Below are 72,089 nucleotides of genomic sequence, written 5' to 3' on the forward strand. Positions count from 1 at the left end.
ACAGGTATTTAAACTATCTAGGCAAAAAGAAAGAAAATAATGCAAGAGAAATACTGTGTAAAAACAAGTAGAGAAAGCGTTGGTCTTCCTCATAGGTTCCTGATTCTAAAATGGATGTTTTCTATGTAACAATGCTCATGCGTTCCTATGTTGTCTCCTGGACTGTTAGACCTCGATTCCTCATGATAGCCTAGCCTAGTCCTGATCAAGCCTCGTCCGCAAATCCCTCTTGTAAGACTAAACTCAACCAAGACCGCATTAAGACACACATGCACAACTAAGTTCTTGAACCCTGATCCCTCGTGATAGCACAACAACTTAGTCCCGTACTACCAAGGACTTTAGAATCATACCAGTTCCCACTGTTGAATGACCCTAACAAAGCATGCATCTACGTGATCAAGGTAAAAGCACACTGGAATGAAAAGCGGATAGCACAGAGAACACACAAAACATCATTACATAGATAGAAATATATTTACATCAGGTACCTATAGGGAAGATCCAACAGAGGATTTAGCTTTCCATAGTCCGGAAACCTTCTTTACAACAAAGAGAAGAACAAGATGAAAGACTGCAAAAACACAAGTGGTGAGGATGTTTCCTTCACCTCTAGGATCTCACAATCACTCACAAACTCATCTCAAGTTCTCAGAACGGCTTCCGCTTCAAACTCGCATCTCTGCAGATCTTCACACAGCAAAATCTCTCAGAACTCTTTGGAACTTGGACCTTTCTCTCTCTAGAACTTCCTAAACATGCAAAAGCTTCAAGCCAGGGCCAGATTCTCGTGCATGCAGAGGCTTCTTCAAGAAAAACTCCAAACTCCCTTTGCAAATCTGATTTCAGGCTTAAATAGGTGGCCTTGTTCGAGCTCGTGCGCTTAGCGCAGATCTAGATCACTTAGCGCGCCTAAGTGGATTTTGGCTTAGCGTGCTTGTTTCGCTTAGCAAATGAGCTGAAGCGGTGCACTTGATGACCTGGAGTGTGACACCCTCTACCCCGACATATATATAAATAAATAAAATATATAAAAATATATTGGTAAACAAAATCACATGGGTAAAAGGTTCACATTCACTTCAATTACCAAATAAAACTTATTAAAAACAAATTCGACTCAAAATAAGGCCATCAAAATTTACAAAAATATTTTGTTAAATCAGTGAGGTGAAATAAAATAGACTAACATCATAAAATTAATATAAAAATTTATATCCCAATGTCACATCTTATCAGAGCGTTGTGTCTCGACGTCTTTCAGCACAATATTCCTTAAAGCAGTTCACCTAGTATTCTGCTCCCCCAAACACAAAGTTCAAGATCATCACAGGATTCAAACACAAACAACAAATCGGGAGTGAGTTATCACATTCCTAACTAATAGAGAAACAAGACAACTAGATATACATATCATATAAACCAAATAAAACTTACTTACACGTAATTCACGTAATTCCACCACTTTGTCATTCAAAGTTCACTTTTCATCCATCAATCACACTTTTCAATCATCAATCACATTACACAAGAATCACACGCTCTGATCAAGACATAATAACACCTCAATTTCATAATAAACAATTAGCAAGCGCATGAGACAGTTATGCTAAGACTCAAACCTATATGCAATGTGGTACCATGTCAGTGAAAAACCACCCTGGGGCGCTTAGGAGTACATAACAAGACACACCACACAATGGGTTTGTCAGGTCACTCTCACTAAGTAAGATCATAGGGAGACCAGTCAGGGTCACGATGTTTTGCGAGAATGCTCCAACCATATGGGATCAGCATAGGCTTAAAGGAGCACTCAAACCCAGTGACCCCCAAGGCTTACACTCCGAAGAGTCCGTCAAGGCCTCTCCCTCCTGATTCAGGTCCAACCCCTAAAATTATTTTAGCACACAGACATTGCTCGTGAATTATACAATACCCACGACCTTACACTCGTGTGTTAAACACGTACAACATATTGCGCTACAATTTAACACTTGTTCCTAAATAGGAAACCTACACTTTCTCTTTAACACTGCGCATTTACACTTTTCTCAAGATAACATTGGTCGGGTTATTGTACAATTCACAGCTTACAACACCAATAATGTCACATCAAGAGTTAATCACACACTTATTCACGACCAAAACTCATTCACAATTTCACATCTCATAATGTCACAATCCACCATCACATGTTTTTACGTATCTCACAATTCAACATCTGTTCTACTTTACACTTTTACTCAATCTCAATAACAATATTATAATCTCAAGGCAACATATTATTCCGCAATTCATCACATATTTCATTTATAAGCACTGCTCATGAATTATGCAATACCATGACCTCACACTCATGTTTCAAACATGTTTAACATAATTGTACTACAATTTAACACTGGTTCCTAACTAGGAACCTACACTTTCTCTTTAACACTGCGCATAAACACTGGTCGGGTTATTGTATAATTCATAGCTCACAATATAATTAATGTAACATCAAGTGTTAAACACATCCACTTATTCACAATCGAATATTATGTTCATACTTTAACATCTGATAACATCACATCAACCATCTCATAACATTCCTAATGATATTCATAAGGTACAACATACACATATTCATCAAATTTAACCATAATATCCTCAAACTCCAACACTTAATAATTTTTGGAATCATACTATAACACTCTACAATATTAATTATTTACATAAATTATTAGTATAAATAACTACCGCTCTATATATAAACTAGCATACATCATATTGAATCACAAATTACAAAGTAAGCTTTCAATGCACAAATTCTAAATAATTATATGAACACTTTGGTCAATTTCAATTATGATATTAATTATTTTAAAATTATATATAAAAACCAAAAAAGCAAGAAAAAGAGAAAATACAAAATCAATATCTCTCTAAATTTCCCCTTACTTTATTTCATCAATTCATATTAATTAGAAAAAAATACTCGATTTATAGGGTTCACGCTCAACACAATAGCATATCAATTTCACAACCATTGGTCTATCAAACATATATAATTCACTGTAATAATTATAAGGATAAAATAAAAATTGCAAAAACACCCTAAAACTCATTCCATTTGATACTCTAAGGATCCCTACACATGTTCTCACTAATCCCCAATTGTGAATAACTCATCCCTTACCTCTGAGCGGACTCACGTGTCTTCAGCCATCGATAGCAACATCTCTAGCGGTTCCCTGAGGTTCCTCCAGTTATTCCTCCGACTACTCCGATAGAATTCCCAAACGTCAAAGAGACAGAGAAGAGATTGAAACCTCCACTTGTACTGTCTTCATGAGATTTCTTTTTCACCCTCCACAAATATTATCTCGCAAATACCAACAGTGAAACTGTGCGCAATTGAATTTTGAACAACATATCCAATTTTCATGAAAATCCAACGGATAACGAAATCGGGATCATAGTTTTACCGAGATAGTTTTAGATTTCTGCGGGAAAATAAAAGGCTTCATTGCGAAGGGTTTTCCTCTAATCTCAGATATGATTTTAAAATTCCCAGCGGTGAAAATGTTCGGAATTGTGTTGCGAACATTGTACCCAAATTTTATCCAACGGTGAATGAGTTCGGGATCATTGTTTTTCTGAGACAGGTTTTGTGGGCTACGGAAAAAAGAAAGGGTTTTGAGAGGAGAATGGGAAAAACGAAAATGAGGCCAAGAAGGAGGCACCTGACTTAACATAGCTATTTATACCTAGGGTACTCAGCCTATTATTTGTTCTATATTTATTTATTTATACTAAAAAGCTTTTTAAATTTATTTACGAAAAAAATGGGATGTTACATGGAGCGGTGTGCTTAGCAAACTTGACAGCTCATCTTCTTCTAGATTCTTCCTCGCGCTTAGCCACTGAGTGTCGCGCTTAGTGAATGCTCGCTAAGCCAGCATATTGGCATAGCAAGAAGGTGAAAACATCACTTTTGCCAATTTGCCTAATTAACCTGAAATTGAGAGAACTTTATTATTAAACACACAAACAAAAGTATAAATTATCTATTACCTATATTTAACAAAAAGTACTTATGATATTACAAAACAACCATAAATTGGGAAAGTTTGATACAAAATACGCAGGTTTTATATACAAAAGTTAGTCGTATTCATCGACTAACAACTCCCCCAAATTTACAGTTTTGCTTGTCCTCAAGCAAAAGAGAACAGCTCACTTGTCCTCAAGTGGTAAAACATGTAGTATTTATGTATAAAGGTGTATGCATCAAAATTTATTGATTGCATGATGAGAAAGATGAAGCAATGTGTACCTATCACTTGTTTTCACAGAATATGCAGCCAGACAAAGAGGAGAACAAAATGTGAACTATACAGTTGGATGAAGTTAATCATAAGATAGATATCAAGGAAAGTAGCTCAAACCACAATCTCACGGCTACTATTTCACTCAAGCACAAGTGTGTAAGCTATTCATTGATAACAACTAACAGGAGGTCCAATCTTTGCATTTCATCTCATGCCATCAAGTCAGAAATGTATAAACAGAATCAGAAGGACTTTCTCAAGCTTGTAGTGAGGTTTGGCTACAAAAATTCATTGGTTTTTCTAGGATTCAAAGGTTTAGATTCTAAGAGAGCACAAATCCTTGACTTATCCCAATGGTCTTGTATTATACCAGTAGCTTTCTCAGTATCTTTTCCTCTCAAGTTGCTTTTGACCTTACTGTAACAACACAATTTATTCTTCTTTATTTTTTTAACATACAACTTAATTGTTGTGTGTGCTGATGCTTAACCTTTTTCTTTTCATTCTTTTCAACTTTTCTCCCCCAAATTTAGAGCAAATTTGTCTTGAACCAGATGCCCTCCTAGAATCTAAACAAGGTATTAGGAGATAATCATTTAAAGTTCGGGGTTCAGTTAATGACAAATCAATAAGCTTTATACACGGGAGCAAAAGATACAAGTATCATTCAAGGTAAGCTATTTGGTCAGAGAGCTTGTGTATGTACAATCATGGCCTTCATCATGTCCTCATTTATACATTTCATTCTAAAATTCAGAGATTCATGCAAAGATTATTACTCACAGCTAGTCGTTCACTCACAGTTTAAGGTCACACTCTCACTGGTTTTTGGTTCAAGCTTTTCTTTCACAATCAATCTGTCTGACTAACAATTCTAAATGCAAGTTCACATTCTTGTTCTTTCTTTGTTTGACATGCACATTTGCTCAACTTCATGAAAGGAAACAAAAATCTCATCTTGAGCATGCATTCAATTTAAAACAAAGTCATACACCCATTTTCACCAAAAGATAAAAGTGTTTCAATGCCATGTCATCTAAAATAAGTTAAACTGTTCAAAATGCTTCTGGATAAGCATACTATCTATTCATATATAAAACTAACAAGAAGTAAATAATGTAATAAAACCATAATTATACTAATAGATCAAAAAGCACAAAACCAAAAATCAATAGGAATTTAAAGATCCTGTGATTGGTCCTGGGTGTCTGATAACTGCTAAATAATTGTATTTTGATAATATAAAATAAGGCAAAATTATCTTTGAAAATAATTATTTAGCAGTTATTTGCGCTTAAATATTAAAGAATTGATGTTTCGTTGAATTTTGGCTGCAGATATAAAAACTGGAGGAGTAACAAGCAAAAAGGGCAGAAAAATTGAAGAAAAGAAGAAAATTTGAAGAGGGCACAGCCCAAAACGCGCGCTTAGCGCGCGTCACGGGCTAAGCGGGCCAGGAAGTACACCCGCTAAGCACGCCTACGAAGGCCCAAAGCCCACTTCAGCAACTATAAATAGAGAGCCAGTCCAAGAGGATAAGAGAACACCACCACAGAACCCCTTCTCCTAGGGGTTTCATTTACTCCCTTTCTTTCTTTCACCCCTCTTCTCATTGTAAAGCCCTCAATGGTCATGAGTGGCTAAACCCTTAGTTAGGGTCTGGTAGGCCTAGAAGCCAATGTGATGTATGATGTACTCTTCACTATTTATCAATGCAATATCAGGTTTTTCTTTCTTATTTTCTTTTCTGTTTTTATCTTGCATACTCATCTTTATATTCTGTTAGGGGTTAGTCCACTTGGGAGAGGGTAACTTCTAAATAAGATTTAAAGAAGATATGCATGCATTAGTTTTAGGGGTTAGACGCTCGGAAGAGGATAACTTCTAATAGAACAAGAAGAAAAGATATCATAATAAAATTGTTGCTAGGCATAGAGCGATTGCATTATGCCCATGTGTCAAAGCAAACATCTAGAATTAGAACTTCATGCATTTTATCTATTGAGTCTTTGCAAAGGCATTTGGGAGATAGATAGGTAAAATAGGCTTGTCATCGTGAGGCATCAGGGGCAAGTAAATGAATAGATGTGGGTAGGATAGAATCACTTGAATTAGTAAAGAAAAAATCATAAACTCATGCATCCTAGGCAGACAAGGCAAGTCAGTTCCTAACATTATCTTATCTTGAATTTATCTTTTTTTTTATCTAAATCTTTTATCTTTTTTATCTTCTAATTTTATCCTTAATTCTTTTATCTTTTTCTTCATCTCTTAATTTTATCTTTACGTCTTTTATCATTTCTTTATCTTATCTTCTATCTTTCTTTATCTGTCATTTTAAATTCATTATCTTTTGCTTGAAAAATTGAATTTGCATTAATCTAAGTACAAACAAAGTCCATGTGGATTCGACACTCGGACTTCCGAGTACTTTACTACTTGTGACAATTTGGTGCACTTGCCAACGAGTTAACAAGTTTTTGGCACCGTTGCCGGGGACTTTGTTTTTCGTACTTGATTAATTGCATATTCCAATTCGTAAGCAATTAGTTTTCACTTTCTATTTTTTATTTTTATTTTATTTTTTTCTTTTTTTATCTACTATTTTTTAGCTGCTTTATTTTATTTTATTTTATTTTTCAATTTTTTTCTTCTCTTTATTCATTCTTTTTTTTTATTCTTTTCTTTTTAACAAAAAAAATTAAAATTTAAAAAAATATTTATTCTGTGATAACGTGCACAGTAGTTATTTCTTTTGTAAACAGTGCACACTCCTTCTTCTAAGAACGCATCATGGAAGAAAATCATCCACAGAGGATAACGCTAGAGGATTACTCTAGCCCTATTATACCTCAATACTTCACCAGCATAGCTAGACCAGAGGTGCAGGCGGCCAACTTCTCATATCCATATTGCCTCATCCAACTGATTCAAGGGAATCTATTTCACGGTCTACCAAGTGAAGATCCATATGCACATCTGGCCACATACATCGATATTTGCAACACGGTGAAGATAGTCGGGGTTCCTGAAAATGCAACACGCCTCAATCTTTTCCCTTTTTCACTAGCAGGGGAAGCAAAAAGGTGGCTACACTCCTTCAAAGGTAACAACTTGCGAACATGGGAAGAAGTTGTAGAGAAATTCTTAAAGAAATACTTTCCAGAATCAAAGACTGTTGAAGGGAAGATGGAAATCTCTTCCTTCCATCAATTTCTCGGTGAATCCCTCAGCGAGGCACTTGACCGCTTCTGCGGACTGCTATGGAAAACACCTACACATGGATACAGTGAACCGGTGCAACTAAACATCTTCATAGATGGCCTGCGACCACAATCAAAGCAATTACTGGATGCATCCGCAAGAGCGAAGATCAAGCTATTAAACCTCGCCCAGGAGACAAAGGCATTTATCCAATAAACGAGGGCAAACACTTAAGAGACAAAGGCATTCATCCAGGAGACGAGATCACACCAAAAGAGCACAGGTGCAGCCATCAGAAACCTAGAGATACAAGTGGGTCAACTAGCCCATGAAAGAGTTGAAAGGCCCACAAGAACTTCCGGGGCCAACACAGAGAAGAACCCAAAGGAAGAGTGCAAGGCAGTTCTGACCAGAAGCCAGAAGAGAACACAAGAGGAAGGTGAAGTAGAAGAAGACCAGTCTGAGGAAGGAAGGACAAACATAGATGAAGAGGAAGAAAAAGAGAAGAAAGAAGAAGAAGGAGAAAAGAAGGAAGAGATAGAAAGAAATAAGGAGAAAGCACAACAATGGGAGAAGCACTCACAAGTAGAAATTCAACAAGAAAGTATTCTCCAAGTCAATACCCCTCCTCATCAACTGATTATCAAGGAAGAAAGGCATCAAGAACATAATAAACCCTTAAGTGTCCTTCTCTCCTTGACCACCAGCACTTCCCTTGCAACAATATGGAAGGTGTTTCCGGCATACATGAGTTTCATGGCGTCTCTAGCTAAGAGGCGAAAATGCAAGGAAGATGTGTTCTTTGTGACCTTCATGCCACCTTGAATGCATTTGACCCGTCAAGCTAATGACATTAAAGAAGCGCTTACTGGGAAGCAACCCAGGATTTCTTACCCTATCTTTCTTTTAGTTAATTGCATTATGTGTTTTTTTTTTTTAGGATAGTTGGGTTATTTTCTTTCTTTATTTTGATTTTGTGCATTTTAATTTCAGCAATTTAATTCCAGTATTTTAAATTTAGTCATTGAATAAAAATTGCATGATATTTGTGAAGTCACTATTTAGGCTTTTTCTGAAGGATTCAACACTTGAAATGCTACATGACAATTGTGAAAATACTAGTTTCCTGGAAGCAAGAGTCAATCAAACAGTGGAACATAAACCACAAAGAGAGAAAAGGTTAGCTTGATGGAAAGAGATCATGGTCCGGTAAGCCAATAACTTTATCTTGTCCCGGTGAGCTGTGTGAACTCAATTATGAGAGAACGTCTATTTTTAAATTCCTAGTTTTGCATCATTCTTAGACTGTTAAATTATTTACATAAGGTGGATATGATCAAGGCCATGTTTCTTTTTTTTATTTTTATTTTAGCCACTTAGCCAAAAAGCCAACCTGTGATGAAATTTATCCCTTGCACCCTTGTTGAGCCAAAATTAGTAATTATTTTTCTAAATAAAACCCCTGAGCCTAATTGTGATATCTCAAACCTTATTTTAGGGTTTTAAGAGAGCATAAAGGTTTTAGTCATAATAAACCCCTAATTTGGTGGATGGGTAGAATGAAGATGGTCTTGGGAATGTAAAAGTAGCACATAATAAGGCACCCAAAAAAAAAAGCTTGTAAGCCCAAAGTCTCTTTTCCAAAAAATAAATAAATAAATAAATAATAAAGGCAAAAAAAAAGGTGCCATAATTGCTAAGGTTGGAAATAAGAAAAAAAAAGATTGCATATTTGCTAAGGCTGAAAAACAAACAAGGCCTAGGCTAAGTATAAGTTTTTCTAGGATGAATGCTCTCTTATAACCTTAAGTTTTTGAAATCCCAGAAAAACCATGATTTCTTGTCTAGCCAGGCCCCATTACAAGCCAATAAAAGTCCTTAGTGATCCACCAAATGTAAGTAAGAATAACTTTAATTGAGATGAAGTGCAAAATTTGGGAATCTTAATTGCAGGTCGTATCAATTTAAAACCCTCACCCTAGACACTTGTGCGCATAGATAAACACTAACCTTGTGAGGAAAGTGAGGCAAACCAACTTGATTGATTTCCGATACTAACCAATTTAATCTTGATGTAATTTATGATTCCATTGTGAGATTATGACAAATGTGGAAAGGACCAGTTGGAGGAATCTGAGAAATTGCAGCCATTGAAAGTGTTGAAGCATTCGGAGCCTGCTTTTAATTTGATTTGCTTGGGGACAAGTTCACATTCTTGTTCTTTCTTTGTTCGACATGCACATTTTCTCAACTTCATGAAAGGAAACACAAATCTCATCTTGAGCATGCATTCAATTTAAAACAAAGTCATACACCCATTTTCACCAAAAGATAAAAGTGTTTCACTGCCATGTCATCTAAAATAAGTTAAACTGTTCAAAAGGCTTCTGGATAAGCATACTAACTATTCATATATAAAACTAACAAGAAGAAAATAATGTACTAAAACCATAATTATACTAATAGATCAAAAAGCACAAAACCAAAAATCAACAGGAATTTAAAGATCCTGTGATTGGTCCTGGGTGTCCTGTGTCTGAACCTCCTCCTCGTTAGTCAAATGCAGTACAGGAGTAGCTACAAGAGAGGTGTTCGGAGACAGGACTGGGGTGGTTTGAACTTCAGGCGTTGAAGGATCTGCTGCTTGCTGTGGAGAAGTGGTATTTGCCATTGGTACTGGAGGCTCTGGAGTGGCCTCAGGGGACTTTTCAGGAGTGGCTGCGGCTTCCTGAGTTACAACTACCCTCCTCTTCCTGATCAAGGGCTTAGGGGTGGAAGACTCTGATGACTCATCTAATGGCTGATGTGGTACCTGAGCGACAGGATCCTCGTCGTCCCTGTGAAGAGGAGGCTGAGTCCCTGGCCAGGCTACTCATTCATTAAATTGTTCTACTGTAGGGATGGAGTTAGGAGGTGCTACCAGCTGGAGACTTTGCAGCAAAATAATCTGCCCTTGATGTATGCTTCGAAGCATGGCTTTGAAATGTTGAAACTCTGCAGGAGGTGGGGTAGAAGGAGTTGCTGCAATACGAGCTGGAGGAGGAGCTGCTGATGTAGAAGCTGGATGAGGAGCTGCCGATGTAGAAGGAGTCTCAGCTGGCCTTGCCCTTGGTCTTCTGGACCCCTAATAATAATTGTTGGATCATCAGGGTTCCAACAATTCTTCCTTATGTAGGCCAAATTAATGACCAGGCTCAGACCTTCAAAGACAAGACTGTCGGAGGAAACTCCTCTGGTCTTGCATAAAGCTGTGATAAGAGCAGGAAATCCAAGTCTTCAGGAGTTAGACTAGGCCATAGAAGTAATCTGCCCAGAAATGAGGGCTCCGACATTCATGTCCAACTAAGTAACTAGGCCAAAGATTAACCTAGCTCGATCCACAGTCAGATCCGATGTGTGGGAGGTCGGAGCCAGGTTGGAGTAGGATAGAACACTCCAGACCTGAGCAAGGGTGGTTAGGTCTTTTCTGAGGATCTTCCCCGGGTGACCTTTAACATTTAGAATAAACCCTCGACCGGGTATGCACAGTACAACCTCAATTTCTCTAGTGTCAGTAGGCATCCTGCAGTATCTTGAGTAGACGGGCAAAGATTCACCCTCAGCAAGCACCACAAGTGTTGCCAGAAAGGCATTGAGGTTGTCTGCATCAATCCTTATTAAGTGGCCCGGATTCTAACTTGTTTAGGTGAAGGCCCCTCGGGACTGTAAAGGTTGGCGTAGAACTCCTTCACCAATGCTAGGTCAATGCTACTATCAGCTAAGTTGGTGAGGCGCTTGTGAAAGTTATGCCTCTCCAGATCGCCCTTGAATTCATCCAGCTCTGTGTGATAGAATTCCACTTTCCTCTCAGCTAATATGTGTCTTCCCAACACATTTTCAGTATATTTGGTCCAAGCCTCAAAAGAGTGGAATCTTCTTGTATCATATTGAGTGGTGGGCCTTGAACTGCCACTTTTTCTTTTCCTAGAAGACATCTGCAGACAAAGGAATCAAACAATTAATCAGGACACAATTATTCAAACATCAAAAATTGGAAAATAAAACTAAAAACAACATTGTGCTTAGCGACACAGGAGTGCCACTTAGCGGAAATTGCTACGGTCCAGTGTTTTCAAAATTGGCTTAGCTAGTGAGGAGCCCGCTAAGCCTAAGGTTAGCCGCAAGGATTTGAGCTTAGCCAATAAGTTGCACTTAGCGGCACTAAACTAAGAAAAAATTTCACTAAGTTATGGGAGCTTAGCGAGTGAAGCTCGCTTAGCTCAGCGGATGCCACAACCAGTTGCACTTGGCTCAGGAATGCTCAGCTTAGCGCGTGGCTATCACAAAAAAAATGGTTAAGTTACCTGGGCTTAGCGATTCAGCCTCGCTTAGCCACAGGTAGTTCAGCAAGAGGATGAATGTTCATCCTTAAAGGATGAACTCGCTTAGCGCAGTAAGTGCGCTTGGCGAGTTCTTCAGATAAAGCTTATATACAATGAGTATTGATGAACTCGCTTAGTGCAGCATTCTCGCTTAGCGAGTTCATCGTGTTTTCCAGAAAACACAGAAAACATAACTCGTTTTCTCACACTTTTCAAGCCTCTAAAAGGCATATCACACATGCAATGTGTGTGTCATACTCAATTCAGTATACAAGCTTACATAACCCTAATCTTAAACTCATTCTAACAAAATATAAAAACCCTAAAGATCTAAAGCTACAGTTAAAGTCTTCTATCCTAGAGTTAAGACAAGAAAAAAAGAAAAAAGGATCAAGGAACTTACTTGGACGGTGTATGATTGATGCTTCAAAGTCGAAAATGCACCAAGAGAGTACAAATGCAAAATGTGCAAATTTTTGGAGAGAGAGAATGCAGAGGCGAGGTTTCTGTAATCTGGAAAATGTGAGTGTAACTGTTGCTATACTCACTTAAGCAGTTTCGAAACTTTCGCTTAGCGGACCGTTGCGCTAAGTGAGTAAGAGAGACATTTGGTTTCTAAACCAGGCTCGCTTAGTGAACATGCGCTTAGCCGACGTTTCAAATTCGAAAACAATTTTTTTAAAATTTTTTTTTAACAGAAACTCGACTTAGCATGCGAGTAAGTCCGCTTAGCGAGGCCTACATATTAGAAAAACTGCAACTCTCGCTAAGCCTGGCTCTGGCCAGCTTAGCTAAAATGATGCATCTTAAGTACAGATGAGCATGCGCTTAGCTAAGAGGTTCTCCCTTAGCGCTCATATTGCCGCAATGAATCTTGCTTAGTTGCCATGACTAGCGCTTAGCTTTATTGACCTCAGTCATGGCCGTAAGGAGTTGCGCATGGCGATAATAGGTTCCGCTTAGCCATTGATAAGTTGTCGCTTAGCGATCAGGCTGAAGCTTAGCTGAATTCAGATTGAATCGAAGTTAGCTTAGCTCAACCTTCGCCAGCTTAGCGGACTAAATCAGCCTTAGATGCAAGGGTTGGGCACTAAGTGCTCAAGACTCGTGGCTTAACACATGAACAGCGATGCGCTTAGCGCGAGGCTTGCGCTTAGCGAAAAGACTATTTTTCAAAAAGATTTTCTAAGTTATTTTTCAGTCCTTTTTCCAAGAAATTGAAACCCTTATGTTAAGCATTCAAAGATTGGCTGATATACTCCTATGTACAGATTACATAGCAAGTTCCAAATGATCAAATGCATGAAAAACAAACACAACAAAAATTAAAACTGGGTTGCCTCCCAGGAAGTGCTTTTTTACTGTCATTAGCTTGACGCTTTTACCTCTTTGGGAAATCTCATATTTTGGTTCTCACCTTCAGAACCTCTTGACCTTCTCCCATTACCTGCAAGCAAACATTGTGTTCTGGAGAAGACTTGTCTTCCACAAACAAGTCGAAATCAATTTTCTGGTTTTTAAAACCTAGCTCCAGCTTTCTCTTCCCCATGTCAACTATGCACCTTGCAGTCAACATGAATGACCTTCCCAAGATTACAGGGATGTCAATATCTTTAGAGATATCCATGACCACAAAGTCTGCTGGGAAGATAAAATGCTTTACCCTAACCAACACGTCTTCAATCACTCCATAGGGCCTGGTAATGGAGCGGTAAGCTAATTGCAAAGTCATTTGAGTGGGCATAATCTCCAACTCTCCCAGTCTTCTGCACATAGAGAGTAGCATCAAATTAATGCTGGCTCCCTAATCAATCAGAGCCTTTCCCACATTGACTTCTCCTATTGAACAAGGAATGGTTACACTCCCAGGATCTTTGTGCTTAGGTGGAAGGATCTTTTGGATTACGGCACTGTAATTTCCTTCCACTATGATGTTTTCCTGATGAATGTACCTGTGCTTCCTTGTCAACATATCTTTCAAAAATTTAGAGTAGAGTGACATCTGCTGCAGAGCCTCACCAAAGGGCATGGTTATTTCCAATTTCCTGAAAATATCCAAAAATCTTTCCAAATGATGATCTTTTTCTTTCTTGGATGGCACCATAGGATATGGTATTTCCAAACTCTCTTCCACAGCCTTTCCACTTCTACTCTTCTCTGCAAACTTATTTTTTTCATTTCATTTTTCTCATTTTCTATTTCTTTTTCTCTTTCTTTTTCTTTTTATTGGTCCTCCATCTCTTTATTCTAAACCATTATTTTCTTCCCTTTTTCCTGATTCTCTTTACCCTTCACATCATTTTTCTTAACCTCAGCACCTTTCTTTTCACCCCTTTGCTCCTTGTCTACCACACTTTCTTCATCTTTAGCTTCCACAAACCTTTTACTCCTGGTCATCACAGCCTTGCATTCCTCCTTAGGATTATTTTCCGTATTTGCTCCAAAGCTGTTTGATGACTTGCCAGCTATCTGCTTGGCTAGTTGTCCCATCTGTACTTCAAGGTTCTTTGGTGCTGACTCAGTACTCTTATGATTCGACATCATTACCTGCATAAACTGAGTCAAGGTCTCTTCCAACTTAGTTGTCCTCTGAAAGATGTTAGGCCCTTGTTGAATTGGCCTGTTTGAGGATCCACCTTGGTCTTTATTGAACTGGTTGCCAGGGTGTGTCTTCCACTGTCCTTGCTGATTATAAGGACCTTGCTGGAAGCCTGAAAAATCCTCCTTGAGTGTACCCTTGCCTCTACTGATTTCCTATGAAATGAATTTCTTGAGTGTTATCGTCAGTGGGAATGCATTGGCCTGTCTCATGAGCTTCACCACACACGGTACAACCTGTAACCTACAAAATAGAAGAATGTGTAGGTTGTCCAATCGATAGTTTAGTTGGCAGCTTACCAAGTGTTTCCATTAGGATCTCAAGTTGCTTAGATAGCAACTTGTTCTGTGCCAACAAAGCATCGTGTGATGTTAGCTCCAATAGGCTCTTCTTTGTGGGTTGATGGGTTATATCCCTCAGAATGGCATGATCATTGGCCGACATGTTCTCTATGAGCTCAGTTGCTTCTTCTGGGGTTTTCAGCTTTATTTTTCCCCCAACAGAAGCATCTAGTAATTGCTTGGTTTGTGGTCTCAGCCCATCTATGAACATATTTAGTTGGATTGGCTCGGAGAATCCATGGGTGGGAGTTATTCTCAGTAAGTCTCTGAATCTCTCCAATGCCTCACTCAGGGATTCATCAGGGAACTGATGAAATGAATATATTGTTGTCTTCCCTTCAGCAGTCTTAGATTCTGGAAAGTACTTCTTTAGAAATTTTTCCACCACTTCTTCCCAGGTTTTAAGACTGTTGCCTTTGAATGAGTGGAGCCACCTATTGGCCTCTCCTGCCAGTGAAAATGAGAAAAGGCTGAGTTTGATATCTTCATCTGGTACACCAGCAATCTTAACAGTATTGCAAATCTCAATAAATGTTGCCAAGTGTGCATAGGGATCTTCATTAGGTAATCCTTGAAATAAATTCCCTTGTATCAGATGGATCAAAGAATGTGGGTAGGTAATGTTGTGCGCTTGCACTTCCGGACGTGCAAGGCTAGTGAAAAATTGTGGTACAGAGCCACTTGAATAGTCCTCAAGGGTAGTCCTCTGATCATGCTCATCTGCCATGGTAGCAGTTTCAGAATGTTGATTAGCAGATTCCCTTGATGATGGTGAATCAGGTGATAATGAATCAGAAAAATGAGTCTCCTCCTCAAGAATGGACGCAACTGTTCTTTCTTGCAGCAGTTTCCTTCTCCTCTCAGCCTGTTCCTTCTTAGTGTAGCTTCTATTTCTAAGTCCAAAGGAACTAGAGTACCTGTAGGAGATCTATGCATAAACAGTATTAACAGAGCAATGGTTATCTAGTTCAATTAGAGAAGATAAATATAAATTAAAGAAAAAATATTCACAGAAGCAATCAAAGAATAACAAATAAAGAATAGACACCTAAAAATGAGCTAACTTCCCAAATAAAAAGAAGTTCCCCGGCAACGGCGCCAAAAACTTGTTCGCGGCCGGCAAGTGCATCGGATCACACAAGTAGTATAAAACAGTAAGAACCGAGTATCAAACTCTCGGGGAACTTGTGTTATCTGGAAAGCTATTTCGATAAATAGGCGTCTGGTATGAAAATATAACTGTGGTTTTGGACAAGAATTTAAACTATCTAGGCCAAAAGAAAGAAAATCATGCAAGAGAAATACTGTGTAAAAACAAGTAGAGAAAGCGTTGGTCTTCCTCATAGGTTCCTGATGCTAAAAAGGATGTTCTCGATTTAACAATGTTCATGTGTTCCTATGTTGTCTCCTGGACTGCTAGACCCCGATTCCTCATGATAGCCTAGCCTAGTCCTGATCAAGCCTCGTCCGCAGATCCGTCTTGTAAGACTAAACTCAACCAAGACCGCATTAAGACACACATACACAACTAAGTTCTTGTACCCCGATCCTTCGTGATAACACAACAACTTAGTCCCGTACTACCAAGGACTTTAGAATCAGACCAGTTCCCACTGTTGAATGACCCTAACAAAGCATGCATCTACGTGATCAAGGTAAAAGCACACTGGAATGAAAAGCAGATCGCATAGAGAACACACAAAACATCATTACATAGATAGAAATATATTTACATCAAGTACCTACAGGGAAGATCCAATAGAGGATTTAGCTTTCCATAGTTCGGAAACCTCCTTTACAACAAAGAGAAGAACAAGATGAAAGACTGCAAAAACACAAGTGGTGAGGATGTCTCCTTCACCTCTAGGATCTCACAATAACTCACAAACTCATCTCAAGTTCTCAGAACGGCTTCCGCTTCGAACTTGCATCTGTTCAAATCTTCACACCGCAAAATCTCTCAAAACTCTTTGGAACTTGGACCTTTCTCTCTCTAGAACTTCCTAAACATGCAAAAGCTTCAAGCCAGGGCCAGATTCTCATGCATGCAGAGGCTTCTTCAAGAAAAACTCCAAACTCCCCAATTTGCTTAATTAACCTGAAATTGAGAGAACTTGATGATTAAACACACAAAACAAAAGTATAAATTATCTATTACCTATATTTAACAAAATGTACTTATAATATTACAAAACAACCATAAATTGGGAAAGTTTGATACAAAATACACAGGTTTTATACACAAAAGTTAGTCGTATTCATCGACTAACAATGGTTGCTATGCTTCCTATTGGAATGAAGTATTCCAACTTCATTCAAGCCCTCATGTTTGAAAATGATATATAATTTTCTAACCACAAGTATTTTCAATTTATTTCTCTCCTGTAAACCTCTGAGATTTTATTTTCTTTTAAAAAAAAATTGATATCCTAAGTCCTAACTGACAGTGGTATATTGTTGGAGTTGTTATATATTTCTAATTTTCAGCTAACAACATTGGAGAGGTGTGATACTAACTTATATGTATGCATGTTGTTGAATTCAAAGTTTTGACACCAGTCTTTTACTTCCTAAATACACTGGAATGTAATTCACACTTAAAATTAACTCTTTGGTTTAAATTGTACTAGTTAATTTTATTTGTCTCTTTGGCAGGCCTTGTCAAAAATGGTAGAAAATGGAACTTAATGAAAAATTGTAAAATAATAAATTAGTTTTAGAAACTCAAAACTAAAAGAAGAAGAAAAAACACACACCTAAATCACATTCATTTAAACACAGGTTTTCAATCTTCACCATAGAACTCGACTTTTATGTTTTTAATGTACTCCTATATTGTTTACTTTCCTAAACAACATTATCTTTTCTAAAGAAAAATTGTCAAATACTATTAAGTACTACATTAATTATAGGATAATAAAATTGTTGGGGGCACTTTTTTGGCTGTTTCCAAATGGCACATAGAAACAACCAATTGGGAATGTTGAGTGATGTATGTGATTGATAGTTCTAATATTTTTAAAATTCATTTTCTATATTTGGTGCTTTAGGTAGTAGAATAAATAATAAAACCATCTTTACTATATAATCTCTTCGCTCTTGATTCTAGATTTTTTCAAAACTAATTCACATTTTTTTTGAATAAAATTAATTAATTAAATTAATTATATTAAATATCTATCAATTATCTATATAATTATTATAAAATTAACTTTTTCTTATCTATCTATCCATTTAACTATTTCTTATAGATATTGGGAGAGAGAATAAAAAAAAATATGTAGAGAAAATAATTATTGTATTATATATTTCTTATGTACATAGTATAAGAATGTTAACAAGTACATAGTTAATTTTATTTCTTATGTAGAGAAAATAATTTGCACTGCTAGAACCAAGCAAAAACGGTAGCATATATGTAGAGAACGTTAACAAGGTTGGTTATCACTTCAATGTGTCGTGTATGAAAATGATCCCTTTGTTGGATTTCACAAGTTTTTCTCATTCTTAGGGCAGGCCTTGATGAAATACGCAATAGATGCCATGAAAAAGTCTTGCATCCCTGACTTATTGGTAATATTATCTTGTTCTTTGTATGTAGAGATCCCTTAATTTGAAGAATTTTGTGCAGCTGCATTGCGTGTGCATCAACTTGAAGCTCTTGATTGTTGAGAACAACATACCCGCTGTGCATATGAACTCTTTGATAAAGACAGAAACAGGGCTATTGTCATTGAAGAGCTTGCTTTAGTAAGTTAACATATAATTGAGTATCTGCATCTCATAGCATCTCTTGCATATACACTTTGTTGGTTTCTGCCACTTCATATATATATATATATATATATATATGCACTTACCTGCAACTTATTACTACTGGATCTATCAAGAATATACTCATACTGATTGACTCTATAATCTTACGGAGTCATAAGCATTTGTAAATTACATTTTTTTCAAATGTTCAACAATCAAGAGTATATATGGCTAGTCACCATCATATTTCTTCGAAATGTTGTTTTAGGAACTTGGACTTCGTCCCTTTATCCCTGTTCATGTCATTCTTCATGATTGGATACACCATACTGATGGCAAGTTAAGTTTTCTTGGGTTTGTCAAATTTAAAGCAAAAGCCCTATGGATATGCTAAATTTTCTCTGCCTTGTGTGGCTCGACCATAGTTGAATTTGTATCTAGTGCGTGCTGGAACTAATTATTGTTATCTTGTTGCTATCTGAAGCCCTTGCTAGCACACACCCATTTAAAGTATAGGTTCATAATGAAATGCAACTCTGATTCTTTTGAACGGAGCTCAAATTGTAAAATAGTCTACAGATCTCGTATAAGAATTAATATATGAATTGTAGATTTAGATTAGCTTTGTCTTGATGGGTGACAATAATTTCTTGTCACTTGTATTAATGAATACTTTTTTACACACATTCTAAGACAGTTTTGTAAAAAAAAAACCATTTTAGAAACCTCTATATATTTTTTTTAAAAAAATGCATTTTAAGACGGTTCTCTAAAAAACCGTCTTAGAAGGGTACCTTTCTAAGATGATTTTTAGCTAAAAACCATCTTAGAATGATATCTTTTTTCTAAGACGATTGTCTATTAAACCGTTGTAAAAAGTGCAAACTTTTTATGACGTCTCCTACAACGATGATTAATAACCGACGTAGAATGTTTATTTTAACCGATGTAGAAAGTTTTTTTGTAGTAGTGTCAATGTCTCAACTCGTTGAGGTAACATCATATTTTTAATTATTATTTAAATTTTTTGTCATTTAAATAACATCTTTAAATTAAAAAAACACAATGAAAAATGACTGAATTACAAATACAATTGATTCTATCAAAGTCCAACTTTTTTTTATTCACCAATAAAGGTCCAACTTTTTTCAGATTGCATTTATTAAATTTAAAAATGGATAATGGTATTTCAAAGTATATCAACTTTATCAACTCTCGTATCTAGCAAATTCATATTTTTATATTGTTTGTTATTACCTTTGTCTCGCTTCTCTATAATTTTTATAAACAAAATAAAAAAAATGGAGAAGAATGTATATAATTTTACTATCATAACAAAAAAGTATAAAATATTAAATGAATATGTATTTTTATCGAACATAAAAAATAATATTTACATCAAATATTAATACAATTAATAATATTTATTGTATTATTTAAATATTGAGTTGTATAACTCAAATATTATAATAAAAATTAATAAACTTACCAAATAAAATAAAAAGCCTTTTAGACTATGGTGCACAAACTTAAAATTTACTCTTACATTTAAAAAATAATAATTCAAGAGTATAAATTATTAAAATTTGAGTAAACAAAAGAAGTTTTGAAAATATAAAAGTAAGTGGCAATAACAAATCATATAATAATCAGGAGTTATTTGAATAATATTGGGTTGGCACTTCCCTCCATTTCATAACTTTCAAGTTAAACTGTTTGTTTCAGTTAGCTAACAATACTAATTACATTACTAAAAAAACTATATTTTACAACACACATTCTAAGACGGTTATACGAAACCGTCTTAGAATACCATGCAGTGACAATTTTGTAAATAATAAAAGTTATACAACGACGGTCATTGAAAACTGTTCTAGAAATTGAGTATTCAAAATATTCAAAGACGAGTTTTTGATAAAATCGTCTTTGAATTTTGCTCATCTTTTTACTTTGATGCTAAGAATTCTATTCTCTTTCTTTGCTCCTCCGTGCCCTAGAAGCTTCCATACACTCTTCCTCCCTCTCAACCCTCACCTCCTCGCCACCTTGTTTCACACCCATGTTGCCAAGTCCTCCTTCTTTCATAATCCCTTCGTCTCCTCCTCCTTCCTCCGCCTGTACGACACCCGCCTTTCCCTCCTCTTCGCCCACCAACTCTTCCTCCAAACCTCATCGTGGCATTGAAACATCATCATTTGGAACACCATCATCTCCGTCCATGCACACAACAACAACCTCCATAAAGCCCTTCAACTCTTCCACTCACTCGACACTAACCTTATCGATTCCACCTTCAACCCCATCATCTCTGCCTATGCCACCACCAACCCCTTAGATTCCATTTCCTTCTACTACAAAATGTTATCCCTTAACCTATAGTTGCGCTTAATTACTCTTTTGTCCTTACTCTGTGCTTGCGTTAACCTCGCCATTTTCAATTTAATCAAAGAGATTCACGGTTACGCCCTCATCATCATCATCAGCGGCCCTAGCGGCGTCGACAGGGATGCCTTCATCACACCCCATTATTATGGTTACTCTTGTCTTTCACTTTTCCAAAATGTTAACATAACATGCCCTTCCCTGTTTCTTATTTCTCTGAAAATTTTTAACAATATTGTTGCAATATTTATTTATTTACTTTTTACGAAGCAAACATAGCTAGATGCTGGAGTGCATATAGTAATATGTTTATTGTTATTTTGCTTTTCACTTTGCAGAACTACATTGGAGAGAAAAGTGGCCTTAATGAAAAACTTGGTTGGACCTAAAGTGTAATTTGAAGAGGCTTTATGAGTGAGGTTTGGCTAATTTGCTCGCACTGCACTATATCCTTCCTAACTTTTTTTCTTTTTTCAAGAAAAAATCTCAAGACTTGACTTATAATCTGTGTTTGGCTATGAAATGAAATTTAAAATAAATAACTTTAAGTTGTTAGGATTTGAAGAAATAAGAAATTGTTTGTATGCAGCTTCGAGACCTACTAACACAGAACAAGTTCATGTAAAAAAGAATATTGATAAGAAAAGGTAAACACATATACTTCACTTTCTAATTAGGTTTGAATAGCTGGGAATTTGTGAGTAATTTAGAGAATGAAAAACATGCTTACATATGTTTAAGAATTATCAACAAGCAGAGTATGAGAAGACAAACTAACAAGTTCAGGCATGGGGACTTTCAAGATTTACTACTGATTGTGCCTCGAGTAATTGGAGATCCAGTTTAGGAACATATTTTTTACTTCTCTGATGTTTGAATAATACAGCTATTGATATATAGACAAAGAGGAATAGAAATATGCTGTAATGAGGAAACAAATCAGGAAACAATGAATAGCCTATCATCTTATCATAATTCAGATTTTATTCAAATATGATTCTAAACACATTTATTACAAAATATTTTTTATCTCGTACAATGGTGTATTTTCCTCCTCTCTCTTTTTTTTTTTTGAATCATTTTCTTATTCCATTATTAACATGTTTAGTTGTTCTTTGCACTTTGTACAGGGACTGTTTTCTTATAACAAGTATCTTTGCTTCTTATAAGGAGGGTACATGCCACTGGTTGACTAGTGAAGAAAAACTTGGATATAATGGGAATCGGTTCTCGAAGGTCTAATATTCATAGATGGCTAATATTGTTTATGTTGTTTGTTTTATTAAGAGATTTTTTATCTTCTATTTAACATCATAAAGTCTGATCAATTGACATTTGCATCTTGTTGGCTGCAGTTCTACCAATAGAAAACCAAGTGATAGTATGAGGCTTATTATGACAACTTTTGTTGGAATAGTTTTTGGCTTCTTTATCGGAGTATCATTTCCAGTATTGACTACAAAGGTGCAGGCTTTTAGCATCTTCTTGTTAGGCATACCTTGTCCCTTGGCAATTGATGATACAATGTTGTTGGACTTAATAATGGAACTCTAATGGTGCTTTAACAATTTGCAGTTGAATCTCCCATCCAGCCTGCTTCCTGCCATTGATATTTCTTACATTCAAGAGAAATATACATGTGGCAATGCACCGTCTTTTGTGAAGAATAATAACAACATCTCACCAAAGCATCAATTAATAAATGATACATTGAAGGTACACATCTCATGTCATCCTTGTGAACGATATTAAAGTTGTTGGATTCAAGTTAATTTCTGTACAACTTCTTTCATTGAGAAGGAAAAAGATTTTAATTGAATAATGTAGTTGGAAAAGGTTTCATAATCTCATCAAAGATTCATGTGCATTATTTGTTGAATGAAGGATGGTAAAGAAAGTGGGATAAGTAAGTGGGCCAGATGAATGAAGTAAATTTTATCAATTGATGTTAGTTTACAATTTTAAGAACCATGCTTTAATGGGTTGTAGTGGGTAGGCTCTTAAGATTAAGTAGATGGATTTTGAGGAGAGGTGCTGGAGTTATTCATTTCTGTTATTAGTCTTTTGCTTACCTTTTATTTATTTATTTAATCCAAAGGAAATACTGTTGTAGTAACAAACTAGAGTAAAATTGGCCGACTTTCTTTTACCTAGATCTTCCTTTCAGTTTCAGTCATGCAATAGAATGCTAAGCCCAAATTTATCATCAAGCATCGAGTAATTTTATCAAATCCAAAAATTGTAAAGCTCTCTGTCTCTCTTGCTTTTACACACACAAACTATTTCACCATCAACAATCTAGACAAGTTGAAATGTAGAAACAAAAATTCCTTATGAACAGAAATAGGGTGCTTTTATTAATTGCTAAAATATTGATTCAAATGTAAGGAAGAGAGTAAGAAATTACTGCTAGGGTGATGTTGCAAAATTGGAAAAATAAAATAAGATCAAGCACATGACAACAATGAGTTTTGACTCGTGCTTCTTTTGTTAACAGCTTTTGAGAATTATTTTGTATTATTTAATATTGGGAAAATGATTTGTTAAAGGCTGAATAATGATTGTTGCATATTCTCTTGATTCTCTACATTGCAGATATGGGTTCCATCAAATCCAAGAGGTGCAAAAAGATTACTTCCTGAGATTATTGAAGCTGAGACGGACTTATATTTGCGTAGATTGTGGGGTCAGCCCAGTGAGGAGTGTATCCTAAAACAATTTTCTTTTTCCTTTTTTTTATTCTATTTTTGGGAGTGTATGGGGGTTGAAACATAGAAAAAATATATTTAAGAATTTTTTCGCTCTCATTCTAATTAAATCAATCCCAAAATTAATTTAACAGGTCTCTCAAATACTTCATCTGCTTCAAGAACTATTTTATCATAATAGGAGTTAAAAGTCAACCACTAATATATTTCTAACTCAAATAGTTGTTACTAAAGTTAAAGTTAAAATAGATTTGAAACATCTAAAATATTTGAATAAATATTTATGATTATTTATTATGATCATTGTTGTAATTAATAAAATAATTTTTTTATTAAATAATATATTCTTGTCAAAAGAGTTAATTAGTTATAGTTATGAATCGTATGGTTTGTTAACCATTTTACAAGGGTCTGACTGAAAAAAGGAATAATGTTTTCTTGATTTTTTGAAAGATAAATACCTTCAATGAAGTAAAAAATGAAAAGGGCTAATCATAATTTGAAATAAATGGAGTACATCACAATTTTATTTATGTTATGTGTATTATTAAATAAATAATCTTTTCTAAAACATCCCAAATAGAGAATTAATCTTCATATGTTCTTTTTGCATGCATAGAAAAATACATCTAAATACAAATTATGGTCAATACACTAATTAATTGAAATCTTAATCCATATATATATATATATATATATATATATATATATATATATATATATATATATTATTCATTCACTTAGATATTAAGCATTGATTTCAACATGATTCAACATATTTTTGTTGAAGGTGGCCAACTCCTTCAAACTTCAAAGAAGTGCTTTTATAGGATTCTTAAAACTACAAAAATTGAAATTAATTTTAAAAAAATACATTCTAAGACGATTGTCCTTATGACCGTCTTAGAATGTGGTACATTCTAAGATGGTCCTGGGCAGGAACCCGTCTTAGAATGTTATACATTCTACAATGGTTCAATACAACTATCGTCGTAGACGTCCACACTTTCTACGATGCCTGATACGACGACGGTCGATAACCGATGTTATAGGCTACAAATAACCGATGTAGTAGGCTTTCATTGTAGTAGTGTTAACAAGAGAAATTGGAGAAGCAGAGATCTTGGAGGATCAATCATCAATGGCTGTGAAAGTTTATATTGTGTATGCCCTTTTCAACGCTTATTGTTTTAACTAACAATTGATCCTTTTTGTGGTGTGTGATCTTGTGATGTTTGTTTTAATTTCATGGCCAAGATGGATTTTATTTTCTCATTGGAAAAAAATGAGTTTTCTTTTATAAGTTGCAAAAAGACTACAAGAATTTGATGCTTGATAAATATGAATTTTTTTTTCATGCGTATAGATTTACAGACAAAAGACTACAACATTGACTTCAATAGTTCAATCATCTTCTTGTGTTTTATAGGATATATATCTAATGGTAAATGACAACCTTGATGCTCCTAAGAATATTGCAATTATCTTTAATGTATCTTTTTGTGATAAGTATTTCCCCCTTCCTTTTGTATTAATTCCAATAATGTTGCTCCTTTATTTCCCATTTTCATTTTATTCTCTTAGTGAATTAATCAACAAATTTATCATTACTACGCAATGGATGGAAATGTAGAAAGTTTGGCAAAGCAAGTGGAAAAAGGAGCTAACTCTATAGAAGGTGTTGAGGCCAAACTATGGCAGGCATGTGTTTAGGTTTCATAGTTATTGTAGTTCTTCTAATCCAATGCATTCCTTTTTTTTACATAGCATAAAGTTGAAGCATTAATTGCTTTTGAAGTGTAACTCAAACTCGCAGTTTTTTTTTTGAAGTAATAAAATCATTGTTCTTGCTTATGTGCTCCTTCATCACTTGAATTAAAACATTCTGCTAGCCTATGCTCCTTTATCGTGACCATATATTTTCCAAGAAGTTGCCTCCTTGTATTAGCTAATAAAGGAACAGATTAAAACAAAATTGGTTATTCTGTTATGTAGGTATATTTTTCAGTTTCTGTTATTATCTTTTCTATTAGCATTTGTGGTAGCCTTCTTGTATTAGTACATGTTTGACTAAGCTTATCTAAAAACATTTTTAGAAGAAAAAATAAAATGAGCTTTTCTATAGGCTAATATTAGTTTATTTTATTTTTTCTTTCTTAGAAGTGCTTTTAAATAAGTTTAACCAAACATACCGTTATTATATATAAAACTCTTGTACCAATCTCTTAGAATAATAAGAAGAGTATTAAGATTTGGATGCATCTTTTCTAAAACACTTCTACGAGAAAAAATAAAAAGAGAAAAGAGAATGACATTTTTTATAAATTAAAATGAACTCTCCATTAGTTAATTTGTAGAAATTATCTCATATAAATTTTCTAAAAGATGATAGAACATTTACAAATTAGCTAATAATTAATTAATATAGAGAAAATATTTTAACTTATGAAGTGTAACACCTAATTTTTTGTAAAATAAATTAAAAATATTTTTATTTAAAAATAAATAGAGTTTTAGGAGAATGATGAGGTTTTTATAATTAAATAAATAAGGAAAAATAACTTTATTAATTAAAATAATGGTTTGAAAGAAAATAAAAAAGATATTTTATTTATTCATTTGATAGGAAATAAAATAGAGTTCTTTTTTTATAAACAAATAAATAAATAAATAGAATACCATAGAGTAATATTAGGTTAGTTGTATGATGACGCTTTCTCTTCTCAAATTCGTTTTCCTTTCTCCCCTCCCAAAAACTTTTTTTTTCTCATACACCCAACCCTGTCTTAGTAAATTGATGATTTCGGGCTTGTTAACTATTGGATCGTCATGCAATTTGAACATGAGGCTCAAAAATTATTTTTCCACACACTCACCGTTGTGATTTTCGAGATAATGTCTGTGGTGGAAGAAATGTCCCTCGCACTTAGCTTTCTCTTTTTCCGCATACACTCAAACCTATCTCAGTAAAACTATGATCCGGGACTTGTTAACCGTTGGATCATTGTGAAATTTGGACCCCAGGTTAAAAATTCATTTTCGCACATGTTCATCGTTGGGATTTTTAAATTAAAGTCTGTGGAGGGAGAAATACTCATCGCATGCAGACAGTGGAGTGAAGGCTTCAATCCCTTCTCCTTCTCTCTAATGCTTGGAAACCCTACAAGAGGAAAAGCCTGAGAAATCTCAGGAAAACCACTAGAGATGTCACTATCACTACCGGAATACACACGTGAGCCCACTTAGAGGTAAGGGATGAGTTTATCGCAATTGGAGGTTAGAATGAACATGTGTAAGGATCCTTAGAGGATTAAATTAGGGTTTATTTTGGGATGTTTATTGAATTATAATTTTCCTTTATGATTATAAAAATGATATTGATGTCTTGATGTGAATTGGTCGATAAAATCGAGTGCTCTTGGTGTTTTCATGTTTTTCACTTATGATTTTGATTCACTGATTTTAATATGGTTGTGTGAAATTGTTTGATGGGTTTTACTCCCCATGTTGTGAGAAGCATTTTTCTATAAATTGTTATATTAAGATTATGAAATGGTAATTCAAATTGTGAGTAAGTGACAAATTGAACCTGTGATGAATGGTGAGATACATGTGTATTAAGATGTTGTATGTATTGAGTTGTGAGCTATGAATTGTGCAATCACATAATTGTAAGACCCTTCAAGGGTGACAAGTTTTTGCGCGACGAGTATTATGATGAGATTCACTGTGGGAACCCGACGAGTTGAATCACTTTGAGGCACAGTGAATTAAAATACAATTGAGTAGTTGTGTGTATTGCAAAGTTCATAGGTAAAGTGTATATGATTCATGAGGTGTGATAACATGCTACTTTGAGATTATACCATTGTGATTGAGACTGAGTGTATGTGATAAATTGAGTATGTATTGACTTGTAATATATGTGTGCATTAAGATGTTGTGTGGATTGAGTTGTAAGCTGTGAATCGTATAATCGCACGACTATAAGACCCTTTAAGGGTAACGAGTTAATGCGCGACAAGTATTATGATCGGAACCACTATGGGGAACCGACGAGTTTAATCACAAGCGCGACAAGATAAAATTATTTTGAGAACAATTGAGAAGTCGTGTGTTTTGTACAATTCATAGATAAGGTTTGTGTGCTAAACTATTTTCTGGGTTGGACCTGAATCATGAGGGAGAGACCCTAACAAACTCTTCGGAGCCTAGGCCTTGGGGGTAAATATACCTGGTTTCAGTGCTCTTTTAAGCCTGTGTTGATCCCACATGGTTGGAGTATTCTCGCAAAACAACGTGACCCTGATTGGTCTCCCTATGATTTTACCTGGTGAGAGTAACTTGACTTACTAGTGTGTGGTTTGTCTTGTCATGTATTCTTAGGCGCCCGACGAGGTTTTTCACTGACATGGCACCACATTGCATATAGGATTGAGTTTTAGTGTATCTGTTGCATAACGCTTGTTTATTGATTTAGTGATATTGTGTTTTGATCCTTGAGTACGTGAATGATGTAAAAATGAATGAGACGTGTTATGTTGTGATGTGATGTTACACAAAAAAGTGGTGTAATGACGTGAGTTATGTTTAAGTAAGTTGTATTTCGTTTATATGATATGTATATCTACATGTTGTCTTGTTTCTCTCTATTAGTTAGGAATGTGATAACTCACTCCTCGTGTGTTGTTTGTGTTTGGATCTTGTGATGATCTCAAACTTTGTGTTCACGAGAGTAGATGATTAGCTGAATTGCTTTAAGGAACCTTGTGCTGAAGGACGTCGGGACACAATGCTCTAATAGGATGTGACATTGAGGCATAAGTTTTGTTTAATTACATGATGTTTTGAGCCAAAAAATGTTTCTGACAAGTTTTATTTGGTAATAGTGAAGTGAATGTGAACCTTTTACCCTTTTGAAATGATTTTATTTAAATGTGTTTTAAAAACTTGTAATTAATTCTGATTAATTATTCTTTTTATTATTAGTACATATATGTGTAGGGTAGAGGGTGTCACATGAAGAAATTCTTTTAATTTTTTCTTCTTATTTTTTTTCCTAGAAGTACTTCTAGACAACCTTATCCAAACAAAACTTTATCCAATTCATTTTCTCTCTTCCAATTACAATACCTTGGTTTTATTGAACACAAAAACAAGTACTTGAAACATTATCAACCGAGGAACTTGCTAAACTGGGTGAACCAACCAAGGCCAAAATCAATACCCTAAATAAGCTTTCTAAGGCTGATGGTTTTTTCTTTGGTTTCCCAATAACATTTGGAAATATGGTTGCTCAAGTTAAGGCTTTCATAGATGCAACTGGAGATCTAGGGAAAGTAGAACAGCTTGCTGACAAGCCTACTGGAATCTTCATCACCACCCGTTGCCAAGGTGGCGGAAAAGAGACAATGTAAGACCCTTATTTGTATTTGTAATTTTTGGATCAATTCCTAAAATTAATGAAAACGGTTTAAATATCTTTTTAGTATGTCAAATTTGAACCAAGTTTGCTTTTTGATCTCCCATATTTAAAAGTGATTTTTATTCTATGTAATTTGAAAATAATCAATCCACTTTTGTTATTGTGATCATTTTGAGGTACATTTGAATAAACTTGATTCAAAAACACTTATTGAAGAAGAAAATAAGAAGAAGAAAATAAAAAAGTTTCTCCATATGCTACCAGTTAGCTTATGCATTAGCTAACTTGTAGAAATTCTTTAATATTAGCTTATCTAAATTTTGATTTTTAGCTTATGATAAAATTTATTTCATTTTATCTTATTATTTTTTTCTCTATAAGTAGTTTTAGAGAAGCTTATCCTAACATATCCTTAGTCTTACATTTTTTTTAGCAAAAAAGAGGTTGAGCAAGATTTTAGAGGTTGAAGTGATTCAAACTAGGTTGACAAGTTTTTAGAGGTTGAAGTGATATAGGTTGACACCCCCAACGACCACAACCATGACAAAACAAAGTAGAAAGCACTACTTGAATCTAAAACTAAGAAGAGCTTGCCTATCCTAAAATTGGGGGTCGAGTCTCACCAACAAAATCCAAATCTTTCATGACCAATCCAAACTAAAATAATTAAAGCTCAAACACCAATAAAAAAACATTTCCCTTTAATTTTTATAAAACAAAAAAATCATATATTCTTAAAGAAAATTACACATGTTAGCAAAAAGATCCAATATATAATTCTCTCATTTAAAATATAAATATTTTTCTAAAATTTATTTTATGCTCCACTTCTCGTTGCACCAATCCTGAATTCCAACTATGCTACTACCACAAAAAGCCATAGTATATGTACAACATATGAACTATTTTCAAATTAGACGGAATAAAATAATCACTTCTCGTTGTCCAAATTTAAAGGATAAAAAAGATATTAAAGCATAAAAATGTATTAATAATTATGAGAAATTGTGTTATATCTATGACAGACTTGCTACAATCACTCGGCTGGAAAAGCATAGAATGATATATGTTTCAACAAAAATTGGATACACATATTGTACTAGCGTTCATGGAGATCGAGGTGGAAGAGAAAGGCGAAAGTACATATGGTGCAGGAAGTTATAGTGGAAGGGGTGACAAATAGGTCAAAGTTAGAGGATGCATTCCAGCGAGGGGTTTGTATTGCTGTCATCACAAAGATGTTCAAGCAAGCTGCTGCTGCATAATGTTGGAGGGGATGCACCAAAACATTGTTATTGAAAATTGTTGCTTATGTTTTTTAGTTCTGAAATGTGTATACTATTGAGTTCTGTTTACACTACTACAAAAAACACTTTCTACGTCGGTTATTTTACACATTCTACGTCGGTTATTAATCGTCATTGTAGGAGATGTCGTAGAAAGTGAAGAGTACCCTTCTAAGACGGTTCTTAGGTAAGAACCGTCTTAAGACGGTATACTTTCTAATATGGTTTTTCAGATAATTGTCTTAGAATGCATTTTTAAAAAAATTAAAAAATGCTAATAAATGTCCTAAAGACAAGACACCATTAAAAAAGAAAAATAAATAGAAACACCTCTAGTGAAGTAAATACCAATGAAAAAAAAAGAAACAAACTTCCAATCTAACAAAAATTAAATGGATTTTAAATTTGCAGTGCAACAAAAAAAATTGTAGTATACTTTCAGTACCTCATCATTGTCTCCTACATCGCCCTCATTCTCTCATTTGCTCCATCGCCTTTATTCTCTCATTTGTAGTGCTTCATCGCTCTCACCCAATTAGCATTCTGGTCAAGAAACTTACAAATGCAAGTGGCAGTAGCATCAATAGAAATGGACAAAGACAACCTTCTTAAGCACCTAACCATAGGGTATAAGAAAAAGGCATGGATCCATGCAAAAAGATAGGATATAAATTAAAACTTGCAAATGATTTTGTTGAAGTGTTTCATATCATATGAAATTTACATGTGGGTCAGGCATCTTTCCTTGGTTTAAATTATAATTATAATTAGATTTAATAATAAAGCTTATCCATGCAATGCACTCTAGCTATTTGAGACTATAATTTCATGAACTTATGCTATTGTACGTAGGTTATATTATACTTTTTTTACAGAAAGGTTATATATATTATACTTAACCACACTAATAAGTTATAATATTCTTTTTTTATCTCTTTTTATTATATTATTTATTTTATCTCACATTTTTTTCCCGTCTTATTCCTCTCTTTTGTTGTATAAACATAATTTTTCATGAAAAAGAAGAATATTCGTGAATATGTGTTTCAACAAATACAATATTAGATGAAGATCACAAATAATCAAATTAACAATGTTCTTAGCACTAAGTGACATAAACTACAATAAACAACCTAGGATGAGGTCGGAGGTAATTCAATTATAATTAATTGAAAGCCTTAAATTAATCCCTCCAAGTTTGGATCTATATATATTAGCTGGATACCATAATATGTATGAGTGGATAAAGAAAGAAGAGGAAAACAAAACACCTACTGCTTGTAGGTTCACTGAAATACAATGTCATGTGTTCACTGAAAAACAATGTTACAAGCTAAAAAACATCGGTAACATTGACTTAGCATAATCACTCCCTCAAAACATGGGCTATATATCACCTAGTACAGCTTGACTATAATGGTTTCAAATTAGAAAATATATATAAAAAAGATGCAAAACGAAAAGGAAAGAACATACCTGAAACATGGTAAGCAGTGCAGAGATCTCATTGAGTTCAGTCCTAAGCCACTCCACCTTTCTCATCAACTCACTTGTGTAACGAATCACGCTCTCCTTTAACCGATTGCATGTAAAAATGAAGGGACAAAAGTGATGAAACCAATTCCACGATGCATTTTGGAGCCTTGATCCTGTTGGAAAAAATGGAAAATTATCGATAGTTAAGAAAAGTGTATAGCATGCATAAGTTTTGACAAATTATTTTTACAACTAAATGTGAATTCAACAGCATGCATACAAAAAAAAAAAAAAAAGATGCAAACTACATTTAAATTCTGCATGAATAACCATCACAGGGAGGAAAGAACCTTTGGCATGCTGTTATTTCACCATATTTCTCAAAATAACTGCAAGAAAAAGAAAAATATAAGAAATGTTATGAGACTACCATAGAAACTTCATTGTATACATTCAATATAAGAAAATATTACTAAAGGAAAAAAACTCGTCAATGTGGATTATTGTAATGAAGATACTACATACTCATATACCTTCCGAAAGTAGCTTCTGTTACTAATTATGGAATCTTAGCTACAAATATTTCAGTAACTTTTTTTTACTGGTGCTCTCATTTCCTCCTTTAATATGAAAGCATTACAAAATAAATAGTAGAATGAAAATATCTGGCTATTTTATTGTATATAAAAACTAAACCAGGCACGAAGCATACTAGATTTCAAGTTTCAAACAAAAATTTTGTTATAACCTTTGGTGTTGCCACTTTGACTTCTAGCGTCCTATTACCAAGAATATGCTCACTTGATAGTACTTCCTATAGCCACAATGTCATCAAAATCACCAGGAGAACGAGAAGAAAAAGGTGACCATAACCCTTTGATATAATATTTTGACAATAAGGAACCATTTTGACCATCAAAATTCGGATTTTTCACTCTTTGCTACAATCTCTGTCGTCGTCACTATCGGTTCTAGAAACTTCCGCAAAAGAAGGTGGAATCTCTGGAGTCTCAAATCAGATCTCTTGTATGACACAGTGGGGGCACGTGACAGCTGCCCCTTCATCCAGGGTCCGAAACCCGACCCGATTCGATTTGGGTCCTCCATGAGAGGTGCGAGCGTCTCCCTAAGGGGGCGGAGGTTGACGAATCTCACAACGAAGGAGTGTGGACAAGAGTTGCACTTCTAGTGGCGAAGGAGGCCCGTGATGAGGGTGACGTTCGGGCGAGAACGCTAGGCGGAGAGAACGCAGGGAATTGGTAGAAGATTTGGGCGTGAGAAACAAAGAGTCACACATTCACAGATATGGCCCAACATTCATAGATCTAGTTCAGCAGTCGCAGATCTGGAAGGTCATTGTGTCAAAAGAAGCTACATTGTAGAAGGTGGGTGGGAACTAGAAGGAAGAACCAAAACGATGAACGAGAGAGGGCGGGAGAGTGAGGAACGAAAGAAGAGAGGCGACATAAAAATTAAAATAAGTGCTTCTAAGACGGTTCTGTAAGGTTTTTAAGAAAACCATCTTAGAATGACAAATCATTCTAAGACGGTTCTGTAAGGTTTTTATGAAAATTGTCTTAGAATGATTATCATTCTAAGACGGTATTTGCAAAACCGTCGTACAATGGTAGTTTCCAAGGCGGTTCTCGTAAAATCGTCTTCGTTGAAAAACTCGTATTTACAAAATTGTCACAGTCCTATATACTAACACGGTTTTAGGGAACCGTCGTCAAAAAGCGTCGTAAAAAATTATTTTTTTAGTAGTGTTAGGTTTTTGCATGTCTTTGATTATTTCTATTTAAAAAGAAAAAATGTTGGTAGTAACATTTTTTTTATTATACGTGTGGAGCATTATTGGTTATTCCCTCACATGTGATAAAGATTGCCAAGGTGGAAGAAATTTATCTGAGAATATATGCATGTGTGCAATTCTCATTGTAGCTTTAGTGTATTAAGGTGAATTTTATAGATAAGCAATGCATATTAGCATGGACGAATTCAGAAATCAAATAAAGGGGCTGAAAAATTTAAAATAAATATTAAATAAAATTCAAATTGCAATAAACTAATAGTTTAATTAAATGTATCGAATATTTTATTTTAGCGTGTAGGTCGTTCCTTGTGAGGTAGCAAGGTAAAAAAAATGTAGCAACCTTGTGAGGTGAATATTCTAATCAATTGGAGAACTTTTTAAATCAAGAAAATTGAAAGTATTGATGGAGATTTCCAAATGTAGAAGCCGAAAACGTTATATTTATAGGTTGATATGGTCCAACTTTTATGTAAACTCTATGAATCTTGTCAAGTTGGTCAACAAGATATTGCCAAATAGAACAACATTTTTCTTGGATCTTTCTCTAATAATGGGATATCAACTTCTTCTATCCTAGGAACCTTGAATGACGGCAAAGGAGCCTGAGAATGAGGAGTTTCAACTTCATTAGTTTCTAGATCCTTCTCTTGCTTATCACTTAAAATATCCACGAAAAGAAGATCCATATTCCTCTCTGCAATAATTAAAAAAAAAAAACTTAAAAGAAATCTAAACTAAACATCATATACATTTCTGAAAATGTACAGTGAAGAAAAACTGAGTGTGTGCCAATTGAGAAAACAACAGTACTTGAAGAAGGAAAGTAATTGGCAAAAAGAAAAATTTGTAGTGTTCTATGTTCACTACTAAAAAAGCATGTTTTAATATCGTTAAATCTAAGTGGGTTTTCGAAAAACTGGTGTAGAAAAATAAGCAGTGACATTTTTTAAATTAAGTTAAACTTTTGAAAGCAAGGTTCAAGGATGGTTTTTAAAAAACCATCTTGGAAAACTCTTCCCATTTATGCTTTAAATTTCATTTCTCTTTCACTTGCTTTCTCAGTCTCTCGTGGTGCATCAACTCTCTCACCCTTCCCTTTTGTGTGCTCTCCCAATCTCTCATGGCGTAGCTCTCTCACCCTTTCCCTTTCGCTTGCTCTCTCTCGTAGTTGAGCCCCAAAGCTTTCCTAGCCTTAAGGAGACCATGAACTCGAAGCCCAAAAAGAAGAAGGTAACTTACGTGCGATGAGATGCTCACGCAATCGCAATAGCGGCAACAACAAAGGTTTGTAGGGAGGAAGAGGTAGAAGATCCTATGACAGATTTGACGAGGAAGTCCGCTGCATGAGGTTGACCGAATGGAGCCACCAAGGCTGGTGTTGGATCTGCCACAAGACGATGCGAATGGCCCAACCCAAACTGTGATATGAAACTCACCATCAACGGAAACTTGAAAAGAAGCCCTTGTTCTTTATGCACTCTCCACTCTTTCCTAAGCTTGTTTCGTTGGAAATTGGAATTCAAACTCATACTCATTCTCTCCCCAAGTCATAGTCATGTATGGCGGTGGTGAATGTTCTGCTCATTATGTCTATGTATGCCCTCTTATTTCTGATTATTTTCCTTTCCGTTGTAATTTTATTTAATTTGGGAGATGAAGTATCAATAATAGTGATAAACCTGGGTTCCCACACTTGCAAAGTCGGTTATGCTGGCAAAGATGCTCCCAAGGTTGTCCTTCCCTTTGTAACTTTCTCTCATTCACCTTTTTTCATTTGCATTTTATTCTTTGTATTGTAAGAGATATCTGGAACATACATTGTCACATACTTATGTTGTTGGTGCTATTGATCACATGGACATTGATGGAATTGCTGGTATTAATGATGAGAACTCTGACAAAACCAAGGGAAAATGTAAACTTTATGTAGGATCTCAATCATTAGGATACCGCAGAGACCATATGGAGGTAACACTTCCAAATATCTATCTGTTGGGTTAGGCTTTAAATTTTAATCTCATTTCAGTTATTTTAAAATTTTTTGTTTTGATGTTGATCAGGTGATGTCACCCTTGAAGAATGGAGTTGTTGTTGACTATAATATTGTATACAACATATGGGATCATGCTTTGAGGTTGGTTCTCATTATTGATTCTGGCTATAATAGGATCATCATTTTGAGTATTTTCTTCTTCTTTTTGGTCATAAACATGATCACCATTTTCTTGATATAACATGTGTGGTTGTCAATTGTTAAGGTTCCTACCTCTTAGGAAGCTCATGACGGTTCTTTTAATATGCAGCACTCCCAAAAATTAGTCAACTATTGTATAGAGTAAAAAGAGAATACTCATGTGGTTGAGATATGATGTTGTTTATGCAAACCTCTCTTTATGTTTACTAATTTGTGTTGTATGTATAATAGTGTTTTCCATTCTTGTGTCAAATATCGTTCTCTTAGTAATTTCTACTAATTTATTTATTTGTGTATGCTTTATGCTACTATTCACTATCATTGGTTTTCAGGGAATGCCTCCTAGTCAATCCTAAAGAGCGCCCAATGCTACTATTGATTATAATTTAAACTATTGTATGTACTATACAATAGCTAATTAATTGTACAATTGTAATTCTTTTATTTTAATTTAAGGGTTAACTTAATGGATTTTGTCAGTCTTGCAAGTGTTGGATAATGACAACAATATGTATTAAGCTATCCCTTGCTTGCCATTTAGCACATATATTTACTCTTATCTCCTTGGTTACTCTTGTGTATCTTCTGGTAGTGTTGGTTTGATGTACAATATTTAACTGTTGACAGTTGGTTTTGAATGTAAGTGGCATGTTTTCTTCCCCCACCTTTTCAATTTGAAGCAATCTTTGGATATGAATATGTTGAGTCCAATTGTGAATGTTACTGGACATGCACTAAACAAGGATTCTAGCACTTTTGATTCTAATATAATCATTAAGGATGAAGAAAAAGAACTCCATGGAACCTTTAAATGCTTTGGAAGCTTAAAACTTATTTTGGAGCTTCATGAAATGAGATCAGATAATCCTGAAAAGATTGAGGTAGAGAAAGCTTTGTTGTATGTTTTCAATTTAAATGCACTTATTTTCTATTCCTGCATGTCTTAATGTACTATATAACCTGTCATTTTCTTTAGAAAATTACCAAACATATACCTATTTTGTCTTCTATGCCACTTTCTCCCACTGCAATTTTTTAATCTATTTCTCTATTCATGTCTTACTAAATCAATCATCATATTTATCAATTTATTTTTTTTCTCTCAATTTTCACTTACTAAATCAAGTGCAATTACACATTTTCTGCTGAATTTTGAAAGGGAGATTTAGGCTATTCTTTGTGGCTTTGCTGTTAGCAGGGACTCCCCTGACTCTAAAGTTTCAGCAAAGATAGTAGCAACACTTGCACCTCTTCAATTGTATATAGAAAATATCATATAGGCTATTCTACAAGGCTTCTCCAAAGAGATATAAAGGTACCTACCTATAAAATATAAATACATGTTCATTTTCTTGTCCAAAATGAACTATAATAACTAGTATTTTAATCACACCAAATGCATGGGATAAATACTTTTCCTGACTTTTTTTTATTTTTTTGTGTAAAATATGTTATCTTCAGTTTGCTAGCTGTTTTGTAAAATATGTTATCTTCATTAACTTAATATCCTCAATTTTTTTTTAAAAAAAAAAAGTTGTAAGACGAGTTTTGGGAAAACTCATCTTAAAATCCTCAATTTTTTCTAATTTAAAACAAAATATTCTAAGATTCTTCCAAAAATCATCTTAGAAAATCTATTTTCTAACATCTACCTTAGAAATTATATCTTTATAAGACAGTTTAAATATCATTGTGAAAAGTCCAAAAATCATCTTAAGATAATTTGACATTTTACGACAATGATTTCAATGACGGTTGAAATCTATCACAAAAAATTTCTTAGAATCGTCGTATAAAGTACTTTTTTTAATAGTGGTTATAAATTTTTTGCAAAATTATAAAATTTAATAATATCTTTTTTAAGTATATCTAATGTTTACATTAATTATAATTATTTTGAATATATTCAAAGATAATAGTATATTTTAAAAGTATAACTAATATTTACTTTTAAAAAAGAAAGATTGATTACAATAAAATCTTGGTACATATCTTTTACAAAATATCTATTATTATAATTATAAATTTATAATTAATATTAATGTAATTATTTTTTAAACGTATATTAATAACCTTTCGGAAGAAGGGGAGCTTAAGCCCATGGTTGTACCCTGTAAGTCCCTCACTGTGTATCATTGAAATCTGAATTGTTAGTAAACATAGGTAAAAAAATGTTTCTTTTGGTTTCAGATGTAAGCTTAAATATAAGAAAATTTTAATTAATTTTTTCTTATTTAATATTATTCTTTATTTAATTAAGGTTTTAATTTTAATGATTTTTTTATTTTTAATACCAAATTCCAATAAAGAGTAAGTTGATTTTTTAATGAATTAAATACTATTTTAGTCCATGAATTTGGGGGTTGGGGGACCTTTTATGGTCCTTGAAATTTTAAAAAAAAATTAATCCCTAAATTTTTGACAAATTATTCTTTTTAGTTCATGACATAATAAATTATCACTTTATGACCGTTTTTATCCGTCACAAAATGATTTTTAGTTTTTTGCCGTAAGAATTTTCATTTTAAAATTACCACAAAGTTTTAAAAATTGACTCAAAGTACTAAAAAATCATACATCAAGATTTATAGCTAGTACTCCATTTTCATTAAAGAATTTTGTGAAGAAAATTAGAAAAATAAAAACATGATCACATATATAATTAAACAATTCTAATCATAGCGTCCTAAGAGTATTAGTTAAAAAATATATTTCCTTATTATTTTTAAATATAATTTTTTATGATTTTTAATATATTTTTTAATTTCTTAATCAGTATCTTTAACACACTAATCAATAGATAGAGATTAGATTTAGGAAAAGAAGTTAATCTGTCAGAACGTGATAAATCAAGGTTTAAATTGTGGTTATAAGGTATCCACATTTAATGTGCAATTGTGTTTGAAATTGAATTGCCTCCAAATGAAAATCATTTACAAGTCTCTAATAATAGTATGAGACAATACTACCATATACAATTTCATAGGGATGAAAATCGATATATATTTACGGCATTAGACAATTAGTATACTTCACCAACCAAGGTCAAGAGTGATGTACCAATCATTACCCCAAATGAGCTCTTTAAGGTTGATGGTTTTGTCTTTTCTTTCCCAACAATATTTGGAATGATGGCTGCTCCATTTAAGGCTTTTCTAGAAGATCTAGGGAAAGCAGGACATCTTGCAGGCAAGTCTGCTGGATGGAATCTTCATCACCACCACTTCCCGAGTTGGTAGAAAAGAGATAGAGTAAGATCCTCTGTCTGTATTTGTAGTCTTTGGACCAATTTTTAAAATGAATGAAAAAGAGTAAGATCCTTTGTCTGTATTTGTAGTCTTTGGACCAATTCTTAAAATGAATGAAAAGAGGTTTAAATATCTTTTTGATTTCTCAAATTTGGACCAAATTTAATTTTTTTAATCTTCCATATTAAAAAGTGATTGTTCAGTCTATGTAATTTGGAAATAATCCATTTTTGGTGTTAAGACTATTTTGTTGTGAACATTTTAGGGTAAGTTTGAAGAAGCTTTTTCAAAAACACTTTTGAAGAAGAAAAAATGAAATTAGTTTTTCCATAAGTTCAATTTAGGTTATGCATAAGTTAATTTATAGAAAAGTTGATTTTTAACTCATGCATAACTAATTTTAACTTATAGAAAAAATTATTTTATTTTTTCTTATTTTATTCTCCTATAAGAAATTCTGAAAAAATTTACCTAAACAGACCCTTCCTCTTGCACTCTCGTTGAACTACAAAAAAATGACTGTTTCCAAATTAGAAGGACTCAAATAATCAAATTTAATTTAGGGGACCAAAACCAAACTTTGTCCAAATTTAAAGGATAAAAAAAGATATTTAAGCCAAAAAAATATTTGTTTTTTTATCTGCAGCCAGAAAATATATTAATTGTGTTATCTATGACAGACTTACTGAGATCAGCAATCAGGTTGGTCATGGAGTGATATATGTTCCATTCAAGAAGATCAAGGTGAAAGTACATATGGTGCAATAACTTATTCTGGAAGGGGGGCGGATATGTTAGAGTTGAGGGATGCATTCCTCCATGGGATTTATTTTGCCGAAATCACAAAGAGGCTCATGGTATCTCCTGCATAATGTTGGAGATAGTGCTATTGAAAATTGCTACTTGTGTTTTTTAGTCCTAAATGTGTTGAGTTCTGCTTTGGTTTTTGCATGCTAATGATTGTTTCTTTTCAAAAAGAGAAAAATGTTTGGTACTAAGATTTGTTTTTCTGATACATGGTGGAGCATTGGTTATTGGTATTTGTTATTTTGTATTTCCCTTTCACGAATATTGAAGCCAATAAACAAGCACTAGCACATCTTGAGCAAGAAAGAAGTTGCTAGCCCATCACTCCAGCCATTTACTAAGCAACAATGGAGAATCAATCAACAGTATGTAATCAACACTGTGAGCTACACTTCATTATTTGATCCCAAAATAATGGAATGCTGAGTTTTTTATTTTTATTTTTCCTATCATGATCATGTAACCAAACAAATTGATCAATACGTGATGATGTTGCAAAGACTTTCTCAGCACAGTAGTGGGAAAAAAAAAACCAAGTTTTTAATGAAAGGGGATGTATGTTGTAATTTTTGTGTTAATGCTAATAAGCCAATAAGCTAGCAATCCTTAAATTTTCCAGTGTTAAAGGTATTTTCACATGTTTTGACTCTTTATATTGACTATAAGATTAATTTTCGGTTGAGACTTAGTTATATTTAAAATTATTTATTTTTTTCTAAGAATGTATTCTATTAGGATCAAAATCAAGTTTTTTTCCATAAACTCAAGTGTTGTTAATTAATATATACCATTAAATTTTTAAGGATAAATTTAATTATTTATCGTATTTTTTATTACACCTAAAAATTGATGTTAGTACCTAACACAATTAATAATATTTGTAATATTATTTAAATAAATTTTGAGTTGTATAAAATAAATGATAAATATTTGTGATTTGATAAAAGTCCAGTGGTGTTGTTGTGATTTCCTCTAAATATTAGTATTATGAAAGTTAATAACTTACGCGCCAATTTGTGATTCACAGTAATATAAAAAGCCTTCTATGCTGTAGTACATAGACTTTACATTTACTCTTACATTTTAAAAATAATAATATTCAGGAGTGTAAATAATTAAAATTTATCTAAACAAAAGAATTTCAATATAATTAAAAAAAACTAACAATTATTTGAAGAAAAAAAGAAAGAAATCTAAACATAAAAGAAATTTTGAAAAATAATTGCTAATTTGAAGTTTTTGAAAATATAAAAATAAGCGGCAATAACGAATCATGTAATTGCCTTTCGAGAGAAAAAATCCAATCATGTAATAATCATGAGTCAGTTGAATAATATATATAGGGTCGAGGGTTCGCATTCCCGCTATTTCACAATTTTCAAGTTAAACTGTTTGTTTTAGTTAGCTAGATAGAAAGAGAAAGTAAAGATAAGTAGAGAGATCTTCAAGTATCGATCATCATCAATGGCTGTCAAAGTTTGTTGTGTATATGTTTTTCAACCCTTCTTTTCACTAATCATTCATTTCATTCTTTTTTGTGGTGTTCGGTTTAAAGAACAATTTAAGAATTTGATGCTTGAGATATATGATTTTTTTAATTTTTTTCATGCAAATAGACTTAAACATTAACAAAGTTACTAAAGACTAAAACGCTGACTTCAATAATCTTTTTATGTTCCTTTTCTTGATAAGCATTTCGATCCTCTTTAATTTCCCTCATGTTAGCTCAGCAAGTTTTTACGAGATTAATTTACAAGATGAAAATTTATGATTACTTTGACAGTTTCTAGGCAATGGATAGAAATATAGAAAAACTGGCAAAGGAAGTGGAAAAAGGCGCTAACTCTAAAGAAGGTGTTGAGGCCAAACTATGGCAGGCATGTGTTTAGGTTTCGTAATTAATTATTGCTTTGCCGTTCTTCTAATCCAATTCATTCATTCCCCATCTTTTCATAGCATAAAATGGAACTATTTAAGCATTGTATATCGATTTAAATAGAATGAGTTTAGTCTGTTATGTAGTATAATATTCAGTTTCTGTTATTATCTTTTCTATATAAACTCTTATATCTTTCTCTTAGAATAATAACAACAACAAGAGTATCATTTCTCAGTTACAATTGAACTCACATACCTGAAACACTATCAAATGAGGAACTTGCTAAACTGGTTGAACCCGGTAGAATGTTCAAGAGTGAGTCATGTACCAATTGTTAGCAATTTTGGGATATATATATATATATATATATATATATATATATATATATATATATATATATATATATATATATATATATATATCACATAATTAAATAAGTTAGGGCCATTATATAATTAACCAAAATATTAAAGTGATCTAATCAATATAAAAGTATGGCTAAAGACATATATCAGTCATATTATAATTTGATGAGGATCAAATCAAATTATAATTATCAAATTTGGAATAAATGATGGCAGTGACCAATCGAAGGGGTTATGATCTCATTCGTAGGGAGCAACCCGCATACTCTCTTTATCCCTGTTAGAAAAAAAATTAGAGAAAGAAAAGAAGGGCTCTCTACAATTGGAAGGTCATAAAACCAATTTTCTGATCAACCTTTCATCATCATTCCATGATGGTTAATCTAGTACGCTTTCGCATCTAGTTTTCATGATGATTTTGAGTATGAGAACACAAAGGGGTTCTATTCATCTCTCTACAGTAATTTATTTATTTATTTCTACATGAATAGAAAACATGTGGGTTAGGATTGATGATTTTCTGTTAGAATGAAATTAGGCTGATTAATTGAATCCCTATATTTGGAATTAAATCCCAACATTTGGTATCAGAGCCTCGCCTCCCATATGTAGATTCGTGTATGATGTTTGGACAATATACACATATTAGGTACAATGTTTTGAGGAAACAAAATAAGATTATCACATTAATGTGGAATGAACAATGATATAAAGAGTGATTGATAACATCAAATTATTATTTACATGCTATAAGCATGACAAGTTCACAAGTAGTAAAAATGATACTTAGTAACAATAAATCAATGTAACACGTGTAGAGTAACACTATGGTGCAGACATACCAATTTGATGTGTTAATGGGTTATGCATTTTATGAGTAACATGCACATATTTCATGTGGGATAATAGGTATAAATTTAAATGCATCATTTATGTGTGTTGTTACTTTTAGAGGCCACTGCAATATATTAAAATAATAATCACGGGCTTCTAAAATTTAAAATAAATAAATAAAGTTAAAATAATTTACTCAAGAAACATTTTAATTTCAGATTTGGTTCATCAATATTCAAAATTCAATATGGTATATCATATTAATTATTTAGCATTTAAATGAGCCAATTGAATCAAGATATCACCAAAGTGACCTCTCTTGTGTAGATTGTTCATGAGAAATGTTAAACGTTAATGTGTGTGATTATTTATATGAACAGTGATTGACCCAAAGGAAAATTATCATTTAACTAAGTTACATACACACACCTGTGATGTTAAACATGTGATAATTATAAGGTTTTGCATGTGAATGATAAGTCACATCAAAAGATGAGTTTGTTATTTGACATGTTTTTATTATCAATGTTTGAACATTACAACAAGGATATCACTAGCAATTAATACCACTGTCCAAAGACTTATATTAACGGTGCTTTAGATATCTTGAGATGAGATATATCATTATTCAAATGCATTGATGACTGTTATGTGAGCTTATTGTATTATTTGTTTTGATCTTTTCAGTTGTTGCTTCTATATCTACTAATCTGAATTCGGTTCCAGTTCTTAATGGTGCAAATTTTAAGGACTAGAAAGAGAACATACAAATTGTTCTTGGCTGCATGGATCTAGACCTTGCATTAAGGATTAAGAAACCCCCTTCTCCTACGGATTCCAGTACCTCTGAACAGAGAAAACTTCATGAGAAGTGGGATCACTCAAATCGCGTTAGTCCTATGATCATTAAGCGTGACATTCCTGAGGTCTTTAGGGGCATTATTTCAGATGATATAACTAGTGCCAAAGAATTCCTTGTTGAAATTGAAAAGCGCTCTGCAAAAAGCGATAAGGCGGAAACAAGTACTCTCCTTCAGAACTTGATTTCCATGAAGTATCAAGGCAAAGGAAATGTCAGGGAATACATTATGGGAATGTCAAATATTGCTTCAAAATTAAGGGCACTAAAGCTTGAGCTATCAAAAGACTTGTTTATTCGTTTAGTGTTGATTTATCTATCTTCACAGTTTAGTCAATTTAAGATCTCTTACTGCGGTCAGAAGGATAAATGGTCTCTTAATGAGCTCATTTCATACTGTGTGCAAGAAGAGGAAAGGCTGAAGCAAAAAAGGGACTGAAAGTGCTCATGTTGTGAGTACCTCTAAAGACAAGGGCAAAAAGTAAAAGGGCTGACGAGCCCAAGAATGAAGCTGCTAAGGGTCCAGGACAAAAGAAACAAAATCAGGGTGACAACTATTTCTTTTGCAGTAAGCCTGGACATGTAAAGAGGAAATGTACCAAACATCATGCTTGGCGTGCAAAGAAGGGTATGTTTCTTACTTTGGTATGTTTTGAGGTCAATTTAGCTTCAGTACCTAGAAACACTTGGTGGTTAGATTCTGGTGCCACTACTAATATCAGTGTTTCAAGGCAGGGTTGCCTAAGCTACCGGAAGCCAATTGATTCTGAAAGATGGATCTATGTTGGAGATGGTAAATCGATGGAAGTGGAAGCTATAGGGTACTTTAGATTATTATTATGTACTGGTTTTTATTTAGATTTGAAAGACACTTTTGTTGTACCGTCATTTAGACGGAATTTGGTTTTAGTTTCTTATTTGGATAAATTGGGTTATTTGTGTTCATTTGGAAATAATGTGTTCAGGTTGTCTTTTAATTCAGATATTGTTGGAACTGGTTCACTCTTGGTTAATGATAATGTATATTTGCTTGATACTGTAGCTTCCTATGGTGAATCCTTTAATGCAGAATTGCATGGTACTAAGCATAGAATTGATATTACAAACTTAGGAGCATTATGGCATAAGCGCTTAGGTCACATTTCTAAGAACAGAATTGAACGACTTGTGTCAAACAAAATCTTGGATTCCATTGATTTCACAAGCTTTGATGTTTGTGTTGAATGCATTAAAGGTAAACAGACCAAAAGCAAGAAATTAGGTGCATATAGAGCTACAGACGTCTTGGAATTGATACATACAGACATTTGTGGGCCATTTCATACACCTTCATGGAATGGTTAACAATATTTTATATCATTCATAGACGATTACTCAAGATATGCATACTTGTTTCTTATACATGAAAAGTCACAATCTCTGGATGTGTTCAAAACATTTAAAGTTGAAGTTTAAAATCAATTCAACAAAAGAATAAAGTGTGTCAAATCTGACCGTGGTGGTGAATACTATGGCAGATATGACGATTCAGGTGAACAATGTTTGGGGCCTTTTGCCAAGTACCTAGAGGAATATGGAATCATCCCATAGTACACCATGTCGGGGTCACCTAGCATGAATGGTGTGGCTGAAAGATGAAACAAAACTCTTAAGGATATGGTAAGAATCATGATTTGTCATTCTAACTTACTAGAGTCACTCTGGGGAGAGGCACTAAAGACTACAGCTTACATTCTAAATAGAGTGCCAACTAAGGCAGCTGCCAAAACACCTTATGAGCTTTGGGTTGGGCGAAAGCCTAGTCTAAAACATTTTCATGTATGGGGATGTCCAGCTGAGGCAAGGCCTTATAAGCCAAATGAAAGGAAATTGGACTCTCGAACAGTGAACAGCTACTTTATTGGTTATTATGAAAGATCTAGGGGCTATAAATTTTATGATCCCAAATTAAAGAATTTTTGAGACGGAAACTGCTACATTCTTTGAGGATATTGAGTTTGGGGGGAAGAATAAGGTTAGAGACTTTGTCTTAGAGGAAGAATCAGTAACAATTCCAGAACTGATTCATATAGTTGCTTTTGATAAAGCAAATTCAGAACCTCTACAAGATATTGTTATTGAATCCCCCACTCAAGATAATTTGGTCGTTCATGAAGAACAAACTCAAGATCCTCAAGAACCTATGCTTCATGAGTCAATACCTTTGCGGAGATCTACAAGAGAAAGGAGAAGTATTATTCCAAATAATTATGTGGTATTTCTCCTAGAACATGAGGAAAATAATGGTATGCTGGAAGATGACCCAGTCAACTTCCATCAAGCCATGCAAGATTCCAACTCAGAAAAGTGGATTGAAGCAATGAATGAGGAGTATAAGTCCATGCAAGACAACAAAGTTTGGGAACTTGTCCCATTACCAGAAGGTGTGAAACCCATTGGTTGCAAATGGATATTTAAGACCAAGCGGGATTCCAAAGGTAATGTGGAGAGGTATAAGGTTCGTCTTGTGGCGAAGGGCTATACCTAAAAGGAAGGGATTGACTTTAAAGAGACTTTCTCTCTAATTTCATCGAAAGACTCTTTTAGGACAATCATGGCTCTTATTGCACATTATGATTTGGAGCTTCATCAAATGGATATTACGACGGCGTTTCTCAATGGCAACATTGATGAGACAATTTATATGGTGCAACCAAAAAACTTTGTGTCAGGAGACCCAAAGAATATGGTTTGCAAACTGACAAAATCCATTTATGGGCTAAAATAGGCATCTCGTCAATGGTACCACAAATTTCATCAAGTAATTCTCTCATTTGGTTTTGAGATGAATCTTGTTGATGATTGTGTGTATCACAAATTCAGTGGGAGCAAGTACATTTTCCTGGTCTTATATGTTGATGACATACTGCTTGCCACTAATGATATAGGCATGTTGCACGAAACTAAGATTTCTATCTAGAAACTTCGAAATGAAAGATCTTGGTGACACCTCCTTTGTATTAGGAATTCAGATACACCGAGATCGATCTCGGGGTATTCTAGGATTATCACAAAGGAGTTATATCAAAAAGGTACTTAAAAGGTTTGGCATGCAGAAATGTAAATCCGGGGATACTTTAGTTGCTAAAGGAGACAAGTTTAGTCTCAAATAGTGCCTAAAAGAAAATTTGGAAATTCAGGAAATGCAAAAGATTCCTTATGCATCAGCTATAGGGAGTTTGGTGTATGCCCAAGTATGTGCGTGTCCGGATATAGCATACATAGTTAGGGTATTAGGCAGATATTGAAGCAATTTAGGAATGGATCATTGGAAAGCAGCCAAAAGGGTTATGAGGTATTTGAAGAGAACAAAGTACTATATGCTCACATATAAGAGGTCAGACAGTTGAAGATCATTGGGTATTCTGACTCAGATTTTGCAGGATGCCTAGATAGTTTGAGATTCACTTCAGGTTACATTTTCATGTTAGTCGGTGGTGCTCTTGGCGCAGTGCCAAGCAAACCCTTACTACTTCATCCACCATGGCAGAAGAATTTGTGGTATGCTATAAGGCATCAAATCATGGAATATGATTGAAAATTTTTGTCACAGGGCTACAAATTGTGGAAGGAATTAAAAGAGCACTTAAGTTATATTGTGACAACAAATCAGCTGTATTGTATTCTAACAACGATAGGAGTTCGACCAAGTCGAAGCACATTGACATCAAGTTCCTAGTTGTTAAGGAAAGGGTACAAAGTGGACAAATTTCCATAGAACACTTAGGGACAAACTCCATGATAGCAGATCCTCTTATTAAGGAACTTCCACCCTAGGTCTTTCATGAGCATGTTGCTCACATGGGTGTTTTACAGTTCGAGGAATCTTTGGTTTAGTGGGAGTTAATCACTTTTATGTATTTTATGTTCTATGTTAGATTTTTTGTATGCATACATTGACTTTTGGATATATTTGGTTAAATATATATGGTTTATTATTCAATTATTACATTTTGTACATTAAGGTTATTAAATGATCTCATTGAGGTAAAGTAGGAGTAGTTAAAAATAGACGTGTACAGACCACCTTCACGTAATTTTCATGGTACACATTTCACGATGAGTCTATGTCATTTGATTTTGTCAGCATTAGTGATCATTGATGAGTTTAGTTATGATTGATACAATGAAAATTGTTTTGGTTCTACATGCGGATGTAATCAATGAATAAGATTTTTGGAATATGATCAAGGTGTGTAATGACAAATTTTGAGCTCATAAAGTCTAACACATTCATAAGGATTGTAAGGATATATATATATATATATTGTGACCAGTGGGAGATTGTTAGTAATTTTGGGTCATACATATATATATATATCACATAATTGAATGAGTTAGGGTCATTATATAATTAGCCAAAATATTAAAGTGGTCTAATCAATATAAAAATATGGCTAATGGCATATATGTCATGAGGATAATTGTGTAGATACCAGTGATATTATAATTTGATGAGTGACCAAATTATAATTATCAAATTCGGGGTAACTGATGGCAGTTACCAATATAAGGGGTTATGGTCTCCATTTGTAAAGAACAACGCAACACGTACTCTCCTTATCCCGTCAGAAGAGAAAATTCAGAGAAAGAAAAGAAGGACTCTCTACAATTGGAAGGTCATAAAACCAATTTTCTTATCAACCTTTCATCATCATCATTCCATTATGTCTAATCCAGGTACGCTTTCGCATATAGTTTTCATCATGATTTTGAGTATGGGAACACAAAAGGGATTTTATTCATCTCTGTATAATAATTTCTCTCTACATGAATAGAAAACATGTGGTTAGGATTGATGATTGTCTGTTAGAATGAAATTAGGCTGATTGATTGAATCCCTATATTTGGAATTAAATCCCAACACCAATCATTACCCCCAAACGAGCTCTCTAAGGCTGATGGTTTTTTCTTTGGTTTCCCAGTAATACGTGGAAAGATTGCTTTTAAGGCTTTTATAGATTGCGTTTAAATCCCAACACCAATCAACACCAATCTTTGGATTTTAAGGCTTTTATAGATGCAAGTGGAGATCTAGGGAAAGTAGGACAGCTTGCAGGCAAGCCTGCTGGAATCTTCATTACCACAGTTTCCTAAGTTAATATACAAGAGACATTGTAAGATCCTTTATCTGTATTTGTAATTTTTGGATCAACTCCTAATAAAAAGAATGAAAATAGGTTTAAATATCTTTTTAGTCTCCTAAATCTGGATCAACTTTGCCTTTTAATCTCCCATATTTATAAGTGACTTTTAGTCTATGTAATTTGAAAATAATTCATTTTTCTTATTGTGGTTGTTTTAAGGTATATTCGGACAAACTTTTTCAAAAGTACTTATTGAAGAAGAAAATGAAATAATTTTCTCTATAAACTTACATATAGAAACTTTCTCATATTAGTTCATCCAAAAGTTAATTTTTAACTTGTGCAAAAACTATTTTAACTAATGGAAAAACTTATTTCATTTTTAGTTGTTATTTTTTCTCTTATAAGTACTTCTTTTGAGAAGTTTATCCCAACAAACCCTATAAAGTACAAAAAAATGGGTCATTTTCAAATTAATAGAACTAAATTAATCACTTTAAATTTAGGGGGCCAAGAGTAATTTTCCAAATTTAAAGCATCAAAAGGATATAGAAGACATAAAAATATATTAATTATTAAAAATTGTGTTACCTATGACAGACAAACTGCCATCACTCAGCTGCACAATCATAGATTGGTATGTGCTTCAACGGAATTTGCAGCCTCATGCTGTACTAGCAAGACCAAGAACATCAAGGTGGAAGTAGAAGGTGAAGGTACATGTGGTGCAGGAAGTTATACTAGAAGCTTGAGGGATAGGTCAGAGTTGGAGGATGCATTCCAGCGAGGGGTGTTATTTGCTGCCATCACAAAGAGGATAGCCAAGATAGCTGCTGAAAAATGTACGGGGGATGTACCCAAATAGTGGTATTGAAAATTGCTACTTATGTTTTTGAGTCTTAATTAGACTACATGTGTTGAGTTCTGCTTTGGTTATTGCATGCTAATGGTTGTTTCTTATCAAAACGAAAAAATGTTTGGTGCTAAGATTTGTTTTTCTGATACATGGTGGAGCTTTGGCTTTTGGTATTTTGTTGTTTTGTTCCCTTCTTTTATATTTCCGTTACATGAATATTGAAACCAATAAGCATGCACTTGCACATTTCATAGATGTCAACTGAGCTAATAGTTACCCTTTGCTAGATTCTGATATCGAGCAAGAAAGAAGTTGGACTTGATTATTCTTTTACATGTGATGAATATTGCCAAGTTTGAAGAAATTTATCTGAGGATATATGTTTGCAACAAATCCCTTAATTAGCATGAATTGGGGCTTTAGTGTATTGAGGTGAGATTTACAAAGCACCGATACTTTAATTTGTCTCATGTATCTGTATCGGATACGTATTTGATATTGATACTCTTGAATATACTTTACCAATATGTATCTGTGAAGTATCTAAGCCTATGAAGCACTAATAATTCAATTTGATTCATGTATTCAATATCGATATCCTTTTGATACTTCGATGATGCGTATCGTGTGATATCTAAGCTTTTAAAGTATTTTTTGAAAACCCAATATGATTACATAAAACACATATGTATAATATATAAACATAGAATCATTGTTCCTTGATGAACTAAAAATAAAAATTGTTCTCTTCATGAATAATTTCAAGAAAGGAAGGAGATTGATAGTACGTTTTTCATATGTAAATAATATAAAGTAATTTATGATGAGGATGAGTTATAACTTATTTTTTTTTTTATTTTTAGTAATGTTCAAGAAATATGTTTTTAATTTGAGTTTACAAAATTTCAATTATATATTTAATATTTTGCTTTTCTGATTATTTATAGATTTTTAAATATGTATTTTATATGTATCATATTCTATATATATTTTTGAAATAATCGTATTGTTGAATCGGATACGTATCATATGTGATCCACCCACTTATCGTATATGTGCATATAGGAAATTTGAATTGTTAGTGAATATATATATCGGAAAAGTTATGTCATGAAAAGAGAAATCCAAAAGAAGTAATGATGGCTTAATGGAGCATTGGGATTGAGGAGTTGACTCACTCACCCCTGCCTCTTGACTCCTTGGTTCTCTGTTATAGACTTTTCTTCTTTCTGTTTGATCTGTTTTCCAAGTCAGCAATTTACTTATTATTTCAATTTCAGGGCATTAGTGAATCACTTCTATTCTTGCAGACCAATTTCCCAAATCACTTTTGTAATAGAATTACTAAACTTCTGAGGTCAATGAGGATTACTTTTTTCTGATAAAAAAATATATGACTGGTTGATGTGTCTTTTGAAACGATTAAAGATGACTGATTTTTTCCCCTTTCTATAATGCCTCCTCTCTGTAAATTTTCCTTCTATAGTATTGTACGTTTATATATTCATTGAAAATATTGATTTTATAAGGTTAAGGTTAATCCTAATAGTAATGATCGATTCACTAAATTTATTTTATTCTAAATTGACCACTCTAGGTGGTGGTGACTTTGGCGTATTGATCACAATTATAATTAACCAGTATTTTTTTTTTTAATTTTAGTGACCGTTTATTCAAACAAATGAAAAGCACATGTCTAATTAAGTTTGATGAGCATGGTACGTGAGTATAATAAACCCTAGATATCATGTGTTTAATTTTTATGGATAATTTTTTTTTGAAAAGTAACGGTAATGGAGAAACAAAAAAGGCATTCCCTTATTGTATATATTTTCCATCTATTTTTTATATTCCTAGTTTTTGACGGACTTTACATATTTCTATCTTTGTCTTCTTTTTCATTATCATCTATGTCAAATAATCTTTGTCCAAATGGAAAGTCATAACCTCGGTTTGTTTCTTAAACATGGTGTTGGGAAAAGTAATGTAGTTATTTAAATAAGTTGAGAGATGATAGCTAGAATCAGAGTCTTATTCCTTAAATCAATAGCCATATTACTGGGTTTCTTCTTCACTTTACTTCTCTAAGTTTCTTTTCACCATGCAAATTGAAAAGAAAAAACCCTCTAGACCAATGTGGTCATATGCAATTCGTTATGCTCTTGTATGTGTCGGAGTCTGTGGGTGGAAGAAAGCTTTCAAGTGGTACTTTAAGACGTTTACTGCATAATCCTCGTATATAGTCATGTTTATTGAATTAGAAATCTGATATTCAAATCAAGAAATTAAGATGTTGGTGTTACAGTATGTATATATATTAGTATAATTTATGTACTTGTGCCCATGTTATGTGAACATCAATAATATTAATTTTTATTGATGATTCATGTACTGAACATCACCTAGTGAGATAAGGTTTATGTTGATTATATTTATATTGAGGACAAAATGTCTTCACTACCAATTGATGTTTCTGTAGATCTTTTCTTTGCTGAAAATATTTATTTTATGTGCAAAAATTACATGAGTTGGTAATGCATTTCTGTGTAGAAAAATCCTTATAATGCACCTGTAACAATTTCAAGCTGGTGTCTATTACTCTTCAACTATGCAGCGAGAACCTGATAATGCAATTTCAAGCTCAATTAATTATCCAGAAAAATAGAAGGCATGTTATTATCAACCAATCACGTGAAGATATTGTTCAGTTGCTCCAAATTGATAAGTTAGAGGGTGCTTTTTCTAGGGTAAGTTATGTTTAATGTTAATATATATAATCAAGCACCAAAATGGTGTGATATGATTGGTAGAAAACCATGCCCTATAAGCACGTGGTTACGGGTTTAATTCCTAAGTTTGTGTGTATGGAAGAGTATCTGTCGGGAGAGTTTGGTCCTTTAAATAGATTTTCATACCTCGAGGGATTAATTAGTCTCTGACTCTCTGCTAGAAAATACTTAAGCACCCAAAAAAATATATCAAGCCATGTTTATTGACTGTTGCTATCATACAATTTAATATATGTTTTGGATTGCTTATATTTCCCTTTAAAATTTAGGTTGATCAGCTGTATAAAGACACATGTTTGTTGACTGCATATGATCTAATTGATAATTTCTGTGAATGCATCATCTCCAACATGTCCTTCATTAGCAAATGCAGGTACTTACATTAGACTTGGTTACCTCAATTTATATGCAAGATTCTCTGTGTGATATATATATATATATATATATATATATATATATATATAACTATGCTGTAAGTTTATTGCAGTTCTGTACACAACTTGTCTACAAATGTTGTTGTGGCAATTGCAAGTCTCACATATGCTTCTTCAAGATGTGGTGAATTGCCACTTTTGCATCTGATAAGAAACTTGTTCAGAGAGAGATATGGTAGGGATTTTGACATTACCAATGTGGAACTATTTGCTGGAAACTATGTGGACTTGCCGTTGAGGAAAAACCTGAGCATCTATAGTGTACCAGAAGACGAGAAACTCATGTTATTAAATGATATAGCTCTAGAAAACTTCAACAAAGAACTTGAGATACTATGATGTGAACCCTTTTCTTACAAACCATAGGAGTGATACTTTTAAGGATGCTATTGCTAATTAGCACCAGAGCTATTTCACTAAGGTCAGAATCCAAGTTGTAGCTTGTATACACTGTAGAAAATTTCCATCTATTTCAAACATTACATTAATTGGATCCTAATAAGCTGTTTTTGTGTTGGCAAATGACAATAGAGTAATGAGTTAAACAATTTCAGTTTTCTAAGACAAATCTTGATTTTAAATGTACTTACCATACAAGGTTTGGTGAAACTCTCCATGAGTTCTTTCATCGACTAGAGCATCCTTAAATGGCATGCCTAAAACACCCAGAATGAAAATTGAATATTTTGGTGACGTACAAGAAGATGAAAACTCTGAACCAAATGAAACATGAGAGAAAAAGCTTGGTGTCTTAGGATAAAAACCACGACCATATATCTTGCATTGGCCGTGCCCGTGTGCACTATAGTCCAAAGTTCCAAAATAAAGACAACTTGTTGCCTATTTTTTATGGTAACTTTCAAAGGATGTGTGCAGAAATACTCTGTTGCATCTTAATCCTAAGAATCAGATAGTAATTGCTCCTTGTTGCCTATTTGTTCTTAATGAAGGTCCATGGTTTTCATAACTTAAATATTAATTATATGATGAAAAATATATTGTACTATGAAAAAAATGATGTGTTATTGATAGGAGCTAAGGAGGGTGAAAGGGAAAAAAATGATGTTTCGCAAAGAGAAAAACATTTGCTTTCATTGAGAGTCGAACTCAAGACCTCCCGCTTACTAAACGGGTGCTCTAACCAACTGAGCTATGAAAGCTTCTCGATGACTAATTTGTCAATTAATTATTAATAAAAAAACTAATATGTTTAACCATGCGGTGATCACCAGTAGTGTAAATCCTCCTGCTCGCTATTAATTAGTATCTATCAGTGTAATCAAAGCTAATTGTTATTTGCACTTTTCAACTTTACTAATATACCCCTTTTTATTTTTTATTCTAAAAAATATCCTTTCTCCAGAAAGTACTTTTTGGGAGTGTAAAAATTTTAACATTCTGGCAAGTATTTTTCAAAATAATTAAAAATTTAATATATTCTAAAAATACCTTTTAGACGTGTTAAAATTTTAACTATTTTTTGAAACCCATTTTTTAAGAAATAAACGAGACACCAAATTTTATTTCTTTCAAAAATATCCTTTTTCCATGAAAGTATTTTTTGAAAGTGTAATAATTTTAATATTAAAAAAAATACTTTTTAGAAGTGTTACATATTTAACATACTATATAAAAAAAAAAAACATTCTAAAAGTGTTAAAAACTTAACATCATCGGAAATAATTTCTGAAAGTCAATTCTTAAGATTGTGTGTTCAAGTTTTATGAATAAAAAAAAATATGATTGAAAAAAAATATCCTATTAAAAATGACAAATTAGGTTAGTGACCTCAAATTAGTCATTATTTTTTTCTGTTTAAAACTCAAATTATTTTTTATCCAGATATTTTTATTTTATTTTACGATGGATTTGAGATATAAAATAATTTCAAAATTTTTTAAGTCTATAATTTAATACAAACTTGGAATTCTTAAGAACTTTAGAAAATGTGATATGAAAGTTTGAAGAGTGAAATTTGAAATTATTTTGAAATTTCGATCAAATATAATGTTTTGATTCGTGAATTTTGAGTAAAATATTTCCGAACAAAAAAAACAAGGTTTCAAATAATTTAATCAATTCAATTTTTAAAAACTGAATAAAAATGTAAACATAAGAATTTAAGAGATAAAAAATTTCAAAACAAAAATTACACGGTCTAAATTAAAAAGACAAACATGTAACTAAATAATAATAAAAAAAAGAAATGAAAGAAGAAAAGGCCCAAAGGGTTATTGTCTATTGAATCATGTTTGATTACCAATGTTCTGGGATTTTCTATTCTCATATGCCACGTCCATTGCAACACAACATTGAAGTGCAGGGGCGATTCAGTGCAAAATAAAAAACCTTGCTAGCCAATTTGAAGCAATGAAGCTCGATCACCCTTTATCATGTGACCTTTACCATTGCACCCTATAATGTCTGTGACACACTTCAATACGTACCCTCGCTCTTTCCTATTTGTTTTGTTTAGCATAATATATATATTTTTTTTTTACCTTTATCATCAAGATCGACTTACAACTAAAACACAAATTTTATGTCCATCAATAAACATATATTTTCTTTTAGTTTTTATAAAGCATAAAAAAGTCACACTTATTAAAAAAAATAAATCTCATATATTAACAAAAAAATCTAATATATAATTTTCTAGTTTAAAATAAAATATATTTTTTAAATTTAATTTAGGTGTCACTTGTAGTTGGATAATCTTATTTTAGGTTTTTTTCCCTACATACACCTTTTCTCTTGCTTTTTTCCAAATCTTTAATTCTCAATATACACTACTTTTGACTTTTTTTTTTAATTTAAAATATTATAAAATATAAATATGATATTATATAATTTTTTTATTTGGTTTTAAAATTACTTACTTATTAAATTAAATTTTATTAAATATAATTATTTTTGTTTTATTATTTAATTTAATTAACATATTTTTAAGTGAATATTTTTATTTAAAATCTGAATTTTCTAATATAATTATTTTTAATATAATTATATTACTAAATATAATTAGTTTGTTTATGTCATAATATTTAATTAAAAATGAGAAAATTTTTTGTTTAACCACTTATTTATAGAAGAAAATTATATTGCATTATCAATAAAATACTTAAACAATTATATTTTCTTTAAAAAATAAAAAAAATATAAAATTTAATTTAATAAATAAGTAATTTTAAAACCAATTAAAAAAAATTATATAATATAATATTTATATTTTATAATATTTTAAATTAAAAAAAAAGAAAAATATCTCAAGTAATATATATTAAAATTTAAATTGTAAAATAATATAGATTGAAAAAAAAGTAAGAGAGAAAGTATATTTACGGGAAAAAAAAAAACCCTTATTCTATATATATAGATGTTTCCTCTTGGTCTCAAAGTTCACCATTTGTATTTTCCTTTTTCTTTGACCAAATATTGCCGATGAGAGTTTCTCTTTGCATTGCAGCATTTCTCCTGGCCTTCCTTTTTTCCGCTAGCATCTTAGCTACGCAAATGGGTTCACCAAGTGCAAGTATGTTTCTTCAAAATCATGCTAGTGTTATTTTTAAACATTATATTATTTATGTATGTATTCATAGAAAGTTTGTAACTACTTAACTCCCACACTTTCCTGCGTTGGCATTTGTCATTGTCCTCTGTCTAAACCAACAAAAAGCTAAAACATATGGGCCATGGTTTCTTTGAATATGTCATCTGTTTGTCTCCTCTGTCTGTTTGGCGTCTTAATCTTAAATGAGTTAAATATTCTTAGTTGGGCCAGGAAGAATCTAAACATTCAGATAAAAAAAAAAAAATCTTTCACACTCCTTAAATTTTCTTAATTTCTTCTTTTTCTAATTACAATATGACATTCGTTCATTTATACATTATTATTTTTTTTGTTGAATTATGTTTTTGGTCTCTAAAGTGTTTAGATATTTTACTTTTAGTTATCAAACATTTGTTTTAACGTTTGTTGTTCTTAATCCCTAGTATCAGATAATAACATTTATTGATGGTAAAATAATCTACGAGCTAGAATGATTGGGAGGAGGGGGTAAGAGGTGGAGTGATAAAGAGACGGTGACTTTGAATTCTCTAACATAACATGTTAATTATTACTAACATTTGCCAAAACAAAATTGATATTAGTGTTCTTTCACACTAATGATATATACTACACAACTTATTCATAGTTATCGTACATTTTGATGTTTAGCAGTTGGCATAGCAAAGGATCATCACCGTGATCACGATCAACTTAAACATTCAAGCAAAATGGAAAATATTGGAAGTGGGAGGGGCAGAACATTTCAAATTGCAGGTTCAAGATTACCAGATTGCATGCACGCTTGTGGCTCATGCTCCCCTCGTAGATTAGTAACGGTTAGCTTTGCTTGTGCATCACTCACGGACGAAGCTGAGTCATGCCCTATGTCTTATAGATGCATGTGTAATAGTAAATCTTACCCAATACCATGAACTACTTCTACACCTCTTCAACTCACAATTATCCTATATATCCTAGTATTACCAGTTTAGCTAGTTGCTACTTATGTTTCAATTGAGTTTTTGAGTCGTGTATCCATGATAAATATTGTAACTATTTACATATACAAGTGCTATATATATGTATGTATAGTTTGATTAACTTAAAATAAGGTTTGGGAATTGTTGTGTACTATGAAAAAGTTTTGCACCAATGCATTGCACAACATATTTGTTTTTCAACTGGATAAGTGATAAGTCAAAAAATGGCAAATTCTCCAAACTGGGGTTCTTTTAGAAACTTATTCTTCAAATGGGGTTGTTTCTAAACATATTCCTGAGGGGTGCTGTTTTTCGACGTAACCTCCATGCATGGCGCCATCACCATTGACGCTTTCGTCAGGGACGTGCCACGTGGCGCTGGTGTCGCCATTCCCACCAGCACCTTCCCTTTTGTCTACGTGGCGTTGAAGACGCCAGCACTAATGGCAAGTTGCTCAAGGCACCAGTCAAACGCGAGGCCCTAGGATTGCAGCGTTGCATAGTGCAACAGGTCAGGGTTGCAGCGACGCAGGGGCAGCAAGTCAGGGGTGAGGGACGCGCCATTGGGGATTGCGAGTTGCATAAAGGAGGCGTCATTCCCTCCAGTGTTTTGCTTTAAAAAAATTTGCTATATAAATTTGCTTCTCCTCTCCATTGCTCCGTCACTCCTCACTCCTCATACTTCCACTTTCATCTTCTTATTCAGAAAGCCTGGTTCGTTTGGTTCGTAGTGCTTCTTTGGTTCATTGGATTTACTTGGATTTCTTGGTAAGTATTTTTTAACTAATAATAAATTTTTGGTGTGTTTAGATTATAAATTTTAGGTGTTATATGTTACATATGTTTATGTTAGGTTTGTTTTATATGTTATATCTTATGTATGTTTAGGTGGTAGTTATAAATTTTAAGTATTAATTTGAAATATTAATATTATTTGTGTTATATGTATATGTTATAATTTTAGTTAGTATGTTATTATTTGTATTATAGGATATATTAGATTTAGTTGATTTGTTAATATTATTAGTTTGAGTTCTTAATTTTATATAGTAGATTAGATTTAGTTTAAATTTTTTATATGGTAGATTAGGTTTAGTTAATTTTTTTTATATAGTAGATTAAAAATAGTTTTAGGTTCCGTAACTTATTAATTTTAGATTAAGTTTAGTTTAAATTTTTTATATGGTACATTACATTTAGTTTAAATATTTGATATGATAAATTAGGAATAATTTAAATTTTTATATGGTAGATTAGGTTTAGTTAAAAAAATTTATATAGTAGATTAAAAATAGTTTTAGATTTCATAACTTATTAATTTTATATTAGGTTTAGTTTAAATTTTTTATATGGTACATTAGATATATTTTAAATATTTGATATGATAAATTAGGAATAGTTTAAATTTTTATATGGTAGATTAGGTTTAGTTAAAAAAATTTATATAGTGGATTAAAAATAGTTTTAGGTTCCATAACTTATTAATTTTAGATCAGGTTTAGTTTAAATTTTTTATATGGTACATTACATTTAGTTTAAATATTTGATATGATAAATTAGGAATAGTTTTAGGTACTGTAAATTATAAATTTTAAATTAGGTAACAATTAAATTATTTATATTACGTTAGTTTTAGTTATTATTAGTTTCATATAGTATGTTTAAATTAGAATAGTTTAACGTATTTTAAATAATTAATTTTGTATGCTAAATTATTTTACTCATAAGTATTTTAAGTTATTAATTGTGTGTGTATATATATATATATATATATATATATATATATATATATATATATTGTTTTAATTTTTAGTTGCAAATATAAAAATTATGTTATATATTTAAATTTATATTTGTATGCAATTTAATTTATTTGTAGAATATATATGAATTAGGTTATTTGTATAATATATTTTGTTATTAAAATTTAAAAAATAATTTGTTATTTATGTAAAGTTGTGTTTGGATGTGATTTAATTTGGAGAGTATGTTTAAATTTTATTATTCATTTTATTGTATTATATTTTATTTTGCAGGATCAATGACATCTTCGTCGTCATGCTCATCAAATATACAAACTAGGTTTGGTCCAATTGATGGTGACGTTTTGTGGATGCAACCTAAGCATGTTTCAGAACATGTTTGGAATGAGAAACCAAACAGAAAATTACACATCATACGAGTTGTCCCAACGTATCAAGGTGAAGAACAAATACCAGAGGAAATTGTTCCTCTGCTTCGACAATCTGGGTTTTATTGGATAATGAAGATGAGATACCTAAAAATAAATGCGGCCTTAATTAGTGCGTTGATTGAAAGATGGAGGCCCGAAACACACACGCTTCACTTGAGATGCGGAGAGGCTACCATTACTCTTCAAGATGTGTCAGTTTTATTAGGTCTTTGTACTGACGGGGCACCATTAATTGGTTCAACAAATCTTGATTGAGCCGATTTATGTGAAGAATTATTAGGAGTCAGACCATAGGAAGGCAAACTTGAAGGTAGTGTGGTAAAATTAAGTTGATTGGCTCACCATTTTTCTCACATAAATATTTATGACGGTAACGTTGAACAATTACAAAGGTTTACCTGTGCATGGATCCTTCGATTCATAGGAGGTGTCCTCTTTGTTAACAAAAGCAGTAGCAGAGTTTCCTTAAGGTACCTATAATTTTTACGTGACTTTGAACAGTGCAGCACGTATGCGTGGGGACCTGTCGTGCTTGCGTATTTATATAGAGAGATGTGCAGCACCACCGATTACAAAGTTAAATCAAATCAATCGAAGGTATGTGCATCTTAATCCAAATGTGGGCATAGGAATGATGCACGACTTTGGCTCCAAAGAGGACACCTCCCGTAATAGAAAATAAACCACTCAGACACAGGTTTTTCGTTTAAAAAATTAGATTTCAATTGAAAATAATTAATAATGGAACGTGTTGACAATGATGATTTCATTTTTACTGTAGGTGGCTGGGACGTGGAAATCAGCATATTGGCAATGATGATCTTAGAGTTTTTCGTCGCAAATTGGATATCATGAAACAACATGAGGTATGAAGATCGTAATGTTTTGGTTAAATGAAATGTTAATATGTTATGTTTGACTGAAAATTGACAACAATGTTGTTATATGCAGTTTGTCTGGGAGCCATACACAACAACTGTGATGGCAGCGTTGCCTCTAATTTGTGTGGTTGGAAGTGTAGCCTGGTTCGCGGTGGTGCCACTGATTTGTTTCCATGTTATTGAGTGGCACCAACTCGATAGAGTTTTGCGACAATTTGGATTGCAACAACCTATTCCTGGGTGTCCTTCGCAACCGCAGAATCTTCATGGCATAACGCTCAAAGGCAAACAAGATGAAAATTGGTTCCAGCTGTTGGCCCCGATCATCAGTCAATGGAACAATCGAGTTGAGTTTAGGGTCGACGTTTATCCTCGACATGAGGGCCTACTAAGTTTTAACTCGGACTACATGGTGTGGTATAGGTATAAAACAAAGATGTTTGTCGACCCAAACAATGCAAACATAGCTACATTGGTACTTATCTGTTTTTCAATGTTTAACTTCAAATTATTTTGCTAAGCATGAGCATTAATTTCTTGACGCTAATAATTGCAGGGTGAAGTTGTGGAGACTTTACAGTATATGGTGTCACCACAAGGGAGGAACACATGGACAGTTGATGATCTCGTGCCTTACGTGGAAAAGTTAGTGATTATATCCGAAGAGCAAAAGAGAATCACTGAGCCAGTGTCACATGGTCCAGCATCAGAGCGTGAATTCCCAGCACAAGAGTTTCACATTCTTCAGTCAAGTGTTGAAACTCGAGGCATAGGCAGACAAAGGGAGCCTGTTGAAGCGGAAGAATATTCCCAACAAATGATGGAGCGTGGTCATGAAATGTATTACACGCCAGCAACATTTTTCCAATATCCTTTACAGATGTATCAGTATCCTTTTGAAGGTCATCACACTGATACTTCTGTGAGCGAACATTCGTTCGGTGGTGTTGCGGAAACATAGCCTCATTTTTCATGGCCCACTATCACTCCTTCACAGCAACACGATGTCCTAATGGCAACACCTAACGCCCTATTTGCTCCGTAATGGAATGTACCCGAAGCAATACCTAATATGGGGGACTTATTAGGTGTTGATTTGCGTCAGGAGTTTTCTACTGAGGCTGAGCAAGTAAAAGCGGGGAGACATCGCGGCAGAAAAAATCCTGATCGTCAAGCGCGAAGATGGGATCGATCATGTGGCACATCCTCATGACATCACGGACACCATAATGAATGATTTTGATGTCTCTGTGTAAATTTGTTGTTGTATGTATGACATTTGATTTTGACAGTTAATCTATCGCATCTCATTTATTATGCCTTACTAATGTATACAGTTTATGTGGCGCATCAAACTATAATAATAAAGAAAGTTTAAAAATAAAACTAAAGTAGACAAACGAAAAATAAGTAGTTTTAATAACTAAAGTCGAACACCAACACCATATGTGCAGATACTCCACATTGACTAAGTCCATAGTTCATCATTGTAGATAGTTCACCTTTAGTATCAATTTGAATACCCTTAACTACAGCATTGGACTCCCCACTTTCACTCAACCTAGGTTTAGGGTTGAGGGGTTATGGTTTAGGGTTTTGGGTTTGGGGTTTGGGGTTTGGGGTTTAGGTTTAGGGTTTAGGTCTTAGGGGTTAGGGTTTAGGATTTAAGACTTAGGGTTTTGGGTTAGGGGTTATGTTTAGGTCTTAGGGGTTAGGGGTTAGGGTTTAATGCTTAGGGTTTTGGGTTAGGGGTTAGGTTTAGGGTTTATGTCTTAGGGGTTAGGGTTTGGGATTTAAGGCTTATGGTTTTGGGTTAGGGGTTAGGCTTAGGGTTTAGGTCTTATAGGTTAGGGTTTAGGGTTGGGGGTTTAGTGTTTAGATTTAGAGTTTAGGGTTTAGGGTTTAGGGTTGGGGGTTTAGTGTTTGGGGTTTAGGGTTTAGGTTTAGAGTTTAGGGTTTAAGGTTTAGGGTTTAAGGCTTAGGTTTTTTGTGTTAGGGTTTGGGTTTTATGGTTTAGGGTTTAATGCTTACGGTTTTGGGTTAGGTTTAGGGTTTAAGGCTTAGGGTTTTGGGTTAGTGGCTAGGTTTAGGGCTTAGGGTTTATGGTTAGGGTTTAGGGTTTATGAGTGAGGGTTTAGGGTTTATATTTAGGGTTTGGGGTTTGGGATTTTGGGTTTAGGGTTGGGGATTTAGGTTTAGGGTTTAGGGTTTATGTTTAGGGTTTTGGGTTTTGGGTTTATATTTAGGGTTTTGGGTTTGGGGTTTTGGAATTTTGGTTTAGGGTTTGGGATTTAGGTTTAGGGTTAAGGTTTATGGTGTGTTCTTAACTAACGAATTCATTGAACCCCAAAGATAACTAATGTACACAAACCAAAATAAGTAATGTTTTTAACTAACGAGTTCATTCAACCCCACAAATTGAATACATTGAAGAGAAGTTAAACAAATACAAGTCACTCGACTAACATACATAAATCAATGATTTGAACAACTCCCACGCTCAGATTGCATTGGATAGCGACGCCTGTTATGCCCTTCGGCTCCACATCTATTACATTTTTGTCGGTGCTCAGATGGTTCGACCCAATCCATCTCATTCCTTATCCTTGTTGATTTTGGCCGACCTTTTGCATGAATTGTAGTTGGGTCAAGGATAAGTGTTCATGCGTCATTAGAAGGAGGAATAGCCGCTTCATTCCCAAGAGGCCACCATTGTGCGGAGTAAGCTTTTAAGATGTGTTCATTTGTGTAAACAACATCTATATATTGGTAGTAGTTCATGCTCATGTAACCACAAGCTGCAATAATGTGTGAACATGGATAGTGAAGCGTGGAATACCTTCCACATTGACAATAATGACCATTCAAGTTAACTGCCCACTTTTGTCTGCCACGTTGCGTAATAGGATTGAAGGTCTCCTCTACTTCAAACCTTGTGGAGTGGATATCATACACGCGAACGATGTGCAAACAAGCTTGTTCTTGATTTTTTCTTAAGTTCTTTAACATGCTTTGAACAATATACTTGTCCTTCATTTAATTGCCTTTGGGCTTGGCAGCCACGCTCAACAAAGTACTTTCGACACCTACTGTACGTTGATTTGACCAATGCTATTATGGGAATGTTGCGACAATCCTTCAAAACCTTATTGATACATTCTGAGAGGTTGGTTGTCATGTGGCCATATCGACGTCCTTCTCTATCATAAGCCATCGTCCATTTTTCCTTTGAAATGCGATGAATCCATGTTGCTATGGCTGGACTTAGTTGACGAAATTTTTCTAAATTTTGATCAAAAATGTGTTTGCAAGGAGTGTAGGCTGCATAAAATTAGTTATGAATAACAATTTTAAGTATATATGAAAGTTAAATAAACGTGACCATCAAATATGAAATCTTACCCAATTTCTTCAACATTTCTTTTTGTTTGGCATTATTGAATTTTCGATTGAAGTTGCTTGCTATGTGTCGCACGCAGTACACATGATAAGCGTGGGGAGGTTGCCAACCAAGTGCTTCGTTAGCGACAGTGGACTTTATACTCGCGTGTCGATCAGATATCAGACAAATACCATTTTTATTTGTGACGTGTTCACGCAAGTGTGCCAAAAACCATGACCACGCTGTCAACGTCTCACCTTCGACCACCGCGAATGCTAGAGGAAGGACACCACCATTTCCATCTTGTGATGTGGCCATTAAGAGGGTCCCACGGTATTTGTCGTACAAATGTGTGCCGTCAACTTGTATGATTGGCTTACAGTACTTGAAAGCCTCTTTACATTGGCCAAAAGTCCAAAAAACTCTATGAAATTGATGGTGTTCGCGACTAACCGTATTTCCAATGATAAAATCGTCGTGTAGTATTTGAAAATATGATCCAGGAGAATGATTTTGCATGTGTGTTAGCCACGACGAAAGTTTCGCATATGACTCATCCCAATCGCCACATTCAATTGCAATGACTTTCTGTTTCGCCAATCAAGCTTTTTTGTACAACACCTTGTACACAAATTCACTGTTAATCCTCTCTTGAATCAAAGAAACTTTTATTGATGGATCTTCTCTGATCATGCCTGTCAATAACATAACAAAATTTAAATGACAATTAACAAAAAATTAACATAATATGAACATAAAATACGTACCTACTACACAAGTGTCAATTAAATATGAATCAAGTTTCTCGTGATCTTGTGTCATGGTCATATTCAGACATGTGTGTGGTCCACCCCATTGTGTGACTTTCCACATATCTGTTTTTTTAGATAAAATTGCCCTCATATACAAAGGGCAAGGACACTCTGCACTTTTATTCAAGCAACAAACCATATACTTGTTCGATTTGCTTTCAACAACTTTGAAACTTTGATGCACCTTCATAACATATTGTTTGACTGCATTTTTGACGGCATCTTTACTATCAAATTCCATGCCAACATATAATTCTTGGCCAACATTAAAGGTCGATGGCATCTCCAAACCGCAAATGTCCTCCTCATTAGGATAACTCCAGTTGATATTGTTATAATGCAAAGCATCATTCCAAAATGGATTTTCAATTCCTTGTGCACCTAACAGTTCAAAATAAAAATTCAAATCATACTTATTTAGCATTAAATACAATTGTCATCAAATAATAAATGTATTGTCTAATTTTTTTATACAACAAATTATACCTTCTGCTGGGTGAACAATTCTTACTGGTTGAATCATGTCGGTGACTTCATCGTCTGTATCAGATATACCGTCAACACTGTCATCTTCATCTAAAGACTCTTCAACGTATGAGTTAGACACAAGATAATCATCATCATCATCATCATCATCTTCGTCAACATGTAAATTGCTCATATTTGTTGGCGGTTGTGTCTCATCATTAGATAAATAATTTCCACATGATGTAAGCGAATTTGCAGAATGAAACATTGAACCACCAGCCACATCCTTTTCTATGTACAATTCCAGAAATGACATTTGTTCTTGTTGTTTAAAACTTTCCAGCATCGTTTCAACGTCTTCGTCATCACAAATTTGCAAGGCAATATATTTTCCTAACACTAAAAATCTACAACTGATAGCAGAAATAATTTCATTATTTTGTAACTTTACCTTATCTCCAATTTTTTTCTTCAAAGCATTGAAACTAATTCCACGTTTAATCTGAATCGCTTTTTTACTGCCTTCAAATATTACACCATCATTATCTTCATATACCCTTCCATTGAAATACAACACTGTTATAATCGAATTCATCGTGTACCTACAAAAATAATATTTTAACATGTCAAATAAATTATAAAATGGGTATCACAAAAAGTCATTACTGGAACTTCAAAATAATATTTTATTTAAAAAAAAAATTAACTTCAAATCAATTTCACATTAAGACACTTTAAAAACATTAACGATTTCAATGTAGTTATTTTAAACTAATCAAGATGTAATCAAAATTATTAACTTTAAATAAATTTCACATCAACACACTTAAATAACACGAACGATTTTATAAATCTTTAAATCCAAACTAATAAAATATAATCACAAAAGGTCCCTTTATTGGAACTTCACATTCAATTTCTCTTTTAAAAAAATTTAATTAACTTCAAATTAATTTCATGGGACACACTTAAAAAAATGAACAATTTCAAGATAGTAATTTTTAACACAAAATAACATAATTCATGAACAAAGTTAGTAGTATAAATAATTAATCTTAACAATAATAACTTCAAAATAAAAATAGGTAATTACAAAATTACTACAAATAAATTAAAATAAATATGATACGAGAAACAACAAAACATCATCAAATAACACTTTCAACTTCAACGCTTATAAATTTTTAACACACCAAAAAATGAACCTAATCTAATTAAAAAAATACTACAACTTCATATTAAAATAAATTTCGTACTCAAAATACTTACTTCAAATAAATATGATCTACAAATTTTTTTAAATGAAAGTTCAAACGTTCATCAATTACTAACACACTAATAAACCATTAACACCAACCTAATCTAATTAAAAAAATACTACAAATTTCATATTCAAAATATTTTATTTTCACTAATAAAATTTTCTTCAAATAAACATTATTACATAATTTTTCTTTTATTTTAGACATTTAAACTTACACTAACAAGCCTATCAAATATAAAAACTAATTTAATTTAAAAAAAAATACTTCAAAATAAATCTTTATTCCAACCTAACAAAATAACTTACAAAAAATATTTGATACCACAGAAATCTCCAAAGCCACCTAACAAAATAACTTACAAAAAAATATTTGATACCATAGAAATTTCCAAAGCCACGAAAACGAAAACAAAACTAAGTTGCAAGGGAAAATAAATGAAAAAAATGATGAAGCAGATGGTGTATTTAAACACCCTAAAACGTCAAAGTTGTTGGCGTTTTCTATAGTCTGGCCAATGTCGCCAATGGTAATTGCACTTCCCTGTTGCTGCTGCTCTCCCTGTCACAGTTGAAAAGCTGCTGCTCTCCCTGCCAAACGCGTAAGTCGCCAGTTTGGCTGGCACCATGCTGAACGCGCCATTGCTGCTGGCGTCTCCAATGCCACGTAGCCAAAACGCAAGGCGCTGGTGGGAATGGCGACACCAGCGCCACGTGTCACTTCCTCCCCGAAAGCGCCAATGGTGGTGGCGCCTTGCATGGGGTTTACGTGAAAAAAGAACACCCCTCAGGAATATGTTTGGAAACAACTCCATCTGGGGAATAAATTTCTAAAAGAACACCATTTGGGGATTTTTGCCTCCAAAAAATAGAACAATATTGGAATTCGGGGACTTCATGGAAATCATGCCACCTGTATTTGTAACTGATTTAATTTTTTGGCGAGTTTTGAAGATATTCTTCTAAGTCTTTATTCTTTGGATTGACTATCAAACTTAATTATATTTAAAGTTCATCAATCATTCACAAAAGAGCACCATTTGGAATATGTTTGGAAACAACCCCATTTGGGGAATAAGTTTCTAAAAGAGCACCATTTGAGAATTTTTGCCTCAAAAAATAGAATAGTATTGGAATTCGGGGACTTCATGGAAATCATGCCACCTGTATTTGTAACTGATTTAATTTTTTGGCGAGTTTCGAAGATATTCTTCTAAGTCTTTATTCTTTGGATTGACTATCAAACTTAATTATATTTAAAGTTCATCAATCATTCACAAAAATGTATTTTGTAGGAATCAAATTTAAATTTTTTTCTCACAAATTCAACGTGTTACCAACTAAGTTATAACTATTAAAAATGTTGTTTCAATAAAATTCATGTTGTTTCAATTTTGTTAATGTTTTCACGTGAATAGTGAGCAAAAATAAGGTGGATCCTGATTCCTTACCACAGTTAAGGATTTCACCTATTCATGTTAACCAATTAAAATCATTAGATGAAATTAAATTAGACAATTCATATTTTATCTTTAGTAAATTAGATTTTAAATACACTTTTAAGACAATGGTTTCAATTCTCTAACAGCGTGAATGCGCAAAATTCATAGCTGTATAGAATCTGAGTCCCATTTATTATCTAGGCAAAATATGAGACAGAAAAAATGCAATTCCCAAAATACAGACCAAGACAAGGGCCTCTATAGAAGCACAACAGCATATACTCTTCGGTTAAACCCGTTAGGGTCGTTTTCCGTTTATAATTATAATAAAATTTTTAAAATCAAAATTAGGTTTTAATTTTGAGTTTTTGATTTTGTTTTTATTTTTAAGAAGTTATTGCAAATTGAAAACAGATAAAATAAGTTAATTGTTTTATCTTATATTGTTTCACTGTTAAATAATACAATATAAGAAATTCAACATAAAAACAATTAAATCTGCTAAAAAAATTATAAAAATAGTAAAAAGTCTGAAAAAAATATATATATTTTTTTGCAAACAAATAAAAAAATAGCACAACCATGACAACGATAATAATATAAATATATGACGCTAATGATGACAATAGTAATGATAGTGATGATGATGACGACAACAACAATAATAATGATGTCGGTGAAATGGTGGTAGAGAAAGTATGCTTTTCTAAGACAAACTAAATTTATAAATTTTATAAAGAATATAAAAATATTTTAAAATTGAGTTATAAATTATTTTCTCTTCATTAAATTTGTCTAATGATGTTAAGTGTGTTTCTAGGTGGCAAAAAAGCTTGTTGAGGCGGATCTCTGTTTTTTTTTAAAAAAAAAACTAGTTAATTAGATGGATTTGAGGATCAAGACTCAATCGAACTTATTTTAAAATTCAAAGGATTATATAAAACTGAAAAAAAAAATCAAATCAAATCTAAAAATTAAATTTAAAAAAAAAACTAATTTAACCTATACTCTCTTTCAAGTTGTTTGCATTTGCTTTCGTAAAATTTCTCCGAAGATATTAAATTTCTTTCCCCCCGCAGTTTGTCGCATTCTATTTGACATAAGTGTTGGTTACTAACCAAAACAGCATAAACAAATCAGTGTATTATGTACCTTTGGACTTTTCCAATAGAGTACAAGTTGAATTTTGAATTTATGGCACGTAGGATTTAGATGAGATCTAACTAAATTAGAAATTAATTATGTCCATGTTTCTATCTTTTGGTTACTTCTTTACTGTTTACAACGACTAGATGCCAGCCAGGATGATATGCTAGTAAAGTTTTCTTAATTATAATTATTCCAAGAAATTCACTAATTCCAAATTAGACACTATAAAATTAAGATCAAAACTGAATCTAGGATTTCCTAGAGAATGTGCTCCAAGGTAGTGCCAACTTGAGGTTTATTTGCGTGACATATAAAGGAAATTAATGTGAAGGACCGGAAGGTGACATCACAGAGAAAAAACAAGACGGTAATACAGTCAAACAAAGTTTCACAATCTTAATTACGCGTACTCCAGCTTAATAAAGTAGAAAGTTGAAGCAACCTAAGCTAATTAAAAAATAATTGTTCTTCTAACTAATTAAACAGTAACGTTAAATTTTTCCATGGTATCAGCATCTGAATAGAAGATCCTGCACAGCTGCAATTAAATGCTCTGTCTTTATACTCATCCAAAAATCTAGAAGAAATTTTCATGGAGTTGCGTTACAATAGAAGACACATAAGTTAGTCTCAAGTTGAGATTTATTTGCGTTACAAATTATCATAGAATTGACATGTGTCTTTGTAGAGTTAACGCATTTAATAAAGGATTAGCAGCAATGTGTAGTGCAAAGTGATTGTCACAAAACAAAAGAGTTAGTCGAGTATAAACAATCTCAAAATCATAAAAAAAGTAGGTTAACCATTGTAATTCACATGTAGCACCGGCCAGTGCATAATACTGAGCCTCTAAAGAACTTCTAAAGACTATGACTTGCTTTTTGGATTTTCGCGAAATAAGGGAATCACCAAGATAAACTGAGTAGCCAGTGACAGATGGCCTGGTGTCAATACATCCTAGTGTAACTTGAGTTAGTCGTTAGTTACCTAACTAACTAAATTTGTTATTGTAGTTATAAAGAGTATATAAGTAGTGTAAAATACTTTGTATTCATTAATCAATAATAAACACAATTATGATCCATTTTCTATGATAAGATATTCTCTCTATTCCAATAGCTTCCTTCACAAGATATCTCTTCTTCATTTGAGTTCATCCATGACATTTTTCATACCTTTATTATGGTATCAAAGCATACCACTTCCTACTCACTTGTTTAAGGCCATACAAAGATCTTTGTAATCTAAAAACTTGATTAGATTTGGTTGAGTGCATACCAGGAGGCAAAGAAATGTAAACCTCTTCATCAAGGTCTCCATGCATAAAGGCATTATTCACATCTAATTGCTTTAAATGACAATTGTTAACAGCAGCTAAAGCAAGTAATAATACCACAATAGATATCTTAGCCACTAGGGAAAAAGTATCAAAGTAGTCTTGACCCTCAATCTGAGTATACCCCTTGGCTACTAACCTGGCCTTATATCTTTCTACTAACCCATCGGCCTTATGTTTAACTTTATAAACCCATTTGCATCCAATAGTAGATTTGTTAGGAGGGAGGTCAGTCAAAATCCAAGTATGATTAGCCTCTAAAGCCTCAATTTCAACATTCATTGCTTTGATCAATTTATCTAATTGGGAAGCTTCTTTAAATGACTTAGGTTCTATCTTAGAGGATGCAGTCATAATAAAACTATGGTATGCTGGAGACAAGTTTTTGTAAGATAAAACGGAGGCTAAAGGATAATGAGTACCAGAGGATTCACCAGTAATAGTTAATGTGAATGTAGTGTGAAAGTCTTGAAACTTCGTCGGTCTGGTTCTTTCCTTGCCAAATCTTCTAGAAGCAACAATAACTGGTGAATTTGATGGATTAGAAGAAATGTCTGAGGAGCCAAATTGTGAATGATCAACAAAAGTCTTAGGTGATTAAGAATTATTAGGGATAGTAGATTGTGAAGGTGGTGAAGTAAAATTCAAATCCTTACCATGATCATAAATGGTATGATACGAATGCACAAGGAATGTGGGAAAAGATTGAGAGGCACGAGGAGAGGCAGAAGGGAAGCAATCTCCATGGAAAATGACATGCCTAGATACCATTGTGGCTCTAGTGGAAAGATCAAAGGTAATGTACCCTTTAGTGTGAAGCTTGAAAGCCCGAGAAATTAGAAGCAGAAGCTCTAGGATCAAGCTTCTTCTTGTTATTAATGAGAATGCTAGTGTAGCACAAGTAACCAAAGACTTTTAAGGAAGACATGTCATATGCAGTGCCATATAATTTTTCAAAAGGAGACATATTATTAAGAAATGGAGTTGGTAAACAATTGATAAGTAAAACAACATGTTGTAAAGAAAAAGACCAAAAAATTGGTGGTAACTTAGACTGAAAAAGAAGGGCTTAAGTAACATTTAATAAATGCTCATGTTTTCTCTCCACTATTCCATTTTGTTGTGGAGTTTCAACACAGGAAGTCTAGTGTATTATACTAGTAGTGTGATAAAACAGTTTCATGGAAAACTCAACACCATTATCTGATCAAATAGCTTTCACTTTTGTATTAAATTTCCTCTCAACATAAGAAACAAAGGTTTGTAAATGAGTTTGAGCCTCAGCTTTAGAAGTCATTATAGAAATCTAAACGAATCTAGTGTGATCATCCACAATGGTAAGAAAATATTTGTGTCCATTCAAAGCAATTGTAGCACAAGGGCCCCAAATATCTACATGTATCAAAGAGAAAGGACTAGAAGCATAGGAGTCACTATTGGGAAATTGAAGTTTTTTCTGTTTTGCTCTATGGCAAGTGTCACAAACAAAAGTTTTATCACAAGTCAACATAGGATAAGTTTGTTTTAACAATTGCATCCTATCATATGAGGGATGACCTAAACGAAAATGCCAAACATC

At 33.3% G+C, this 72,089-nt stretch overlaps 4 protein-coding genes and 1 non-coding gene across 5 annotated transcripts; 3 read left to right on the forward strand and 2 right to left on the reverse strand.

The window, feature by feature from the left end:
- Nucleotides 1-10,017: 10,017 nt before the first annotated feature.
- Nucleotides 10,018-11,078, reverse strand: LOC114416199 (36.4 kDa proline-rich protein-like). The gene is made up of 4 exons (XM_028381062.1): nt 10,959-11,078; nt 10,718-10,765; nt 10,449-10,641; nt 10,018-10,376 (listed from the first exon to the last, which is right to left on the reverse strand). Exons 1-4 carry the CDS (start codon nt 11,076-11,078, stop codon nt 10,018-10,020), a joined length of 720 nt encoding a protein of 239 aa, XP_028236863.1.
- A 10,887-nt stretch (nt 11,079-21,965) lies between these two features.
- LOC114414359 lies at nt 21,966-23,761 on the forward strand. The gene is made up of 4 exons (XM_028378619.1): nt 21,966-22,192; nt 22,312-22,420; nt 22,532-22,672; nt 23,552-23,761. The coding sequence occupies exons 1-4, from the start codon at nt 22,173-22,175 to the stop codon at nt 23,729-23,731; spliced, it is 450 nt and encodes a 149-aa protein (XP_028234420.1). The 5' UTR covers nt 21,966-22,172; the 3' UTR covers nt 23,732-23,761.
- An 11,458-nt stretch (nt 23,762-35,219) lies between these two features.
- On the forward strand, nt 35,220-35,983 carry LOC114416200 (actin-related protein 4A-like). Its single transcript, XM_028381063.1, has 5 exons — nt 35,220-35,232; nt 35,318-35,404; nt 35,493-35,632; nt 35,725-35,798; nt 35,923-35,983. Exons 1-5 carry the CDS (start codon nt 35,220-35,222, stop codon nt 35,981-35,983), a joined length of 375 nt encoding a protein of 124 aa, XP_028236864.1.
- A 7,793-nt stretch (nt 35,984-43,776) lies between these two features.
- Nucleotides 43,777-44,289, forward strand: LOC114416201. The gene has a single exon (XM_028381064.1). It carries the CDS (start codon nt 43,777-43,779, stop codon nt 44,287-44,289), a length of 513 nt encoding a protein of 170 aa, XP_028236865.1.
- Nucleotides 44,290-54,141: 9,852 nt separating this feature from the next.
- On the reverse strand, nt 54,142-54,215 carry TRNAT-AGU. Its single transcript has one exon. It is a non-coding gene; the product is annotated as a tRNA-Thr (tRNA).
- Nucleotides 54,216-72,089: the final 17,874 nt, after the last annotated feature.

The sequence above is a fragment of the Glycine soja genome, chromosome 6, assembly GCF_004193775.1.
Source record: "Glycine soja cultivar W05 chromosome 6, ASM419377v2, whole genome shotgun sequence".
NCBI classification, from domain to species: domain Eukaryota; kingdom Viridiplantae; phylum Streptophyta; class Magnoliopsida; order Fabales; family Fabaceae; genus Glycine; species Glycine soja.

Coding starts and splice junctions, on each gene's coding strand:
- LOC114416199 (XM_028381062.1), bottom strand. CDS start 11,078: ATGCCTACTGACACTAGAGAAATTGAGGTTGTACTGTGCATACCCGGT. Junction 10,766..10,958: donor ACCTAACCACCCTTGCTCAG/GTCTGGAGTGTT, acceptor CTCTTATCACAG/CTTTATGCAAGACCAGAGGA. Junction 10,377..10,448: donor GCAGATTATTTTGCTGCAAA/GTCTCCAGCTGG, acceptor TAGCCTGGCCAG/GGACTCAGCCTCCTCTTCAC.
- LOC114414359 (XM_028378619.1), top strand. CDS start 22,173: ATGGGAATCGGTTCTCGAAG. Junction 22,421..22,531: donor TTCCAGTATTGACTACAAAG/GTGCAGGCTTTT, acceptor AACAATTTGCAG/TTGAATCTCCCATCCAGCCT. Junction 22,673..23,551: donor TAATAAATGATACATTGAAG/GTACACATCTCA, acceptor TCTACATTGCAG/ATATGGGTTCCATCAAATCC.
- LOC114416200 (XM_028381063.1), top strand. Junction 35,633..35,724: donor ACCGCAGAGACCATATGGAG/GTAACACTTCCA, acceptor GATGTTGATCAG/GTGATGTCACCCTTGAAGAA. Junction 35,799..35,922: donor ATATGGGATCATGCTTTGAG/GTTGGTTCTCAT, acceptor TCAATTGTTAAG/GTTCCTACCTCTTAGGAAGC.
- LOC114416201 (XM_028381064.1), top strand. CDS start 43,777: ATGGATCTAGACCTTGCATTAAGGATTAAGAAACCCCCTTCTCCTACG.